At 44.7% G+C, this 53,950-nt stretch overlaps 4 protein-coding genes across 5 annotated transcripts; 2 read left to right on the plus strand and 2 right to left on the minus strand.

Moving 5' to 3' along the window:
• The first annotated feature begins 17,626 nt into the window (after positions 1 to 17,626).
• On the plus strand, positions 17,627 to 28,776 carry rarab (retinoic acid receptor, alpha b). The gene is made up of 9 exons (XM_037476160.2): positions 17,627 to 18,849; positions 24,530 to 24,684; positions 25,527 to 25,668; positions 26,187 to 26,347; positions 26,517 to 26,693; positions 26,788 to 26,992; positions 27,078 to 27,145; positions 27,512 to 27,602; positions 27,829 to 28,776. The coding sequence occupies exons 1-9, from the start codon at positions 18,651 to 18,653 to the stop codon at positions 28,047 to 28,049; spliced, it is 1,419 nt and encodes a 472-aa protein (XP_037332057.1). The 5' UTR covers positions 17,627 to 18,650; the 3' UTR covers positions 28,050 to 28,776.
• A 3-nt stretch (positions 28,777 to 28,779) lies between these two features.
• On the minus strand, positions 28,780 to 30,382 carry LOC134132939 (ornithine decarboxylase-like). Its single transcript, XM_062565933.1, has 3 exons — positions 30,111 to 30,382; positions 29,852 to 29,973; positions 28,780 to 29,765 (listed from the first exon to the last, which is right to left on the minus strand). Exons 1-3 carry the CDS (start codon positions 30,187 to 30,189, stop codon positions 29,508 to 29,510), a joined length of 459 nt encoding a protein of 152 aa, XP_062421917.1. The 5' UTR covers positions 30,190 to 30,382; the 3' UTR covers positions 28,780 to 29,507.
• A 5,442-nt stretch (positions 30,383 to 35,824) lies between these two features.
• Positions 35,825 to 43,097, minus strand: LOC119220574 (synaptic vesicular amine transporter-like). Its single transcript, XM_062566222.1, has 15 exons — positions 43,094 to 43,097; positions 42,717 to 42,818; positions 41,097 to 41,220; positions 40,962 to 41,020; positions 40,567 to 40,650; positions 39,963 to 40,055; positions 39,626 to 39,715; positions 39,498 to 39,541; positions 39,318 to 39,378; positions 38,499 to 38,594; positions 38,245 to 38,326; positions 38,105 to 38,156; positions 37,496 to 37,559; positions 36,406 to 36,525; positions 35,825 to 35,970 (listed from the first exon to the last, which is right to left on the minus strand). The coding sequence occupies exons 1-15, from the start codon at positions 43,095 to 43,097 to the stop codon at positions 35,825 to 35,827; spliced, it is 1,221 nt and encodes a 406-aa protein (XP_062422206.1).
• A 3,379-nt stretch (positions 43,098 to 46,476) lies between these two features.
• LOC119220263 (ornithine decarboxylase-like) lies at positions 46,477 to 51,239 on the plus strand. Of its 2 annotated transcripts, XM_037476141.2 has the most exons (10): positions 46,477 to 46,601; positions 46,759 to 46,880; positions 46,990 to 47,163; positions 47,252 to 47,424; positions 47,507 to 47,723; positions 49,590 to 49,673; positions 49,785 to 49,947; positions 50,019 to 50,111; positions 50,241 to 50,362; positions 50,449 to 51,239. In XM_037476141.2, exons 1-10 carry the CDS (start codon positions 46,490 to 46,492, stop codon positions 50,704 to 50,706), a joined length of 1,518 nt encoding a protein of 505 aa, XP_037332038.2. In that variant the 5' UTR covers positions 46,477 to 46,489; the 3' UTR covers positions 50,707 to 51,239. The 2 variants fall into 2 exon arrangements, with proteins under 2 accessions (XP_037332038.2, XP_062421891.1); XM_062565907.1 differs by having other exon boundaries at positions 50,241 to 51,239.
• The last annotated feature ends 2,711 nt before the right edge of the window (positions 51,240 to 53,950 follow it).

Consider the following 53,950-nt stretch of genomic DNA (forward strand, 5'->3'; position numbering starts at 1 on the left):
CGGGAGACGTATTTCCAAAAACATATACAACAGTTTATTTTTCACAATTTGAAGCTAAAAAGGTTATCCTATTGGTATGAATTATCGTGTTTTCCAGGGCTGGGGCATTCAAGGTGAGTTAGGGGTCGAGGTATAAACTTAAAATACTATACTCCAATATTAAAATCCAATATATATATATATATATATATATATAATATCCAATCCAGTATTAACACTCCAAACACACAAGGGCAAAGCAAAACAAAGAAGGGGAGTGAATAAGACACTACACACCATCAGGGACACCATCACCAAACAGGATCACCAGTTTGAGGCCCTCAGCACCTGGAATCACAAAGATGGACAGTTAATGGGAGACCAAAAATAAATTCAACAACAATAAAGTTCCAATACAAATCCAAGAAAAAGGAAAATGCCATCCCCCTACTGTTTCAGGCAGCTAAACATGAAGCACAGTTCATAAGGCATTAAATGCGGACACCGGGATTTCAACACCCCAACGCAGCAGCAGGCGATGCCCATAAAAAGTGTGGGTTTTATCCCCCCCACAAAGCAGCAGCAGTCCAAGTACGGTTCAGGGCAGGGCTGGACAGGTGGTCTGGCATACCGGGCAAATGCCTGGTCGGCTGACGCACTTGGGGGCCGGTCGATATGCCTATGAAATTATTTTTCTTTTTTTTGCTTTTGACCGGCCCATAAAGCAGGGACAGCGGCCCATTGGTTCATTTTCCATACTGACAGAAGGGAACGAGATGCTGCGTAAAGACGCTGTGGGAACGCCTCTGCGTGACCGCGTCATGAAGCACGTGTGAAATTTAACCAATGGCGAGCTGGTACGTCATAGGCGGGGGACGCCGGACCAGGGCGCTATAAAGGGACCCAAAGGGCAGGACCATTCATCTCTGAAAGGCCGAATCGAGTGCCAGGGGCAGGCCGGGAGCATGGCAGAACGTTTACGCAGCGTCTTGTTCCCTTCAGGGAACGAAGGTTACATACGTAACCGAGAGACGTTCCCTCTCAGGGAACTCGAGCTGCGTAAAGACGCTGTCGGAACCCAATACCCACTCACCATATGAGCAAGTGACCGTTGTGTGAAGTTTTTAAGACGCACACTCAGACGAGAGCACCTGTGCTCCAGGTGTAGCGTTAAGGCCAAGGTGGTAAAACCTCACGAACGTGTGGGGAGAGGACCAGCCTGCCGCCATGCAAACGTTGTGTAGCGATACTCTTCCCGACAACAGGGTACCCCTAATAGAATGGGCCCCGACAGCCAAGGTGCGGGCTGGCCGGGCGATTCATAAGCAAGTGTGATGGCCTCAACCACCCACTTGCTCATCCTCTGCTTTTATCCTCTGCTCCCAGTATTGGGAGGCCTGAAACACACAAACAGCTGTTCGGAGAACCTACACAGGGAGGTCCTGCGGACGTACAGGTCTAGGGCTCTGAATGGGCAGAGGAGGTTTGCTTCGCCTGGTCCAACGCTTTTTCTTCTCAGGAACGGGGGAGGACAGAAAGCCTGCAGCACCATAGACCCGACCATAGCGGACGGGACTTTGGAAATGTGCCCGCATTGTGGTAGAATCCCAAACAACGCCCAGGATGGTGGTCCTATGATGCCCTATGGGGAGAGCACGTTTTCCTGGCGTTTAGTCTCAGCCCCAGACGGTTGATGTGGGCAAGCACAACACCTCGCTGTTGGGCCGCCAGCCGCCGGATGGCGCTAGAATCAACCAGTCGTCTATGTAGTTCAAATGCGGATGTCCTGGAGACGCAATGGTGCCAGAGCAGCGTCCACGCATTTGGTAACATACGGGGTGAGAGGGCTAGGCCGAACTGAAGAGCCCAATATTGGTAAGCTTTGTCCCCAAAAGCGAACCTCAGGAACTTCCTGTGTCGTGGGAGGATGGAAATTATATTATATAATATATAAGTAAGCGTCCTGGAGATCTACCGTGACAAACCAGTCCTCGGACCTGATCTGTGCCGCGATCTGTTTGAGAGTGAGCATCTTGAAGCTCAACTCCGCAACAGCGCGGTTCAAACGGTGGAGATCTAGTATCTCTTTCGGACGCAAACCCCCATCCTCCTTTGAAACGGTGAAGTAGCGGCTGTAGTAGCGCGACTCTCTGTCTGGAGGGAGAACTCGTTCTGAGGTTCCCACCCGCAGCAAGGTCTGTACTTCTCACTCCGATATCCGAGCCTGCTGGGGGTATGCCAAAGTGGGTATAGTACCCCGCGATATCGAGGCGGCCGCCACCTGAACTGGGTGGCGTAGCCTTCGTCGATTGTGCGCAGGACCCATTGAGATACATTGGGGCGGGCTCGCCACTCTCCCAATAAGTCTCTCAGGGGCACATGAAAATTGTGTCATCATTTACTCACCCCCCAAGTTGTTTCAAACCTGTATGAATTTCTTTATTCTGCTAAACAAAAAGAAAGATATTTTAAAGAATGTTGGTAATCAGACAGTTGATGGACCCCATTGACTTCCATAGAATTTTTTTTTCTACTATGGAAGTCAATGGGGTCCATCAACTCTCTGATTACCGACATCACCGTCCATGGTACTTACAGTAGTTCTCAGCTTTGTATGGGTTTTTGGGAATGGAACAGTAGATATGCATATCTACAGGGACCGCAAGGATAGTGTACTGGTTGGTGGTTGTGTCCGACTGATTGTGGTGGGCCAGTCTGAGCAAAAATGCCAGTCCATTTTTGTCTCAGTCCAGCCCTGGTTCAGGGTAGCCGGGTGCCGAGACCTCAGCGTGACGTAGCTCCGGGACAGAACAAGCCAACACGCAGTCCGACCTGCCAGCGCCTGCACATAAACGTACGTTTATTACGGTGCAGATGAGATCGCCGACGCGCAATAAACTGCAACATACCTGCATGGTGGAACCATTTGCGCAACACTGCAGAGAGTGCCGAGCGTCTGCCGAACCTGCAGCCAGGTAACCCGGAAGGGGGAGGTGCGTACCAGCTGCCAGCGAGAGCGAGCAGATCTACCGATTCCTCCTTATATAGTAAACGATTAAAGTACTCGATACTGCGAGTGGGCAGAGCCACTGGAAAAGCAGTCATCCTGCTACACATGCATTCCATTTTATTACATCTGCTGCTTTTAAGCGCCCTCGCTTTAGGACAAATGGGTTTTTTAAATTTCTTTTTATTACGTTAACAATCCCATCTATCTAAAGAAAGATTCCGATAGCACCTTTTGCACAACTTGTGAACGATTTGCTCTAATGATCCAGGTGCTTCATACATAGGCAATTCTGCCAGAACATCCGTCAGTTGAATGTCTTGAGAGCTGTCACGGTGTAGAAATGTTGCTGTGTTTACATTTTGCATTCCCCACATCTTTGCGATGGTGGTTATGGCTGGGGAAAGCTTATAGCCATGGTTAAAGGAAGAATATTTTCTGCTTTCCGGTTGCCTGCCAACCCGTGCAGTTTACATCCATCCTTCCACAAAGGCATATCGTCAGTGTGACTGTCAGAAGTACTTCTTGCATTACTTGTAGGCCTACATAACGTCACTTGTTGCTGCCGTTTTGGTTATGGCCATCTTGGATTGTCGCCATCTTTCTTTACTTGCAACCAGTGAACAGTAGTGACAATAGATTGTGACCCCATAGTGTTTACGGGAGAAGACTTTAAACTAGTGAAAATGTTTACACCATAACCAAGGTAATAAAGTAGGACATTCAGTCATTTTCTCGAGTCTCCCCTCAGTTGCCTATTTGACAGAATGCAAGTCTTGCTTCACTTTTCATAACCAAAGATTGCCGCCTTACTCCAACTAATCTTTGATTACTGTGAAAGGTTTAGGACACATCATTGGCTGTGGGTGGTTGGTTGCTGTGCTAATTTCTCCAGTACCCACATTGTGAGTGACAGATTTGTATCTTGCTCCTGGCTGTACATTTTACCCACCTGCATCACCTTCATCTTTATATGTAATCACAATAAAGATGGCTCCTCTGGGTATTATTGCTATATTCAGTGGGACTGGACTTCCTAGCTGCTCCCCTGGGACCATCTATCTATTCTTGATACAGCGGGTGAGTCTGAAAGCAGTAGGCTATCTGTCATTCATGCTATTACTTCATGGTTATCATCAGTGGTGGCCAAGGCCATTAGCCCAAAGACATTAGCAGCAGCCATCAGCCAAGCCATTAACTCCTCTCCCTACTAAAAGGCTACTGTCCCTCACAAAAGACTCATTAAGGAGAGGTGGGGGGAGGGGGGAGGGGCACAGAGAGATGGTAGGAAGAGGAAAGAAGAAAGAGGAGGGCAGAGGTGGGTTAGAAAAAGAAATACAAAAAGACGGGAAGAAGGGGAGAAAAGTTTTTATTTTTTTCCCTCCATCTCCTCATCTGCAGGGGGTGTGGGATGTTCATACGTTTTACATTGTCCTGGAGGGGATCACCATGAAGGTTGAGGTTTATTTTCTACCCAATCTACCCAAGAGATTTAAGTGTTCCCTTCCTTCCCCGAGTATCACCAATTGTGATCCCAAACAGAGCCAGAATCCAAAATAAATTTTGTGTACTGACAAATCTACTTCACACTCAAAACCTTAGAGTCTTTGCTACAATATCCACATATCTGTCTGAAAAATTATCCAAATTAGTAAAGAAAATGATCACTTGGCAGTGCTTATGTACATTTTTCTCAGCGAAGCAACAGGTTAACAGAGAAAACAAGACATCGAATCATTAGCCGAGACGGCGCGGAAGACAGGGATATCTCTATCATTTCTCACAGATGTACCCTGCCGAAACCTGGGCAAAAATAACCTTCCAAGCATAGGAATCATAAATACCCCTTAACGTTGTTTTTGAATGAAATTATCAAAATGAATCCTTTTTTGAGTAAGACACGTTTTAGAGGTAAGGTAGCTAATCCTAATTCTCATCTCATCATTTTATGCCCTACCAATTTTGGCTTCTGTGTGGCTTAGGAAGCTGTCGCCTTTTTTCACGCAGGTTTAGTCGTATCCAATCGGTTCAGACGATCAAAAAAACTTTTTTATTATTATGATTATTTTGAAAGTCTGTTTCTAACTGCCAACATGCAGAGACGAGGGAGTGAGGGGGGAGATGATGATCAGTATTGGCTAATGAGAGCATTACGGGGCGGAACTAACACTGCTTCAGCACTCTCATGGACCGACACAATAGAACTGGCACAGCATTCAGAGAAAGGTAGCCAAGTCTTACATGGAGTTGCATGAACCAAAGTTGTTAATAACTGCATGACTGAGTTTTTACTCCAAAGAAAATCCAGCACAAACATGCATTTCACCAAATAAAAAGTCTATATGTGCTATACTATACTCTGCCATCAGCTGTTCTTGGGCATCTCTAACTTGTAGAGAAAGGCTAGAGCAAGTAACTAGACTAGAGCAAGTAACTGTAAATTACGGCCTCGGCGGCTTTAGAGTTTGAAAAAGCACTTGTTTGAAGAAGCTGTAACAAAACGAATGCTACGAAAGAAATTCACAAAAGTAAGACAAGAAGAATGGGGAGGGTAAAAAGGGAGAGTTCTGAAAGAGAGAGAGAAAAACAAGGGGAGGTGAGTTTAACCTTTGACCCAAAGTCCCATTCCATCCAGGAATACATTGCGGGGCCCCCCGACATACGCTTAATACCTCACACGGATGCACATGAATGTGCATTAGCTCGCCTGCACACACAACGCTGCAGTTTATCTCTGATGTGCTCACGGGGGCGGTTGATTTCATTAGCAGAAAAATCATGGCGCTAAAACATAAGGTCTTTGTACCTTTCTCTTCTTCTTCCCCTCTATTATTCGCATTCACGCACACACTAACATACACACACACACACACCGAGGAAGCTTGATGTCAATAGGTTTGTTTTTCAGCCAGAATCAGGTGGTTCACTATGTAGGTCAGAGGGAGAAATAAACGGAGAGAGAAGCCACGTGTCTGGTTCCTCAACAATTAATCAATCCCTTGGCTTGCTCTGACGCCCTCAGACGTGAGGATACGGGTAGGCCAGAGGAAGAGACAGTCCACCGCACTTCAAGCCACGCAGGTTATTGGTCCTTCAAGGAGCCTGATCACCCAGGTGGGCTTTTAGCAAGTTTCCGACTCTGCTGGTGTCTCAAAATGTTGTATTTCTACGAACAATTTTGGCACGAGCCGGCCCCCGCCCTGTTGCTTTTGAGGGGAAACGTCAGGTCCTGAAACTCTGCGGTTTCCTTGAGTGATAAAAAAAAAGTAGAAGACCACAAGAGAACGGGTAATGCTGCAGAATGATTGACACCTGTGGCGTACACTTTGACGGCCTCACGCACAAGCGTTCTTGCTGGTGACAGAGGATATCCTGTCGTGGGCGTCGGCTCAGGGAAGAAGAGGAAGTGCAGTATGCAGAGGCTCATGGGATATAGGCTTGCGGGCGCATCCACCACATTTCTAATAAGTCACAGGATGCTGTGATAGTCCCTGTTTCCAAATCCGAACCCCCAAAAAGTCGCTCTCACATAATGACCACTTTTGAATAACTGGTGAGGTCAGAAATGAAAAATTAAAATATAACTGAACAAGCACTTGGTGCATTGGACATTAAAGGTCTGACAATGGAATGTGTGCAATCGTACGAATAGGTTGGCTGATATCAAAGGAAACTCTAGAGCTTTGTGCAAAAAGTGGCACCAGCGCTTGTTTTCCACATTGACAAACCATGATGAGCTTGTTTTATTGCGCATCATTTAATCAATTTGATCTTTTTCTTTGGTGTCATGGTTTGGGAACCTCTCTTTGAAGAACTTTCTGTATCAAATGGGGAAATGGTCTAGCAGGCTGACTGCTCGTCATACACCAGACAGCAATGAAAAGCCGGCTCCATTTTAACAACTCCCATCCTTTGCACAATGCCTTTCAGGATTTTTCCTTCCAGACGGAGGTAGGTGGTCCTGTGGTGCAGAAAAAAGTGTTAAAAGAACAACTTTGTCCCAGCAGCCATCACTCAGGTGAACAAATCATAGCAACACTGCATAGATGCTACAAAAACGTTTGTGTACTCATATATTTAATTTATCGATGAGTGATTTGTAGCCTTGTGTACTTTTATGATGTTTGTCTTGTTGTCTGTGGTGACTATAATGTCTGTCAATTGGAAGCCTCCAATGCAAAGCAAGTCTACCTGCGTACAAATAAAAGTAACCTGAACCCGATAAGCTCAAGTCTGTATATCTACGGAAATTGCACAAACAACATTCGGTGGCAGAGTTAGCACTGATGGACCTGCTGGGCTAGCTGTTTTAATGCTAAGCTAAGCTAGCCAGATGCTGTCTTCATGTTAATACAGGAACGAGAGCAGGATCCATCATCTCATGTAACTATCTGCAAGATGACATTGGATTGTTGCTTTTACAGTGATTAATTACACCTGTGTTGTTTGAGTGCCGTGTTTCAAAATGGGAAAAATTATTCATAGACCGAGCTCCTACCACGGAGACGAGGACAGAATCAAGATTAGACGGAATATGCACAAACTCAGAAATGCAGTCCAAGGGAGGCCGTTCTTTGTGTCCGATTGTAACCGATGGAAAAGGTTCACATTTATTCACTGCATCCGTTGGTCACGGCCCACCATTGCCCTCTTTTCCTAAGCCTAACTAAGGGGTTAAGTTGCCTGAAATGTAATGTAATGACCGGATACGGGCAGGTTGTCTCTGACGAGTCCAGACACCCAGAGGGGTTAATAAAAAAGCATTGCTGAAATATGACCCAACATTAAGAGAGCCGTCTCTCTGATGCTCTACTTATATAAGTCACACAGAGGCATCGGTTCTAAACTGTGACCGTTATATAACCAGCCAGAAGCTCCCGATTGCAACGGCAACATGTAATACATTATAATATTGTAGCATTAATTGCATTTTGGGGCGTTGGGATCTGCTGGACAAGATGTAAACACTGATTGCTGATGGCTACTCCCTTGAAGAAGCGTCTTTGAGAAACATAAGGTAGGAAGGCGAGGGAGGAGGCACGGGAAGTGACGAGAGCGAGAAAGGGAAGGGAGGGGAAGCTCGTCGCTTGGATGCAGATGGGGGAATGAAACAATGGGGGGATCTGTCACATGACGGAATTCCCCTACATTCCCCTGTTTTGCCCAAGACGGAGAGTGACAGTGGTGTGATTGCACTCACACACACACACACACACACACACACTGCCTGCCTGGCATGCGCAGGAATAAAGAAGCATGGGGGTAAAGTAGAGGGTTTATTGTGAGTCAACGCTTAAGAATCAGTGGCATGAAATCAAATCTCCTGCAAAAAAGGATCAAGGCAGCGTGACGTTTTTTTTTCTTTCTTTTACCGGATTACGACGCTGACGCTGGCGAGCCGATGTGACGAGCGACTACATTTAGGAGCACATCATGTAACTAGTTGCGCAGTGCAGAGCTGCCCGACCTTACACGACAGCCACAAATATTTCCACACGCACACACTCAGGCACATCTTCGACCACACTACTCCCACTGCAGTAATGGGGTCACAGAGAGCTCTTCTGCTCTTTTGTCCTCTGGCCTGCAGGGCCGATGGCCTCCCTTCCTTTTAAGATGGCCTCAGGAGTCTTTGTTAGCCTGCATGGCTGGCTGCAGGGCCGGTTTATTAAGGTGAGATAGTGAGGTGGTGGGAATTACAGGTGGGCACACCTGGGAGAGCTGAGGTAGTAGGTAGCCAGAGGGCATGAAACTTCCTGGCATAATGACAGCTGGAAATACGGTGATAATATTTCGATCTTTCATAAAAACAACTAAGAAATGCTTTGAAGCGAGGACGTTGTGAAGCTGCTACACTGCGATTGCCTCACGTCCACCGAGAATTCAACGTTGATTTATTTATTACAATGAAGGCACTTTTCTTCCTAAACCTAAATAAGTAGTTTTGCTGCACTAAGTGTTCCTTTCCTAATCTTAAATCGTAGTAGCTTTTAGTAAAAGCAAAACATTTACACGTGTTGCTGAGCTGTCATGAGAAACGTCCAAACAGCGAGGAGTAGCTTTTGCAAAGACGTCGTACTTAGCATCGTATACGTATATGTTGCCCACAGTGACTCACACGCGCACACACACACACTTTACAGAATTACAGGCGAGTCGAGGAATCCTGCTGTATTGTATATAAAATCCCCTTTGTGTGTTTGTGTTTGCATGGGCATGCACTATCCTATCCTCGTCATGTTTAATTACAAAATTCAACTTGATCTGTTATTGTACTCTCCTCACGCGATGTGCCCACACGCACACATAGACACACATTGCCGTTAAATAAAGAGCAGAAGCTTGTTTCTAGGATCCCTCTTGAGAGCATGCGTGTGTGTACAGTTGCATCCTTTGTTTTATACTTTGGGTTCTGTGCATGCTGTACACGCAGCGTCTGTGTCAGGCCGTCATTCATTTTATCCATCCATCATCTGTAGCCGTTGTCCTTTGCAGGGGTTGCAGAGTCCTTTCTTTACTTTTCTCATGCTTGCATAACCACCAAAAACTCTCAGCTCTCCGGATCAATTACGTATGCAAGTCAACCAATCATGGCAGCATTCTGTCAGCCACAAAAGGACCCGTCTTCGTAAAAATAGAGTGGAGTAACCTGATAACGAAATGACGTTGATCTCCCTTGTTTTCAGAGCTACTCCCTGCTTGGTTGACACTGCCGTGCTGGCGTTTTTTGGAACATTCTCGTACAAGCAAGTGAGCGCGCCCCGGCGATTAGACAAAAAAAAAAAAAAGCCCCCACCCTTTTGGGTCCACTTAAATATAGTCTAGATTTCTTTGTTTTTATGAAAGGGAATTGGTGTACGACTTATCACGCCATACATTTTTTGATCCAGCACACACTACCAAAAAAACGCCAAAAGGATGAGGTATAAATCAGAGTTCTGAACCATGTTGCATAATGCTGTCCTTTACTTCTCTATGTTGCACTTTTGGCATGTGGGGATTTGCCTCTCACTGACCCGGAATCTGTGACAACAAAGGGATATCCACCAGCAGGGCAGAGCACTCTCTCTCTCACACAGACACACACACACACACCAGAGGAGCATCATCTTGTGCTATATATAAATAAGGCACAGCCCCATGCACATAAATGCACACCACTCTGCACATGACACGCAAAGCTATTTGTATATATATATATACATATACCGTAATTTCGCGACTATAAGGCGCACTGGATTATAAGGCGCACATTCAATGAATCGCCTATTTTAGAACTATTTTCTTATATAGGGCGCACCAGGTTATAAGGCGCATAGAATAGAAGATACTGCAGTAAAACGTTTGACTGGGGTTGCGCTATGCATCCGCTAGATCGGGCTGTGCTAAATCAAACTTTACTAAGCGTTCTGAAAACTCTTCACTCCCATGGTAACTGTCACGAACCAACGCTCCTCTTCCCCAGAATATTGAGGCCCGAAGACTGGGATCCCAGATACCCCTCTGGTTTAGGCTGCGTTGGTTTGTGCCATTCGGGATCAGCCCATTGAGTGGGCACGGCCACTCCTCCCGACGCACCTGTGGCTCGTCACTCTTTAAGAGGGACTGTGTATATAGCTCCTGACTCCTCAGAGCTCTTTGTGAAGTCTTGCGCATGTTTCATCACATTCTGAGCGGTTTCCTGATCCCCTATTCCTGCCTCTCGTTGAAGGCCCCTCGTTTGTCCCAGACCTCGTTCCCGCCTGCCTGACCTCTGACTGTGCCTCTGCCTATCTACGCTCTCCTGGATATCGACCATCTGCCTGTTTCCTAGACACGACTACGCCTGACCCCTGACGGTGCCTTTGCCCATCTACGCTCTCCTGGATTTCGACCATCTGCCTGTTCACTGGACACGATTACGACTTACCCCTGTTTGCCTTTGTTCAATAAATCTGCGCTCTGCGCTTGGGTTTACTCCTGTCTCTTGTGGTGCGTTACAGTAACGTTGTTCAAACGTTAATGTGGATATTAACAATATCCCTGAACCTCCAACTTTCATTCTTGATTAATGAAAACATTCTTGGCAAATGCTTTGGTCCATCTTGCAACGAGAGGCAGCGCTGGGACAGACGGTGGCGCCTCGCGGATCCCGAGATCCAACTACCAGCTTTTTAACTACAGCAGCTTTAATATAAGCTGTTGGAGCTGGAATTACCGCGGCTGCTGGCACCAGACTTTCCCTCCAATGGATCCTCGTTAACAGGGTTCGAAATGACTTAGGACTCTTGGGGGGTCCCCTAAAATATAACTATAAAAAATACTGAAGACTACCTTGCTACACTGTATACTGCAGGCAAAATTATATTGACATATTTTGAAGGTGGGATAATGGTCTTGGGATGTTTTTCATGGTTTGGGCTAGTCGCAGTAGTGTAGTGGTGTCTGGAGAAGTGGATTGGCTATAATCAAACAGGTAACCCTCTCATTCTGGAGCAACAAGGTTACAGCACCTTATATAAATCCCTGACATAACAAAGTGGATTACAGGTCATTCTTTCCTTGAGCAAGGAAGTTAACTAAGTTACCTAAATCCACCAGGTGTACTCATTATGGCAGCACCATGCACCTTCAAAGGGTTTGATCAAATACAACTGGCGTTTCTCATCCCTTATGTTAATGGGATTTGTAAAACAACTAGCCGCTGGATTGAATAATAATGATGTCTATAAAGACTGTACCTGGCATCTAAATAAGGCACCGAAATCAGAGTTGCTATTCGGTCCGGTAGATAACGGCCGTTAAGACACCTGTACCACCCAGGAAAACCTGTAAATCTCCATAGCTCACTGCGTAGAGCAGTGGGCTCGTTGGCTTTGGGATGTTTCGACCCACGGGGTTCGAATCCCGATCGTTCCCATCTTTTTTTAAATATATTTTCTTGAATACATGTTTTCATACGTGGTTGTGATGTAGTGCTTACTTATACAATCGTGAACGCTGCAATGGATTTGCGATGCGTTTTGTAGATTTTCAGCAATATGTTTGTCAATGTGCTGCTGTTAGCTGGCAGGTTGTTTGGCTTCATACACGTACAGCAAGAAACTCTTCTAATCATTACCTTACACTGTGTGTCTAAGTTAGTTAATGCAACTTTTGATATAGGAACACCAACTCCAAATATTTTACTATAATAAGCAATTATTATAGAGATACAACAATCTGTGATGCTATTAGCTGCCCTGATTGGTGCCCAATCGCGCTAGGAAATAAATAAATTATTGTTATAAATCACGTCACTAAAGACCTTTTCACAATCATTTTTTAATGTTAAAAATATTTGTCGGGGACCCCCCAAAATCTAAAAATAAATTCTTATACGGGGTCCCTAATGACTTATATGGGGTCCGGGACCCCCCCAGCCCCCTCTCATTTCGAACCCTGCTCGTTAACCAGTATGGATCAACCAATTGATCCATATACTGTATATGGCGCTCCGGATTATAAGGCACACTGTCGTTTTTTGAGGGGAAAAAAAAGGATTTTAAGTGCGCCTTATAGTCGCGAAAACACGGTATATAAATATGTGCCAACACACAAGTGCACAGATAAACACACCGGCTTACTGGCTGTAGCCCGCATGTCACACGCGATGCCGTGAACTCTGTGACCTGTTTTACAGTCACAAAAACGGCTCCCTTGGCATGAAGAGACACATGCCTGCGGACACGTGGAAGCTGGATATCTGACCAGACAGTTTTACGATGGGATCACAAAGGCCGCCACGCCGAAACTGGAAGTGAGCTTAAATTGGGGCGCTGGTGTGTAACAGAAGAGCCTCTTCCTGTCTCCTACCCACTTCCGGCGTCCTTGCTCTTAAACATATGCTTGCATCGCCAAACTCGACCTTCAAGCGAGGTCCTGTGAAGTGTATTTGTCGACGCAATCGTCGTATCTTCGTCGCACTGCAGCCAGTAGCGTGACACTCTGTGAACTCATCTTTATCAGCTGATAATCGTAACTGTATTTTACACCAGTGAGTAAATAGCTTTAAGTACTGAAGTGCAATTGGGAATCAGGGAAAAAGTTGCTATGACATCCAGCAATTAAATCTGCTGAGTCGCAGCGATAAATTCCAATTCCCTCTGTTTATATATTTTTGTTTATATATATTTGTTAAATGAGGTGTTTAAATATTCATCAGATGATTTCATTTAATGTTTATTTGGGGTACATTAATTGTGGTATTAATCAATAATAAAAGATATTGTAAATTTGGGAAGAATCCATACAATAATTATTTGATTATTCAGTAAGAAAATAATCATTAGGGGGAGTACTATTAGCATTTTGTCACCGGTGGTGTCGGTGCTGCTGAAGTCATTGATTTGAACTTCTTTACATACAGATAGTGATGGTGATAGAAGAAGAAGAAAGAAAAGATCCTTTTTAACACCTCCACACATCGGTCCAATGTTAAATAGAAATATTACAATATATGGCTGGGAACATGCCAAATGAATTTCTTTGTTTTCTGAAGAGCTCGGCCCCTGGGAGGGACACGTGCAGAGGTCAACACCGTCACCTCTGTCTCCTCTGGGTGATGGTCTCCCTCATTTCTTCAGGGGCTCAACCAAAAAGATCTTGGGCGGGGGTCATGCGCCTGCATCCATGACCTCTGCCATCTGATCACGGAGGCCCGGCCGGTTCAGCCACAGGGCCCACTGAGAAAGGGAGGGAGTGCCTTACACGGCACACAAATGTCCCCCCCCTTTAGGGCAGCAGATCCTAAACCTTTCCTGTCGAGCCTCCCTACAATGATATATGGGATCATTGAAGGCACAACCTCCCCCGATCCCCTCAACTCTAAATGTTTTGTATTGATTGCATTAGAATCTACATATGAACTCAATCATATGTCTACTCCACCTAGGGTTTTTGCTTGCCTCCTTGATGAACACTAGTGAAGAACCTTTCCGTTTCCGAGTTGGACGTTTTGGTTGAAGTATCTGTAATCCTTGCCAAGGACGCGAGAGACATTTGTTAGTAGGCAAGTCGACTGTGGTTACTTTTTATGTTTCGCCCCTCCCCGCAATCCTTTTAGTGGCATTACACACGGTATATAGGAAGTATAGGAAAGCCTTTGCAGTCATTCCGAGGTGGATGGCATCTTCTATATGTTCCTTTCTGAACGAGGCCCTGAGAGACGCCCAAACACAGCCGGCTTCACGTGGCATGTGCTGCGCAGTACATCACACGTGTGCTGCGTGACCTGTGAGTGTTCTCTTCCCTTCCACCATTGCGTGATCATTTATGATTTATCACGTGTGACGTCAACCATAACACCATGAGTGTGTGTGAACACTTTGAATCACGCTGCCGTCAAATCGGGCTTGTTTGCCTTCTCTTTACTAATGTCTATCTGTTTCGGTTTGTACCTTTCTCCGTCTATCCAGCCCTTTCCTCTCCCTCACGCTTTCCCCGTACCTGTCTGTCACCCCTCCATCCTGCCTCAGTCACTGCATGTGAATTATCTCGTCTATCAACTCTAATTTGCTCCATCTTTATTTCTCTCATTATCCCTCTGTTCCAGCAGTCTCCCCTTCCTCATCTCGCTCTCTCGTCCTCGCTGGAAAGGCTAACCTACTTACAACACAGCTGTCTGATGAATAATGGAGCAGAGAAAGTTACTATCAGCATCTCCATCAGCGGGATCCTGCCTTTGATCTCTGCTCCTTTCCCTTCTGCCTTTCCTCACAACTCCCCGGTGTCTCCTTGCATCCTTTCCTTTCACTTCCTAAATTCTCTCCTCTGTTTATGGTTCTTTGGACGGATTGGTTTAAATGTACAAATTCCCCCTACAAACATTTTGTTTTGCCATTTGGGGAAGAATTGTAGTGTGATATTTAAAAGGCAACTTTGGTATTTTTCTAACTGCAGCATTTTCCCATGTTTTGGTGTCTAATTGACTAATGGAGACAACAATGTTTTTAATTGGTCCAGTGTTGCTTGGTATCATTCTAAGTGGCTGCCGCTGAGAGGGCAATTGTGGCAGCGATGTAATGTCATGTCCAAGAGCCAGTGTTTTTGCTTGTGACATTTTTCCCTCGCCTTGCAGCGATAACATTTTATTTTTATGGCTTAAATGGGGCACTACATTTTTTCTGGGAATTGTTTTCTGCTAACTCCTGCAGTTTTAACTTTTTTTCTCTTTAATGAAGCGATACAACGGGTTAGTACACCAGCGCGCCGCTGTAGGACCCATGTTCAACCCTTCTGACCACATCCATGCGGTCAACAGTTTGCTGTTAAGTTACTGATCAAACACGCTTTTACAGATGCTTTTGTGGCTGCTTGGCGCAGCAGAAAACAAGTTTTTACAGAACTGTGACAGATCAACTAAAGTTGATTTGGAAACCCATTCACCGGTTTCTGGTGACCCATAAAGGTTCGAACAGTAGTGACTCCACCAACTACAAACAACCGCTTACAAATGGAGACATTTTTTCAACGTATAACAATTTTATTGCAAAAATATATATAGTTGAGTTCTTTTGATGGTGTGGAAACATTTTATATGCTGTCTTCACCTGGACTTATGCAAGTTAAGTCACTATGTAAGCCACTTAGTAATCATGTGAGTTGTTACTCATGTTATTTCCTAAACCTAAACTCCTGTCTAGATGGAAGTTTACAAAACTGACGTGTTCAAAACTGTCATGTAAAAAAAAGATTAACTCCATAACGTTTTTATGAAGATTAAACATTTGAATTGGAAATGTACTCACTGATAACCCCGATACAAACCTGCATCTCACAAGCTTTTGGGGGGCAGGCTGGTAGACTCCAGCTGGACTGGATCATCCAAATCATCCTGTTCAGATGACAGATGGGTACAAATCTTATCTTTTCAAATGTTTATGTGACTCTTTCTCACACCTTCTCACCCCCCCCCCCCCCCCCATGCCACATGACCCATCGATCTCTCGCCACTTTGCCCTCCATACACCCCATCTTTCACACATTTACTTCACCCGATTCACTGAGTTGAACCTAAGCCACACACATTGAACACTGAAGTGCAGTCTTCATCTTCAGTCAGTAGGTCTCTCCTTTGGCCCGCCAGTCAACAAATCTGTTGTTTGCCATGATGATGATGATGACGATGTCAAGGCGGTTTATATAATGCCATTCTAAAGTGGGAGTGGGCTGTGGCAATCATTTCAAATCTGTTATCCTTTGAAACCACACCGCTTGCATGACTGATAAAAAAAAAAGGGTTGAGAACTACCCAAAATTCATAAAAATGATAAAATAATCATCCATGTGAATATCTTTGAGGGACAGCTGCGCACATCTGCCTGCATGCTCACACGCAGCACGGCTGTCGGGGGGGTGATTCACCGACCCGTCACTCCTAGTCCACATTTCTTTGCCTCATGGTGATAAACATCACGCGCAACATTTTTCCAGCTCATGGTTCATTTATTCTAACATTGCTTTTACACTGGGACCAGCTGAAAATCTCTCAATACCTTCTCATGGTGCTCCTTGACCTAATAACCCTCATTCACATCTTCATCCTCATCTTTCTCTTTGTTGCTACGGTCCCCCCCCCCCCCAAAAACCCATTTTCACCTCTCCCCGTTCGCCATAGATTTAATGTCTTATATTGATTAACTGAGAGAAATGAATGGGATGTGTTTCCCCTTTCCCCGCTCATAATTCAACCAGCAGCTAATCAATACAGGGAGGCCTCACAGCAAGGACACAGGCTCACGTATAGCAAAGGATGGAGCTCTGTGTGTGTGTGTGTGTGCGTGTGCGTGTGCGTGTGCGTGTGCGAGTGGCATGGTGTTTACTACGACGTGTTAAAATCTATTTTACATGAACGAGTGCTAACGGGATTCTTTATGTCCAAAAACAAATGCAATATTTTGAATTGAATTGTACCGTATACATAACATTCTACAACATCCCATCAGTTGGCTCGCTTTGGGCGGATATCAATTAAAGGGTAAACAAATTATAATACTTTTCAAGATCAAATTTCATCCACATTCTCTTTTCTTTTCATTTTTGTATTTTACTCTCCTAAAGAATGTATTTGTGATTAATTGTAGAGCTATATCCTGTATGTATGTTCTTTAAAACAATGTTGATGCTTAGATGATTTAGAGCATGCATCAGTTGGGGAGACATACTCAATCACAAGGTATATAATGGGCCTCAATATACATTGATATATGTATAATAGTAATATAGAATGGTAAAATAAAAAATATGTTTAATAAATTGTGAAAACACTGTAATACACATGACTACAAACTGTAAGGACAATGCTTTGAGATAAAAGATAAGCAAAATGATCATACAAATGTTTGATAATAGTAATTGTTGATAAGCACGATAAAACCATCCAGCAGTAACGGCCGCCCCACGAATACTTAACCGGTTTTTTAAAAGTTTAGCAGAAATAGCCACGTTAATGAAAGTAGGCAGAAAGCATTTTGGAGGCTCGCGCAGGGCAGATAGGTGGAGCTCGCGCGCAGCTGGCGTCACTCATCAAAGGAGAGAGAGAGAGAGAGAGAGAGAGAGAGGGAGAGGGAGAGGGAGAGAGAGAGAGAGAGAGAGAGAGAGAGGGAGAGGGAGAGAGGGGGGGGCGTCGGGTGCAGACCAGAGGGTACCACAGGACACTGCGGAACGCGCTGCTGCTGCTGCTGCTGCTGCTGGACCTCAACAAGCCGCCACCGAGGCGCGCGTTCCCGAGCTGCTCCGACGTCAAGCAGCAAGTTCCGAGTCGACCACGCGCATTCCGCGTCATTGTGTTCAGGCGCTGCTCGTCTCGTGAGCGCTTGGACCGTATGAACCGGAGCGAACGGAATATAGAGCACCCGTTTCTTTTCTTCTGTGGTGTTTGGGGACTTTACCCGGAAAGCTACATCCATTTACAGCATGCAGGGGATTTTTTAAGGACAAACTGCACTGCTGGTGAAACGAAGGAGCGTTTTCGTCCACTAAGTGGACCGTTCTCCCCGGCTCTGGCTACGAGGATTAGCAAGCGACATGACAATTACATAATAGCCTTCTCTGCTCAAAAACTACCACCAGCGGCATCGGACCGGTGTTCCGCCGCGGGGGCACGGGCTGTGCAGCGCTGCCCGCACCGTCCACCCGTGAGCGTTTACCCGCAGGACTCTGAGCTCCCCGTGCGGCGTTTCCGCTTTTGAAGTCTTACGTATCTTACGGGTTGCTGTTGCGAATCAACACGACCGTAAACTTCGAGGCACTTGTAGCGTTGGAATTGCGAATCGAATCGAAACGAAGACGACAAAGACGGCAGCCGCGTCTAAACTTCCGGTCGTGCAAATTAAAAAAAAAAAAAAAAACGGACACACAAGAGACGGCAGCGCGTGACAGTAAACCGGCCGAGCTCCTCCCGAGGGCCGAGAGGTCACCGGGACCGGTCCTCTCCCCTTCTCTCCTCCCCCTACTTATCCCCCAGTCCGTTATGACGATGTGAACTCTTCCCTCCCTCTTTTTCGCTTCCCCGTCGGGACGCTTTGATCTTTTTTTTGTTTTTTTTGTTTGTTGGTTCGCTCCCCCCTCCATTCCCTCCTCTCCCTTCACGCGCAACCACAATTTGGTACAACGAGATCAAAGGGCGACATTCGCCTCTCGGGGGATGTACGAAAGCGTGGATGTTGTGGGTTTTAGCCCCAACCCGAGCAGCCCCAATCCGGGCTCCTTCCTGAGCATGGACTACTACCACCGACCCCCGGGGCTCGGGCCGGAGAAGGGCCTGCTGTCCGGCGGGGGAGGGCTCCAGCGCCCGTTCGGAGGGTCCCTGGTGAGCGGCAGGCACTGGAGTGGATCCAGTCACTGTGAGTGAAAAAACCACCGCGGGGCACGTCAGTTAGTCACAGTGGGTGGTTGTTGGTGGAGGGATCTGTTGGTATTTTTTTTTTGTTGGGGGGGGGGCAGCACATCTCTAACTTTGTTCCAGGTGCCCCAAGGGCTCTTTTCTCTCCCCCGATAACCAGCCTTTAATGGGGAAGTGTCACTCCTCTTACTTATGTGCGCTGGTAGTGTTGCTCCAAATGGATTCTTCTGCATGGGGAGGGATCTTTTTTTATTTAAATGCTGCACTCTGTGTGCTTTTGCCACCAGGTCAAGAATGTAGCTGTATGTTTGTGCGTTTTGCAATGTGAGGGTTTGGGTTTATGTTCTTCAGTGGTGCGACTCGGCAGGTCAGGCAGCTGCCAGGCGCTCGACTCCCCAATCCAGGCCCTCGCGCCCCCTGACCTCTCTGCTTCTCGGTGGTGGACGAGTGAGGATGACCTGCTTAAAGAGCAGGCACAAAATGCGTTAGAGGGGTTCGAAGCCCAAACTTTGGTCCATTCTCATTGAGAAGAGCGACGGATCCTCGATTCATCTACCCAAGTCATTTTTCAAACATCACAACAGTTTGGCCCTTATTATTTTGATTTAAAAATAAGCAACATTAGCTGTGATGATTCCTGCACTTTATGAGTTGATAATGGTATCATAAAAATAGTTGTGACCGCATCTGTTTTTATTTTGGCTTTGGATTTCATTATTTCAGTGTTCTGGGTAGTAAAGTTGTTGAGACTCATTGAACAGACTTTCATACCTCAAACCAAAATCATTCATGCCGGCAACGATGCATATTTGCGTACTATTTCAAATAATCGAGTAGAATGCTTTTTATTAATATGTTTTATTAAGCTTTTATTGTGAAAGGCAGTAACTGAAGGGGGTCAAGTGTCAGTTCCAGCATGCGTTGCCCTAGAGCCACGGTGCGCCCTGGACCAGGCGGCTCCTTCTATCGCAATAATCAACACACACAAACGGAGGAACCCCACCAACGGTGTGGCATGCTGGTGTCAGCCCCGGTGTGATGTCACCGCCGGACTCGGGTGGGGGGGTGGAGGGGGGGGGGGGGCTTGCCCAACCGAGCTGAAGTCATAAATACGAGGGAGAGGGGGAGTGCTCGTAAATCCAAGCCATAAAGACAAGGAGGATTTGCCCTCAGTGTGTTTGTGTGTTGGGCGTGGGTGGGTGGGTGGGTGTGGGGGGGGCTTTGTGCGTGACTTGAATGAAGAGCGCACCATACAGGTTCAAAGGTCAAAGGTCCTACAGAGACCTCGCACACATTCAGCGACATGTAAGCAATAGCCTTGGGATAGTGGTTCGCTGTGTTTGGTGTGTGTTCGTGTGTGTGTGCGTGTGTGTGTGTGTGTGTGTGTGTTTGTGTGTGATCCAGTGCAATGAGTCACTGACAATTGGGAAGTGACCTATATCTCTCCCTCTCTTTATTTGTCCCTCTATCGGCCTCTTTCTCTCTTGTGTCAGCTGCCCAGTCATCACTTCTCAGCCCTGAATGACCTCTCTTTTCAGTCTGATGCACACACACACACACACACACCAAGACATTCGCTCACGCTTTGTCTGGGAATGTGAGGGTATAGTGACCAAGTTTGACCTGAGTGTGAGTGCGTGAAAAGAGGGGGGGGGGGGCGGTTGTGTGCTTGCGTCTAGGTGTGTCTTTTTTTTTTTTTTTGTGCGTGTGTGAGTGCGTGCAACATTGTCAGATGACTGCTAAAACAGCGGCAGTGGAAAGCAGGTTATTAATTCGTTTGCTCCGCTGGCATGGCACGTCCTCGTCTCTATTTGACTGTCGGACATTCTTCTCTCATGTCACATCTTCACAACGTATGTATTTATTAGAGACGGGATCAAGAAGAGACGGAAACGGCTATCGTAGTAGCGTGTAGAATTACTAACAGGGTTGTGAAATTTCGCAAGATGTTCAAGGTGGGAACTTTGTGTGGTAAAAACATTATTTTATACATCGTTTCATGGGAATTGAAGAGAAAACAACAGGAATGAAATATAAATACAGGGGTTACTTGTACAGGCAGTAATTACCATTTTATGTAGGAAGGGGACATAATCTTTGATGGGGTTTTATAGTGCTTTGAGTTTGTCATTTTAGTTTTATTTGGAACTAGTTAAGGTAAGCGACGGGTTTTTTATAAAATTCATGCTGCATTGAAGACGTGAAACTAGGGATCGACTAAATGCATTGTAGTTAAAGGTCCTTTTAAAAAGAAATCTTACTACGGTAGTTACTAAACTATTGCAATAATATATGTGTAATTATGCAAGTAACTGCTTCATAACCAGCTAGATGTATAAGAAAGAAAGATTTAATATCACAGGGTATCGTATCGGGACTATTGGGAAAACATTATATTGCACTGAAGTATCCTGATAATATTGTAAAGTGATGCGTATTGTGATCACAGTGTAGCGTTACTGACTCATTGGGATCTGTCTTTAACGTGATATTGTGATGAATTCGTATCATATCCAGTGTTTTGTACCACTTCGTTGCTAATATTTGATGACCTCCGCTTCAAATTGGTCCAAGGCCGTGCGCCTGGTTGATGTGGTTAGTTCGCTGGTGTTGGATGTACATCAGTACGGAGGAGGTCCTCAGCGGAGACAACGTCTGCATCTGGGCGTTACTCTGTGTGATCGGAGGCCGACCCATAAGCCGAGAGGCCACGCCCCTCGAGCTGGGGAGGCCCCTCAAACGGCAGGTCGTCACGTTGGGGAAATTGGCTTAGCCCGGCGCCGGCTAACATTCGACGGCGTGAACGGACGCCGGGGGCCACCGATTGGCGGGCTGCGCCACTGGAGCGGAGCACGGCCCGGCCGGAGTTTACAAAGGCTTTTAACAGCTTTTTATTTGTGGCCTCGGGCCGGAGTTGACCCCACAGCTTAGCGTTAGCGTGTCACAGGGATGCCATGTCGGGATTTACAGTCACTCGTCCTGACCCCCTCGACACATGTAGGGCGGCGGCAGGTGATCACGCAACGGTTTGGTCAAACCTCCGATCATACCATCCTGCAAAGTAAAACTTCACAAATTTATGCTAGTGTTGGAAGAAGTTATCTACTGTCCTGCTTTCAAGTAAAAGTACATTATTAGAAACAATTTTTATATATTCACCACCGGTCAAATGACTCATTATTCCAGATGGCCCATGTCTTGAGAAATATAGTTTTATATTACTGAGTTATAATCAATAATGCATTGCGTCATTATACATCACAAAGGTGTCTTAGCTGGTAAAGGTGGGGCTCATTTTCTTTAACACATTAATCTTCAAGGAGTCATACCTCTTTCCCTAATATCTATTTAACGTTGCTGTGGAAACCTCTCCCTCAAACGGCTACTTTCTAACACTACCGCCGTGGGGATACGGAGGGGTTGCTGTAAATGGAGCCATTGTTACCAGTTTTTCTGTTTGTATGACCCTAAGATGTTGTTTTTGCACCAAAACATGATTTGTCGGCATCCATATTGTTCAATCCAAGTGACGGTAGACGTACAAAGCCTGTTCTCCCTGTTTGGATTCAGCTGGGAGTCCGTTAAGGGGACGCTGTGGTTGTCCTGAAGTCGGGCCGTAAGAGGTGCTACTCCACAGTGAGGACATCACGTATGTTTGATAAGAGAAATAGGTCAGGGGTCACCAGCTCAGGAGCAGACCGGGTAGACCTGCTCAGAAATGGACGAAGCTGTGCAAATATTCCAAATGCAATCCACACAAACTTTTTGTTGTATCTAAAATGCTTGTTTGCTGCACACCGGTGTGTTTCTCCAAACCGGGATTATGTGACACAATCCAAAGGACTCCTCACAACGATCATAAAACAAAGGGTTGAAAGGGCTTTCTCCAAAACTAAAGATACAAATATTGGTTTGGATAAGCTACGTCCCGTACGCCAGGAAGCGGCAAGAAGACATTCAAAAGGTGCACCGACATGAACATGAGGGAGGGATGCTGGGAACTCTGAGGAGTTAAAAGGGGAACCGTTGGCTAGCATGTCAGTGAGAGGAGGGCAAAGGCACACAGTGCAGACAAGGGAAGATGGAGGGATGGTATGATGGCTGAGGAAGAGGAGGAGGAGGAGGAGGGTCTCCCTCGCTCTCTCTATGTAAACAGAGCAGACCAGTGGAGGGGAGTTGAATCTGCTCCGTAGTGGAATGTCTGGTATGGTAACTAAAGCAGGGGGAGGGGAGTGTGTGTGTGTGTGTGTGTGTGTGTGTGTGTGTGTGTGTGTGTGTGTGTGTGTGTGTGTGTGTGTGTGTGTGTGTGTGTGTGTGTGTGTGTGTGTGTGTGTGTGTGTGTGTGTGTGTGTGTGTGTGTGTGTGTGTGTGTGTGTGTGTGTGGGGAAGTGCTTAGTTTAGGAGATGTGGCTGGTATCTTAATCTGAAGGGTCACCTCAAATTGGGTCGCGGTCTGTCTTTGACTCGTCTCTTAACAAAGGAAACCAACCCTTTGCCAGGATGAGTCCGGGTGCAGAATTAGCAGCGGGTTGTTGGTTTACTTCCCACACAGATGGGAACCGGGGCTACATGTGATACCAAAAGGAAACATCAGCAGTGAGAAATGCCTCAAAGATCAATAAAACCAATATAAACTTTATTAAAGCCACTAACGTAACTCCTCCCGAGTGGGTCAAGCAGCAACTTTGGGTACTTTAGATGCAAAAGAAACACATTCAGGTAAATCCAATCCAACAACTGCCAATAGAAGAAAAGGAACACAAACAAGCACCAGTTGATTTGGACGTGTAAGAAGGAATTTAATAAAAGCCATGGCACTGACACACAACCGCCCCAAAGTGAAGCTGATGCAAGAAAAAAAGAAAAGAAAGCTAAACCTTTCTGAACAGAGGATATTAAACTCAAAGAAAATAAAGAAAATGGACTAAAACCAAACGAAAATGAAGTCCGGAATGAATTGAAAATGACTTTCATGGCCTCTGCCTGAACTGCCGAGAGTAGCAGGGCGAAGTCTTTACTGGACAAAGATCAATTTAATTAAAAAGCTTTAATCCAACCGCAGCAGCTCATTTGACTGTCAGCGGCATCATATTCCAGCACCGCCCGGGCCAGAACCTCCATCCCCACCTCGCCGAGCAAAACGTGATTAAGAGATTACAGTTTGGATAGGATTACAGTTTAATGATATAACACCACAACGAGCACAAAGCACCTTTTCCTACAGATTCTTTCCTTAAACTCACGCTTGGCTCCGATGCTGCAGCAACATCACGGCCTTTAGAGACCCCCCCCCCCACACACACACGGCGCATGTGGTCCATGGTTCCTTCAGCTGTCACATGTTCTGTCCGTCATCCAACATGTTGTATTTTAACAAATGTAGTTCTTTTGTTTAATAAATGTGGTGCTGCTGCATTGCTGCTACGTCGCAAACATGGCGCCTGGTTGTCCAAGTCCTAGATGAAACTAAATCAACTTTGAAATCAATCCCAAGGGATGAACAACACGATGTAACATCTGCGCTGTGTGAGGTGACTGCAAAAAGAGGAGGGGGGGGTTCTCTTGGGTTGCATTACACATTCACAAAAGTGCTAAACAACTATATCTACATTTTTCAAGTACAGACCAGAGGTAAATGTTTATGTCCTAACGAAAAGGTGTCTCCCCCCCCCCCCCCGCAGCCATCGAGACGGAGAGCACGAGTTCGGGGGAGGACCTGCTCGTCCCCAGCCCCGCCTCGCCCCCGCCTCCGCCCCGCATCTACAAGCCCTGCTTCGTGTGTCAGGACAAGTCTTCGGGATACCACTACGGAGTCAGCGCCTGCGAGGGCTGCAAGGTACCAACCACGGCGTGCCAGTGCGTAGACGGCCCCCTCCCTTGGGAAACCACGCAGCCGCGCTCCGAGAATAAAAGGGAAACGCGTGACTAATGTCTGAAGTTTCTGTGGTGAAGAAATAGAGGATTCGGTTTGGACTGGCTCCACGGCGTCACTCTGTGGCCTAAAGTCAGTGGTGGACTCCTCTTTTAAACAGAAACGAAACCGAAAAATGTTTCTCTTCTTAAAGTCCCATGAGGGGTGGGGGGCACAGGAAGGGTTGCTTCATTGCTTGGTGACACACTTTTTGCTCTCTCACCTGTGGGACATTTTATCGCCCACAAATAAATAAAGCAAAGGGCTTAATTTGCTGTTATTATTCACTCCCCCCCCCTCCCCCCCCCCCCTTTACGGAGACAACCCCCGACGCGTGCCTTGCTCCTTATGTGACACATGCCGGCCCCGGATAGAAAAACCGGAATGAAAAATAGTTCCGTGAGGCTACCGAGTATTTGTGCAAGCGGAGAGGTCGCGACCTTTGCGCCTTCCTTGGGATCTGTAAGCCCCTTTGCCTCATCTAATCCTGCACACACACACACACACACACACACACACACACAATTCAGTTACACAAAAAATCTGTGCATGCAATTTGTATCTTTGATATGTGTGTGTGTGTGGGGGGGGGCTTTTGTGCACTCTTGTTCACGTCCTTTTCTTAACGCTCCCCCACTGAGCAATAAACATCAGCAGCCGTGATCCCAGCCGGGTAACGAGCCCGTTTAGCCCCCCAACACCCGAGTCTGCGCCGGTTGCCATCGCACCTCCAAAAGGTTCACCTCGGACCGTTTATTCTCCCGCAGGGTTTCTTTCGGAGGAGCATCCAGAAGAACATGGTGTACACGTGTCACCGAGACAAAGTGTGTGTGATCAACAAGGTGACGAGGAACCGGTGCCAGTCCTGCCGGCTGCAGAAGTGCCTCGAGGTCGGCATGTCCAAAGAGCGTGAGTACATGAGCGCAGCAGCGGGGCCCACACATACTTTGTAGATGGTCAGGGTGATATCTGGCCGTAGGGTTCGCCGCCTTTATTCTGATGTAATGGGACCACGTGTGTCTCCTGGCGGTAATCTTCCTCTCGGGATGTCTGTGGATTACTCGACACGTGTACCTCCAAAACCCTGCAACTCGTACTGAAACCGTGTAGATCGATGAATAGACCGATGCATGTGAGGGGAAAAACACCATTTATGACTTCAGGGGTGAGCCACCCCTTCAGTTAAAAAAAGGCTTCAGGCCCTTGATATTTGCCGCCCTCTGGTGGCCTTTCGTCCAGTTGAGAAACAAGCCACAGAACTCCCAGCATTGCCTTCTGAAAACCCCTCTTAATCTGAAAGGGTTACTCCAGAGATGTGCTCTTTAAATGATTCTTTCATTCTCTGTTCGAATTGACTGCCTGGCAACACGTCGGCACTCCTCAGCTGACCCTTCCGATCTTTCTGTACGCCCCCCCCCCCCGAACAGTGGTGCGAAACGACCGCATGAAGAAGAAGAAGGAGGACAAGAGGCAGGGGGAGACGGAGGTCTACGTCCTGTCGGCGGACACGGAGCAGATGATTGAAGGAGTCCGCCGGGCTCACCAGGCAACCTTTCCCTCCCTCTGTCAGCTGGGAAAATACACCACGGTACGGTCGGCAACGCGCATGCTTCAGTAAAGAAAGGCCTCTCTGGCCATGAAACAGGTCTCGAGGTGTATGACCCACACGCGTATCAATTGATCCCAACAAGATCAAAGCTCCGCCTGCTAGCATTAATAACGTGTCCTCTTCCCTAACCCGGCCCCCGAACCATCAGAGCGACAGCTCGGAGCGCCGCGTCGCCCTGGACGTCAGTCTCTGGGACAAGTTCAGCGAGTTGTCCACCAAGTGCATCATCAAGACGGTGGAGTTCGCCAAGCAGCTCCCCGGCTTCACGACGCTGACCATCGCCGACCAGATCACCCTGCTCAAAGCCGCCTGCCTCGACATACTGGTGAGGGGCACTTCTGGCGGGTCCCCCCCCCCCCCCCGGGGTGGGGCCACGCGTCAGCGCAGCGTCACAGCGGAGCCTCTGCCTCGTGTTTCAGATTCTGCGGATCTGCACCCGCTACACCCCAGACAAGGACACCATGACCTTCTCCGACGGCCTGACCCTCAACCGCACCCAGATGCACAACGCCGGGTTCGGGCCTCTCACGGACCTGGTGTTCTCCTTCGCCAACCAGCTGCTGCCGCTGGAGATGGACGACGCGGAGACAGGGCTGCTCAGCGCCATCTGCCTGCTGTGTGGAGGTACTGCGCCTGGTTTGACGGAGGAATATGGAATGTGAGAAGTGATAGGTGTTTGGATTCATCTTCTGTGTGTGTGTGCCTGCAGACCGTCAGGATCTGGAGGAGTCGGACAAGGTGGATGTTCTCCAGGAGCCGATGCTTGAAGCCCTGAAGGTCTGAAAACCTATTATTATTATTATTATTATTATTGACGCACCGAGCGGTCGGCTGCATTGTGCAGTTTTCAGTCTCTCCAGGTACGCAACGTGCGCCGTATGAGTCGCACGCTGCAGCGACCGGCCGTAACGGCAAAGCCTCTCTCACACACACACACACACACGCACACACACACACACACACACACACACACAATTTGCCACTGCCACTTCAATAAACTGTGAAGGAACAGCTTTAAAACAGCCTTAAAACAACACATTTTTTTATAGTTATTATACTTATATTATAACACTTAATTATATATATATTATTGACATTCATACATATACACTCATGCTTTTCCTCCTTCATGCGTCTGCACAGATCTACGTGAGGAGGAGGAGGCCCGAAAAACCCTGCATGTTTCCCAAGATACTGATGAAGATTACTGACCTCAGGAGTATCAGTGTGAAGGGTGAGACACACACACACACAGATAGGAAGTAAATATTTTACAATCTTTTCCTAAACCTAAAGGATATATACACCAAAATCTAGGATTTCACCTAAAAGTATTTAACAACCAAGTTTCCTGTGAAGACAGCACACATGTAGCTAGTGGGCATCTCTGGTAGGAAGACGCATGAGAAACAAAGAGTGATGGATGACCTTTGACCTCACCCTGAACCCTTCTCCCACAGGAGCGGAGCGAGTGATCACGCTGAAAATGGAAATACCCGGCTCAATGCCTCCTCTCATCCAGGAAATGCTGGAGAACTCTGAGGGGCTGGAGGGCCATGGGGCCGGGGGGGGGAAAGGAGGAGAGAAAGGTGGCACCGGGGGCGCACAAGAGGACGACGCGGCGCTCGGAAGCCGCGATCACGGTCCGTCGCCGGAGTCTGCTTCCCCCCCCTCCACCTGAAGCCCCACGCCCACAGTAGACCGGGACGGGCGGGGGACCGAAGCAGCTCACAAGCTGCTGAGCTTCAATGAGCTGATGAACTTCAGACACGTTTTTATTCATTCAGACAGGACAGCATTTCCTAAAGGTGGAAACCAGGGGACCCTAAAGCAAGGACCGCAGAGGGACTGAGACCAGCCGCTCCCAATCACTGTGTAGCATCACTGCGTCTCTCATTCATATATATATATATATATATATATATATATATATGTGTATATATATGCAAATAAAAAAGAAATGATGGCAGGGAGAAGGACTAATGCAAGAAGTTATTTTCCTAAATGCACATGTGTATATACTGTATACTGTCCTTCCTTCACCATCACCCCCCTCACAGACACATCATGGAATGGTAGCGACGCCTTGACTTTCTAGTAAATGCGTCACCCCCGCCCCCCCCCCATCACCGCGATGTGATCCGTGTTGAGGTTCCGTAGCGATGGAGGCCCGCTGGCCGGCCCGCCGGAGATGACCGCTGTGGTCGCAGCCGATGAGCGCTGCAGGATTTCAGGTGATTCAAGGGGATTCAAGGGGATTCAAGGTGACATTGGAGCGGGTGTGCATTTTCATTTGTCCACACTGTCGGGGTCGGTTCACTCGGTGCGCTTTGTGTGGCCACAGCATCTGTCACTCAACCACTTCCTTCAGGTACAGACTGTTTACAGTGTTGTCCTTTGTTGTACGGTGCAGTGGTGGAAAGTATGAGGTCAATAAAGAAGTGGTGTTTCCCTTTTTTCTGTCGTGGAGAAAGAAAGGAACCTTGTTCACTGTGAAATACGGTGTCACAATTGCCAGAAAAAAAGGTTCAGTTTTTTCAAAATTGTAACCGGATATCATTTTAACATTTGGAGCTTTATAACTGTTTTAATTTTTTGAATTCAAATTATTTATTATACAAAATAATGTCTAAAATTGTTACACAGCAAAATTTGTTTATTTTTTTCTAAATGAGCAAGGATATGCTGTAGATTGTTTCCAGCCACCTGCGTAGGAAATAGAATAACTATAAAAGTTTAAAATCTCTTTTATAAAGTAGTGAGCAATCAAAGTAAAGGGTTTCAGAACATTTCAAGCGTTTAGAAACAGCTGGAGAATTATTAACATGTGCCGGTTGTAAGAGCTGATCACACCTGACAATGAATCGGTCCTGTTTTTAAAAACTTTATTTTCAGATCATGTGACATGTATGTTACATGATCTGAAATGAAGGTGGAATAGAAAACAGTCAGTGCTAAAAAACATGATTGACTAACTGCATCACACACCATACAAGCAGGACAGGCAGACATGAACAACAGAACAGCATATTTCCACATCAGACATGTCCTCGACCACCACAAAGGCACTGTCACAGGGTCTGAGGTGTATTGCTCCAACAATGCATTGATAGAATGGATAGATAGAAGTGTTCCCAGGTCATTGGTGGAGGTGGTAGAAGGCAGAAAGGTTCAAAGTGTGCCACGTCTTAGCTGTCACAACAGGGTAAATGCGAGCTCTCTCAAAGCCGTTGAAGTCTGTGGATAAACAAATGGAGTAAGCGCCCATGTTGTCCACGAGAAGCCAGTCCCCCACATGCAGCTCAGGAATCCAGCACATCTCGGCCACTTTGTCGATGCTGTCGCAGGTCGGACCCCAGAGAACAGACCGGTATCTCTGCTCGCTGCTCTCAACAACCTGGGAAAGACAAACATTGAATGTACAAGTCTGCGCCACATCTGCTTTGTGGACTGTCGTTTTGAAGCCTTTATTGTGATATTTACCCTGTTCAGGTAGGGCTCAACCTGGGTGTGGGCAGCATCATTGATAAGGCAACTCAGGGAGCCGTACACTCCGTCATTGAGGTAGTACATCATTATTCTGTCAAGACTGTTGTCCACACCGTCTGCAAGACCAAAAACAAAAGAATCAAAGTCAATAAAATGACGAGATGAGATAGTTTTAACGTAAATGATTCATAAACGCTTAATAATCCGTCCTCTGGGTTCTCGTCAAAGAGTATTTAGAAGTCACTGTGCTTACTCTGAGGCTTGGCATGGACGTCTCCTGAAGCTGTCTCCTGATGTAGTGGTGCACTGCAATGGGGCGCCATCGCTCTCATCTGAGAGCTGTTACCTACACATTTTATTTTATTGTTTAATTCTGTGTCAATACGAACTACATTTAGAGCAATATCTATACATTACCGTTATGTTCCTTCCTATCAACCTCGATCACTCGCTTGGCAATGACACGTATTGAGAAAATGGGATTATTTTCTTTCTTTTTACCAAATGTGACTTGACGATCTTCACTATTAATTAAATGGCACATCGCAAAAAAACTCAACCATTAATGGAAAACTTGACGTCTCTGAAGCTCACGGCTAAAGCAAGCTTTTTTTATTTTATGGTCTACATTAGGACATCTCTGATGGTCGTTAAATGTCTGCAGATGTCAATGCCACAGATCTCACGGGACAGAACATCTACATCGGATCCCTTCTTAGCTTCTGGTAATGCGATAACTAGCAGGAAGAGAGAAAAGCATAAAATGAATGAACAAATATTGGTGATGGAAGTGCGACGGGGCTTTAGGGGGAAGAACCAACAACGCCACCTGGGGGCTTACACGCCAAGAAATACAGCTTTAACTTTGTTGCAAATCACTAAAACGGGGTTACGGTTATAAAAACCAGCAACACAACTGAGGAAAACAGCAGAAAGTAAACCGAAGAAAACAAGAGTACAAAATATAAAAGTGGCAAAACAGCAGCAGGTTCTCCGTATAGCAGAAAATCTCAAGTTTTAAAAGCAACACATTGTTCGCAAAAATCCTTATAGAGTAGTGACACAAAGAAAGAGCCAAATGTGGTGAAAAGGAATCTTAAGAATCTCGCTGTTAGAAACGGTATGTCGTTGCTCTGGATGCTTAGAAATGTCCTGCTGACTCCGGATGGTCTGCACCTCTACCCACAAGCCAAAGGCTTCCCAGTGTATATTTGCTTCATATAAACTAGATAGCTGGTATCAGCTGTACATTATAAGAGTCCTTGATAAGTGCTGCTGTTTTTATCAAAGATGCTGATTTTATGAGCTCTGGATGACACTCCAACATCAGATACATTTGTTATTTGGGTTTGGTAAGTTCTGCGTTTGCAATGAACGAGTTCTCCCTCCAGACAGAGAGTCGCGCTACTACAGCCGCAACTTCACCGTTCCAAAGGAGGACGGGGGTTTGCCTCCGAAAGAGATACTAGATCTCCACCGTTTGAACCGCGCTGTTGCGGAGTTGAGCTTCAAGATGCTCACTCTCAAACAGATTGCGGCGCAGATCAGGTCCAAGGACTGGTTTTTCACGGTGGTTCTCCAGGACGCACATCCGTCTCCCGCTCGAGTAGTTTCGATCCTCTCTGCAGTCAAGCAGGACAAGCTAGGCCAGCCACTCACTGTGAAACAGTTTTGGAGACTGTTAGGTCTCCTGGCAGCAGCATCCTACGTGATCCTTTGCGGCCCGTTACACTTGAGACCGTTGCAGTGGTGGCTCAGGGCCAAGGGGTTCTCCCAGAGGGGAAACCAGCGCCGTCTGATCAAGGTCACTCGGCGTTGCCTGCGGGCTCTGGCCATATGGGGGGCAGACGCCCGGTCGAGACAGGGGCTGGGGGACTGGACTCCACCCCGAGGTGGTGGAGCTCCTGTGGAAAGGCGGGTAATTAAGCAGAGGATGAGCAAGTGGGTGGTTTTAGGCCATCACACTTGAATATGAATCGCCCGGCCAGCCCGCACCTTGGCTGTCTGGGCCCATTCAACTAGGGGTATGGCGGCATCTAAAGCCCTGTTGTCGGGAAGAGTATCGCTACACAACGTTTGCATGGCGGCAGGCTGGTCCTCTCCCCACACGTTCGTGAGGTTTTACCACCTTGGCCTTAACGCTACACCTGGAGCACAGGTGCTCTCGTCTGAGTGTGCGTCTTAAAAACTTCACACAACGGTCACTTGCTCATATGGTGAGTGGGTATTGGGTTCCGACAGCGTCTTTACGCAGCTCAAGTTCCCTGAGAGGGAACGTCTCTCGGTTACGTATCTAACCTTCGTTCCCTGAAGGGAACAAGACGCTGCGTAAACGTTCTGCCATGCTCCCGGCCTGCCTGTGGCACTCGATTCGGCCTTTCAGAGATGAATGGTCCTGCCCTTCGGGTCCCTTTATAGCGCCCTGGTCCCGGCGTCCCCGCCTATGACGTACCAGCTCGCCATTGGTTAGATTTCACACGTGCTTCATGACGCGGTCACGCAGGGGCGGTCACGCAGGGGCGGTCACGCAGGGGCGTTCCCACAGCGTCTTTACGCAGCGTCTCGTTCCCTTCAGGGAACGAAGGTTACATACGTAACCGAGAGACGTTTTTAAGAGTTGGAAACAACACTGGAAGCAGTGGCAAAATAGGTGTCTTGAGATGAGGATGAAACACAGCAATTCGAACAATATTTCAGTAAGTTTGTAACAAGGAAGAATTTGTATGAAATTAAATGTTGCATTACCGTAACAAAAAAAGAAAGTATTCTGTCAAATGAATTCATCAAACAAAAATAAAAGCACAAGCTATTTTCTGACATCATATTTTTATATAGCTGTAGCTATAACATCGAACATATTTTTCACAATTTTCACTTTTCACAAATCTCGCTCATAGACCTTCTCCTGTTAGGGAGGGAAACTGTCCTCTTGGTGCGTGATGGACCTTTTCTGGATAACATGTGTAGGTCCATCCCCTTTAGCCATTTCATGTGGGTTGTAGCGCAGTGTAGATAATAAACGGCTGTTCAATAGAGAGAAATCATCCAATCGACATTCTTGTTGATTGTTACCAGGTGAAATCCAGCTTCTCTATTTTTTGTCTTCTCCTCTTTGTTGTGACGTTGGCACAAAAGAACCTTCCTTTACAATCAAATTTCTACATCAGATATCTCCATAGGCACACATAGTCCAAGCATCGAGAGCTGAAGAGAGATGGCTTTCTCGTTCAAATCTATATCAGTGCAGTTTTCTACTTTGTAATGTGTGTCTTGGGTATTACCGTATTTTCGCGACTATACGGCGCACTGAATTACAAGGCGCACCTTCAATAAATCGCCAATTTTAGAACTATTTTCATATATAGAGCGCACCGAATCACAAGGCGCATAGAAGTAACTGCAGTAAAACGTTTGACTGGGGCTGCGTTATGCATCCACTAGATCGGGCTGTGCTAAATCAAACGTTATTAAGCGTTCTGAAAACTCTTCACTCCCATGGTAACGTTGTTCAAACGTTAATGTGGATATTAACAATATCTCTTTCGTTATTGGTTAATGAAAACATTCTTGGCAAATGCTTTGGTGCATCTTGCACCGAGAGGCAGCGCTGGGACAGACGGTGGCGCCTCGTGGCGGACCGTCAGCGCGATCCCGACATCCAACTACCAGCTTTAATGTACTGTAACGACTCTGGACAATGTGCTTATCTTCTGGTTTTATTGTCGAGAAACAGGCTACTGTCGGCCGTAGCCTACGCCGAACAAAAACACACCATCGCTCTCCAAATCAACAACAATTCCCGCGTCCCCATAGGTGGCACTAAGATGAGTGACGTCACATTGTGCGCCCTTCACTGACCATCCCAAAACTCTGTAAAGTGCAATGCCGCTCCAGAACATGAAAACACAGTCCGTTACAATACGCTGTTGGAGCTGGAATTACCGCGGCTGCTGGCACCGGACTTTCCCTCCAATGGATCCTCGTTAACCAGTATGGATCAACCAATTGAGCCATATATACGGCGCTCCGGATTACAAGGCGCACGCGCCGTTTTTTTAGGAAAAAAAGGATTTTAAGTGCGCCTTATAGTCGCGAAAATACGGTATCTCCTCCTCCCCTGGTCTGATGTTGAGCCCTCCCACGGGTCCAAGAAGATTGTGAGACGTCTCTTATCAGATGTCTGGGTTTGCCACATTGGTGGCACACAGCTGGTGCGTCTGTTTTAAACTTTCCGGCCTACCTCCTCTCCTTCTCCCCCTCTTGTGGCCTGATTCACATTGCTGCAATACGGTCTTCTATGTAACACAACTTGCTTTGGTATGTTTGCTTTTTTGGCAGATTTTTGCCAGGTTCATTGATGGTGGTAAAACCTTCTCATGGAGTTTGATCGCTTTAGGCATCACTGTCGACATAAACAAGCTCCTTCTTCTGCTGATCTCAGGGGGAATAAACACTGTTGAATTGGTCTGTTTTGTTCCAGGGAAAAACGTTGCACTAACGGCGATGTTTTGCATGTTTTTGCAGAAGTGGCCTAATTCAGTGACCTTCGACCTGTTGATCTGACGCTCTTAACTACATGGAGGAGAAGAAGAGTAGCACAGGGTCTTTATTTGTGTTATTTTTGCCTGTTTGGCCTAGCTGATTAAATCATAACAATACGATAGCTTTATCATGTTATTTGATAAAGGCCATTCAGTTAAAAGAAGGAATAATGATAACAAATCAATTGTTACATTTTGGGAACAACGGCATCAGGGAGCTAGCAAAGCGTATGAACATGTATGTTTGGAGAATATTTGTCTCCATGTAGGTCCCTGTGAGTGATGTTGTTGGTGCTATTCATGGCTTGTGTGTGTCTGGTGTGCGTCCCCACTCCACCTACCCATAAATGCAAACATCAACCAGCCAAAATGCATTTTGCATATACAATGTAGGGACACCCGCCAGTTAAAGAAATGTATTGCAGGCTGTGTTGCTCTTAAATACCATGGCAATCCATTTGATATGTGTCAAAACATTTACTCTGCTCCAAAGCATTGATGTTGTCATCCACAGAGCTTTGGCGCTAGTGTGGATTTTTCTCATTGAGAAAGACATTTTTCCTACAGGGCAACGCCCGGAGATTGTAAAAATACTTCAGTTTCAATTCATTTCATTTTGTATTGCCCAAAATCACAAATTACAAATTTGGCTTCACAGTCTGTACACATGCAACATCGTCTGTCCCGAAACCCTCACATCGGCACAGGAAAAACCCTTCCATGGGGAAAAAAAGGGAAGAAACCTTAGGGAGAACGTCAGAGGAGGGATCCCTCTCCCGGGATGGACAGACTGCAGTGGATGTCATGTGTACAGAATAAACAATGTACAAGATGTACAATACATTCAATTCCTCTAACAGAAATGATACAAGTAATTGCAAGTAGCAGAACAAGTGTACGGCAGGACTACTGCAGGGACAACCTCCATCAGATAGAACCAACATCCACAGAGGCTTCTGTGGGGAGGGAGAGCAGAAAGATGTTGGTTTATGACGACAGTAATATGAATCAAAGATGATGATGATGATGATAATAGCAGCAGCAGGTGTCAGCAGGGCCATGCCAGGAGTCAATTGATATCTGCATCCATGTTCTCAGGCTGATCCGTTTTCAATTTCTTTTAAAATTGACTGAAACACAAGACACATTGATTGGATAAAGCATAACATCTTCTTTTTAAAGCAATTGTCACTGTTGTGTGTGTAAGAAATAACCCAGTCACTGGGAAAACCTTTTTGGCATTGTATTCATTTCCATTCTCCAAATATCCCACTATACCAACATTTAAACAGGTTTGGTCGATAGACCAAGTCATTTGCTTTGTGCGTCACTTCCTCTTTCAAACCTTTAGGGCTAATATCACAATGCCAATATTTGTTTACTGGAAACTGTGATGTAACAATTGTGTTTTTGAGTAGTTTTTCTTCTAAGCTCTCACCAAATGTTCTTCCTGCCGTGGCGGATTGTAAAGGAAGATGCAGAGCGGAGCAAAGATTATATTCACTGTTCCGATTATGGCCATCAGCCAAGGGAAGCCAATCGATGCCACGATTGGTCCTGCAAGAGTTGGACCTTTGGACAGAAGATACAAACACCTCAATAGGAGAAACAAATCAACCGACCTTTAAGCTAGTCGTGGTGTTGCTCTGTCATTAGCATGGATTAGCATGGCTGCAGTTTACGTTCGGTATAAACTTGTGCTGTTAGGACAAAACTAAATGGTTTATTAATCTGAATATGAAGCTCAAATGTCATCATTTCTATCACGGTAGGCTAATAGTTTACAATTACAAATAAAAAGTTTGGCTTTAATGCCAAGAAAGACAAGATTATCAATGCAATTCTTAGCCTAGCTTAGCACAATGCTGGAATCGGAGAAAAAGTTGTTGTACAAAGCTAACCCGCACCAGGACAGAAAACCATAAAATACTTAAAAGAAGCTCTACATCTCGGACATCACGGAGACAGCAGAGCATGATAAATGTTTTGCGTGGAAACTGGGCTCACCCACGGAGAATCCTATGCAGATTGCGACATCAGCAATAGCATAAACTGTAGAATATGCCGGCACATATCTCAGGTCTACCAAGTTACCCATAAGAGGCATTATTGACGAGTCCACCACACCTAGTAGAAACAAAATAATCATTCATTTTCTCAACAAGCAAGAAATGTATTAGTTCAAAAGCAGTGGCGGCTGGTCCATAGAGGGCAATGGGACGTGGCCCCACCATGAGAGACAGAAAAAAAAGAAGAAAAATAAATTGTCTATTATATTAAAAGTACATTTTACAAATAGTCAATATTTGTGTTTTTAAAATTATATGGATTATATACTCTGTAACAGCGGCGGATGGTGTATAGGGGCGATTTGGGCAACTGTGAGGGGGGGTTTCAACAAATTCTATCACAACAAAAGTAGTTTTTAGTGTTCACTTGTCTCAGCTGGGCTTGGGCCATGTCCCAAAGCGGCGGGTCTAAGAAGCAGTTTACCAATCACTGACTGAGTTAATGAGTGAAATTATAATTTTAGCGTCCTAAAATACATAGAGATTTGGGCGTGCCCTTCGCCGCCCTACGCTGTGCTCTCGTCAAGACCCATTAACGACATAACAAGAGCGACCACCGGCAGTGTCCTTCCAAGAAGACCCGACCCGAACTTGAATGAGAGAAACTAGTGGTAAAACTGCTAGACCCAGATCAGATTAGATGTAGATCTTCTACACCTGGGATGTTTAGCTAGCTAGTTAGCTACATGCTAATGCTGTATACTCGTACACTGCGCGCATGGCGTCGCCATGTTTAAGCTAACATCGCTACCCAGCTGCGACGCACATAGGACTGCGGTGAGGACACACAACCAGGATGTGGATGAAAACTGGAACATTTTATCCAAAATTATTCATTGTTCGTTTTGTGGGGCTTTTGAGTTGGTCTTTCCTCAACACGCTGATGGGTTTTTCCTCAACAAACAAGGTTCATAGGTGCATCGTAATATATCGATATACATATTATAATAGATTTCATATAAAAATATTTATCCTTTAATATACCAAAAAAAAAATCCACCAGCCGCCAATGATCAGCAATTACTTACCAATAGAAAAGCCGACACTTGCATTCAGAACAAGCACATGATAGATGTTCTTGGAAAATCCAAACTGAAATTTGAAGACAGATATTACAAGTAGAATATTCAACACTCACCCCTTATTGTTTTGTGCCTAAAAAACAAGTTTGTATTACATCCTGAAAATGTAAAAGTGTTAATAAAATTACAAAAATTACAGAGACGTTGGGGCAGAGATGTGTAGACAAAATAATAGATTATACTATTAAAAACTGTGCCCTTCTTCAATACTACTAGTACTAATGTCTTGAGATGTAGTACAGAATACTTAGTACTAATACTAAGTACTAATACTAAGTATTCTGAACAGTTATTTACACATGAAACTGTCTCAGTAGGCAATTACATCTATTTTTTATTTAAAAGACATGACATACTGACATTTTGAAAATATTTTTTAAAATGTAGTTTACATTTCATTTGTTGCTCGGTAGCAAAGTATTAGGGGAAAGACAGTAAATGTTGATATAGAATGTTCTAGTAAAATTAAAATGTGGTATCAGCAGATTGTCATGGTGGTATTTTAATGTTATTATAATACATTTATATTGTTAATATTTACTCTTTGAAACTCACAGAAATAGTAGTTATCCCTGCCAGGATCATTCCAATACAAGCACACAGCCAACTGTGGGAAGATACAAACAACATAGTATTATGGGTATATTTGGTGGCAAAACAATGAAAAAAATCAATCAAAATTCGGGTCAACATACCCTGCGCTGTATTTTGGCGACAGGTGACCAAAGATGTTCGATGCAATCAGGTAAGATATGCTGTCTGTCAAGAAGACGGCTCCTGACACAAAGACACAGTATGAAATCGTAGGATATATACTTAATACATGCCTGTTGTGTATGGTTAAATCATGCATATGCTCTACAGCTGAGGATTGGTGAACAGCCTCAGCCTGATAAACTCTTTGCATCATCAATGCACGGTTTATCAATTTGTAGTTTATCTTAAATACCTAGCTGCCATTTGCTTGCACACATGGTCTTCATCATCCAGATAGGAAGGGCTGTCTCTATTGTAGCAATAACCAGAGTTGCCAAACATATGGCTCCTGGAGAGCAGAGCAAATACACATTTTTCATTTTCATTATTGTCCTTTAAAATGCTCCCAACCCTCAAACAATTGCATAGAAAGACAACGGTTTGTCTACTTTCAATGTTATCAAACCAAAGTATTTAAGGAATTAATAAAGTAAAAAGAGTTGCAACGTACAATAGCGGTTTGAATAGGGTAGGAAAAAGTGGAAGACATCGTGTGCACAGTCCCTAATTTGGTGAGGTTTACTTCCTCGATCAATAACTTTAAACTTCTGTATCGATCAGCTCAGATGTTTTCCCACATCACATCTCAAAATCGTCATTCACATCTTTCACACTTTAGCAGTTGTTGAACTTCATGGACACCTGTCCTTACCTAATCTCCTACCATAATATTTCCTTCGCCAATTCAAACCACTACCTCGGGCTCGGTTCCGAACCCAAATGGGTGAACCTCGAGTGTAACATGACCTTTAATCCTGCCTCCCTTCTCCAGGCTGTGACTTTGTGTAAATCATATTTAAAAAAGGAAAACAAATAACTGGATTTGTGTATTAGAATTCTTTTAAGAATATTTTGAATAAGGGCTAATCAGGCAGAAATTGTGATTCTACCGTTTGGTCACTGAACGGGCTTCAGAGCTTGGTGTTCTACCGTGGGGTTTGATTGAAATAAAAACTCATTTGTCTCAAAAACTCATTTGTCCTTGGAAACCATTTTCTACTATTCAAAATACCTGCGGCAATGAGAATGTACGGATCCTTCAGGAGAGTCAGCAGTGGAGTTCCTTTTTCCATCTGTATGGAAACATAAAACATATCTTTTTGACAGGTAAACCATTTTTTTAAGTATACTGACAGATTTTAAAAATGCAAGCCCTCAGCAAAGTTTACTTTGACTCAACATGTCACTGTACCTGTGTTTGCACCATTGACGTTTTAAAAATGAGGGCGTGTAAACCTGTGTGGATAGAGAGACTGATGGACAAATGACATCACATTCAAGATGATTTCTTTCATCTTAATGTACAACATTCTACAGTACCTCCAGCCAACAAGGCAATGACAGCTATTACTAAGAAGGGGGCCATCTTGCCAAGAAACTGATACATCAAACTGCCAAAAGGAGCTCCCGCTACAGAATATAAAACAGATCATTACAATTAAATTACAATGTAATAGTAAAACAATGGTAGATGCATAATTATATGAGTCAACCTTCAATAACAACATGTTTTATTTTACTCTGAATGTCATTTACTATTCTCAGAAAACAGTTGAGAACTATGTACTGCATTTTTCACTTTTCATGACAAAATCCTTGAGGCTTACAAATTAAGGAAATCTGACTTTTAATTTTCAGTGAACAATGCTGTACATACTGATTAATCCTAACGCCAATCCAGTGAATGATATTCCCATTGCACGGCCTCTTTCTTGATCTTCTTTGAACGTATCCGCCAGCATGCCCATCCCTGAAAAACAAAACTAATACTACCACCACTAACACTATCATTCGTGGGATGATTACAGGGATTTTTCTTTAAATTAATCTGAACATGGACACTAAAACACAAAAGTCAAATGTAGGTGTTGTTTTTGTGGAATCAAGTCAAATGTAGTGAAATATGAAATCATATAAAGCTTAATTTGGCGTTTTCAAGATATGGAACAATAATCTTTTAAGGGGTGTGGCTTAATATATCAAGACACAAATCTTCCAAATAACTTACCGTAGCATAAATACCCTCATCTTACTATAATATTTGAAGATGTGGGGGCGCTACAGTTAATCGTTGAATATCTGTGTTTTAGGCTTATTTTTTGCCTATTTTCATCCATTTTTAGAGTCGTCAAAGACCAAACTCCTCCCAAAGATTAAGCCCGATTCTTTTCCAACGTTGGCAGTGTTATCTTGAGATCTCTGCCTTCAGAAATCGTGTAAATCTTGAAAACATTTTAAACTGTATTATAAACAGATCTGACCTGCCACGGACAAGCAGGAGCCACCAACACCTTGCACTGATCTGGCCAGCAGCAGTACAATGTAGTTTGATGAAAAGGCAAACACTTCCAAGGAGTACAAATTAGATTAGAAACACACAAAAACATCTCTTCCTTTTGGAAAAACACATTTTGACATTTTTTCCCATGTAGAGTGAATCACATATTTTTAACGTATAAACGTCCAGAGCCACGTTCATCAATTGTGACCCTCGATGACACCCTTTTATGACAGTGTGCATGCTAACGTTCCTGTCACGTCTCTGTTGGTATTACTATGCCATTAAACTAAGGTAATGCTACTTTGCTAACAATTCTGGTTCATACGTCTGCCAGTTGTTTGAAATTGTGAGAACACACCGCAATGCAATACTTACAGGTAGTGGCAAAGACAAGAATGCAGAAACCAGCACACATTGGGATGTGATATCCAATCCTGTAAAATAAGGGCAAAGTGAGTCATGTATTTTTCAACTCAATAAAAGTCTGTTTCTGTCATCAAAGTGACTCACCTGTCAAAAAGTGGCCCTATGAAGGGGTTAATGATGAGCTGTATGGTCGACTTGGAGGCCAACAGCAGTCCTACTTTGACGTTGACTTCATCCAGACGACCATCTGTGTATGAGCAGTTTGATTCTGGGAATTTAAGGGCCCAACTGGGATCACTAAGGAGAGCTGGGGTCCCGTTTGGAGGCGCGAATGTGGAGTCCAAAATCAACGAATGGTTGGTGGTAGGATGTAATGTTAGGTTGATGCTGTGCCCTGAAGCGGCTGCGGCAGCCTGGCTAGTGCTGTACAGGTAACTTGGAAGGATTGGCACTGTTAACAAAGACATACATCGAAATCTGTAATCTTAAATGTGATGTCTTCAGCCGCAATCACAAAATAATGACATGATATGCACTGTTGTTGTCACAGGTGACCCATGACTCATTCGTGTTTATGCAGGTAAATTCCATTTTATTGACCAACACATTATTTTACATTCGTTTAAAGGTGTAACCCACTTCAAAAGGGAAAATACTATAAATCAATGAGAATTAAAGCTGCAAGCGACGATGGACAAGTCCTCGCTACTCCGCACTCGTCGGAGCACTGGGGAGGGCTGTCGGACAAAGTGTCGTCGTTAACGGCGTGATGCGACCCCGGGAATGCTGCTTTGCAAATTATATCTCTAACATGATCAAGGTCTTGTTCTGGATTATGATTGTATGTGGACCCTTTTCCTGCCTCCTGCCGTGGCTTTGCGGACACCTGTTGCTGCTTGTTCTGTGCCAGTTTGTCTCTTTTGTTCAGTGAGCTTACCAGCGATTTTCCAGAGTGTCCCTTCCTGTGTTTTCTGTCCACCCATCAATCTTTGCCTACCGATTTGGAATGATCCGCCTGCTCTGTCTGACTCCCCGTGTACCGAACCCCTGCCTGAAGTAAAAAACCTTTGAGTCTGCGAAAGTCTGCTTTTGAGTCCAGGTCCTTGTGGCCCCAGCTTACCTAACAGGGGGGGACATTGAACCAATAACAATCCACAGAAGGTTTTGTAACAATTGGAAAATCTAGTTAGGCACATTTGGATACCATGATTTACTTTTTATAGAGCCAAAAGCACATGTGTGCCAAATTGGGCAATCGGGGGAAAAACTGGCCTACTGGGGTACTTATAAATTTCTAGGGAGCTTTATAAAGATATTTCTTTACTCCCAAATCATTCATTTTTTTAACAGTCCTGATATTTATGGCAAATTGAACAGATTTTTGGAAAAGTCTGTATAATATATTGTGTAGAAATAAATTAGCCACCTAAATAAATAATCTTCACCAATTTAGAGTGCAAGGGCATTTTACTACCCTGTTTTGTAATTCCTCTTTATAAGCAATGCTACATTTTTAATAATTTATTGTAGGCTATTGGTGTATTTATGTTTTCTATAACAATTTACCTTAATGGTGAGAGAGGCTGCTAAAAAGTACATATTTCCACGAGCGCATTAATGTGCCTGAAGCAAATATCAGGGGACACTTAAGCAGCCATACTTCAAAATCATGTTTATTTTGTTTAGATGTCCTTAGCCACATGCCCCCGTTGGTTGGTTGATTGTTGAGATGTGTGGATAGACAGCCTGTATGTTTAAACCTACCGACCACTGACAATAACATATGATCCACGAAAAAGGCGAGGAAGACGATAAGCAGGATCATCTTCTTCAGCTGGGCCTCCTGTCTCAGCCAGGTTAGTAAGTCTAGGTTAGACAAGAAACAGTATCTTTGTAACCAAAAATTCCATGGCTCTGTTGAAAAAGGCTTAATTAATTAATTACGTAATACGATTTAACTGGTGAATTTGATGAATTCAAATTAGATTAGAATATAAGTATAAAATATGTATTTTATAACACTTCAAGGAATTTCATCCCCTTTTGGCAAAAAGAAAAGAAAAGACAACAGACAGACAACATGTCAATAAACAAAAGACTAGAAAGAAAAAGTTAAAGAAAATATAGTTGATTGAACTTACCCATGTTTTCAGTTTTCACAAAAGGTAGTGTGTGACGAGCTTGGACAGTGTGCAGTCTGCAAGCAGAAACAGATATACATATATATTACACACCGTATCTTGTTCCATGGGCATGACAAAAAACATTTGCCTAAAAACGTGTCTTACTGGTTTCAGTGTTTCAATAAATAGACTCAGTCTTGGACAACAATGATACGTGTAACAAGCACCATTTTAAAAAGCACTGGAGCGATGATTAGACAAACAACAGAAGATGTCAAAAATACATGCAAGAATGCTTGGGAATGGAAAGGAAGTGAGGCATGGAAGCAGGGTTTGACCCTAGGGTTTTTCCAAAGTTACTAGCAAGTAAATCTGTGTCATCGGGTTTCGAAAGAAAAGGGTGATTGAATCACTGAAAATGTATGCATTGAAATTATGTATCTGAATGTTTTTCAACGTTAAAATACTGCAAAAAAGATTCAACCACAAATAATTCAATGTTAAAATATTAAACCGCAAAAAATTCTACCACAAAAAATTCAACCACAACATCAGGGACCTCAAGGAAAAGCAATTGATCCTCTCCACTCGCTTGGCTCTGCATCTTGTTGCTCCCTCACAGAGAGCTAAACACTCAACCGCATCCAAACGGTTTGCTCTCCTGGCTCCTAAATGGTGGAATAAGCTCCCCAATGACCCAAGGCGGAAGCCGGCTTCGTCCACAAAAATTAATTTGTGATGTGCCCCTTCTGCTTCAAGTTCCATTATTTAAAAAATAGTCAATTCATAGCGAAGAATATTCCAGTAGCATGTAACTGTATGGTAATACAGTGTATTACAATAAAGATCTGTATCCGCACATATTGGAATCTTACCTCTTTAATGATGTCAGAGTTTCTTTGGTACAGCTGCTTCATTCTGACATGGTTTTGTTTAATGATTCAATCAATAGTTGGCTAACTCATACAGATTATATTTCTAAATGCTCCCTGATCTGTGATTACTGCTGCCTTGATTTCAAGTAGTCCGGTTGCACTGTTTTAGACTCCGGTTCAACAATAGCCAGTGTGTGGTAATGTGTGGATTCTATAAAGTAAAAGCAGAAAGCATGTCAAAATTGACATTAGTGTATGAGTCAGTGTCATATTGCAGTTGCAGTTCACCTCCCTGCCTGAGGGGGTTGCTGTTATACTTTTCCTTGCTCTGTGTGTTAGATAATTTAAAAAGAGAAGGAGCAAACGAACGAATCGAAGGCACGTGTTCAAAAATTGGAAGCCTGGATGGGGACGTCTGGAAGAATTCAGCCAAACAACTTCTTTCGTTCTGGTAGATTTATTTGTCAGATCACAGGTCAAGTAACAGCGCTGCGTTTGCAAAGGCAGGAGCAACTAACTAAAATCAGGAAGAACATCATGTTTTATAACCCTCGTAACACAGAAGAGGAAAGATTTCTATTGGCCCTAAACTGGTGTTGAGGGGGAGCAGGTTCTTTCCCCACCACACAAGACCCAGTCACATACGATTTAAGGGTCTTCTAATCGTAATGTAAACACAACGACCAAAATGTGTGTGTGTTGTACGGTGCTTGGTGTGTCCCTAACTACCTTCCTGACTCTCTCTGGCCTTGCAGTCTTCAACTAAAACCGGCCAATGATTCTCTAACTTAGCACTAAGAAAAAACTTTTGATTATGATGTGCCTTTTATTTCTTTGTGGTTGATTGGACGTTGGTGTATAAGAGGGATCTTGTTTTCCTGTCTCTCCAGCTTCCAACTGGGCCATGCTGCACCTCGAGGATTTTTGGGTGGTGGGGTTAGCAAGGAGGTCAGTGAGGGTGAGAAGCCCTTTTTGTTTGTTCGTGTATTCTAGGAAAGGTAGGGGACCTGCACAAATGGTTTTATTTGTTGTTTTGGGCCACGCTCACCCTGAAGAGAGTTCATGACCTTGTCCTTGTAATAAATAATCATTGTGAACGAGAACGCTGCAGCATTGGTCTTTATTTGGGAGGTGGGGAGACTCTCGTGTATGCCGGGCTCCGGTTCCCCTAGGCCCTAATTCCGAAAAAACCTGTCAATAGATGACACAGTGCTCCTACTTAGAATGGGCTGGAGCCTTTGTCCAGCCTCTGTAAATAACAAGGTGAGGACATAGTCAATAATTGTTGCCCTAATTTCATTCTTCTCTAAACCTGAGCTCTATTTTGTCCTCTTGCTGCTGCAGCGCCTCCACTACGCATACAAACTCCTCTTCCTTGGGTGTCTCTGCAATGGCCTCTTGCTCTCCTTCTCTGCCTCAGGTCTCATTGATCCATGTTTGCAAGTAGCAACACAGAGGTGGTATCTTTTATAGATGGATGAGGACTGTATGCTGTTTAAAGAGTTGTGCAAGCGAGTTCTACAGCGGATGTAACGGGCCAAGTACGGACCCAGAAGCAGAACATAAAAGGAGTAGTTCAAAACAGACTCAGCGCTCCCTGTGACATCCACCAGGAGTGTGCTTAATGTTAAAAGCGAGCCAGATTGACAATTGACTACTGTTATTATGAATGTTGAGGTTCTTTTAACCCTTGTGTAACTTAAGTCTCCATTTGGGTGGAGATCGCCATGGACAAGAACCGTTGACGTCATGGTGGTTTTCCTTTTTCAGGTTAAGAAGTCTGAGACCTCCATTGCCACTACTACTAATGTTATCTCTGGATAAATCTCTTCTATCATTTCTTTATTTTGGTAAAATGATTAGTACCATTTTAAGAATTTTGGTTCTCTCTGCTTTGCGTGTAGTGTTGTAACTAACCATTGTCATCATCTAAATAACGCTGTGACTATATAAGGCAAACCCTAACTGGGGTATGGACAGGTGCAGGAAGCTTGAAGATAGACCACTATATGCCGAGTGCACCTGCAACAAAACTGGCACAGAGTCCAAATACAAATAACATCCTGTTCAACTGTCTAGGACAAGCTGTTCAAAATAGTTTTCAGGGCGGGGAAAGGGGTATATAAGGTCTCCAGTCTGAACGGGATTTGTTCATGTATCTTTTCTTCTTCTAAATAAATGTTCTTAAAACTTTATTAACTTTCATTGATTGACGTGTTGGATTCTTCTCCTCAACCAACTTCAAGGGATCAGAAAACCCGACATCAGTCAATCTGTCATATTTCCACGCTCTATTAGCTATGTCAACAAAAGGTATGAGCCAGCGGCAGTGAGTTACCTTTAAAATATGTCTTCATTGGAGTGATGTTTAACCTTCACAACTGTCAATTGCAAGACAAATATTTGATGGCTGTAATTCTCTTTGAGAAGTGGTGTTAGCACTTATTATAGTTGTTTACATTGTACTTTGTACCACTGTATTAACAACTAGAATAAACAGCTCTTTTTTTTTCTAGAGCTAAGAGTTTCAGCTCGTGGCATGGAAACCATGGAAGGTATAAAGCGCGTGTCAAGAAGTCTTCGATGTGCGTCAACGCGCACTACTAATGAATCTTACAGGTTGAAAGATATGGAGGCGCATATCAGCCATGGTAAGATGTTTATTGTGATCTGAGGTGTGAATATTCATGTGCATGAGATTTTGACTACTGTATTCACATAAAAAAAATACTTTTTCTGTTGTCCAGCCTTGCATTACCAATATTTGTTCATTCATTTCATGCTTTTCTCTTTTCCTGCTACCATAAGCTAAGAAAGGATCCGTTGTAGATGCTGTTCTGTCCCGTGAGATCTATGGCATTGACATTTTAGGACATTTAACGACCATGAGAGATTTCCGAGACCATAAAATAAAAGAGCTGGTTTCAGCGGTGAGTATCAGAGACATCATGTTCCTGAGGTTTGCCTCTAACATCTGAAATTGAAGGTTTTCTGAAACGTGCTATTTAATAAAAAGTGTTGACTTTGCTTTTTGTTTAGGAGAAGGAAGATGCGTTCTATGTTGCGAACCTGGATAGTATATATGAAATGCACCTCAGGTGGTGTAGAAACTTGCCTCGAGTCCAGCCTTTCTATGCGGTGAAGTGCAACAACGATGCAGCCGTTCTGAGGATGATGAGGGCTCTGGACACGGGTTTTGACTGTGCTAGCAAGGTACCCATGAAGTGTTTTAGGTAGAATCCAGCTCTGTGTTTCTTTGTTGCAGAAAAAGTCACTTGAAACACGCTTTGGTCGATCACAGGTGGAGATGCAGCGTGTGCTGTCCCTCGGAGTGAAACCCGATAGAATCATTTACGCACACACCACCAAAGCGCTGTCGCACATCAAATACGCCTGTATTCATGGAGTCAATACATTGACGTTTGATAGTGAGGAGGAACTCCTCAAAATATCTCTTTGTCACGCCAAAGCCAAGTAAGTGAACACCTCCCGATGCTTTTTGCTCTGGGTCTAATTGTTAGCATACCAAATCATTCTTTTGAATCAATTCTTCCAGATTGGTACTCCGCATAGCGGTGGATGACTCCGCCTCCAAGATAAGACTCAGTTTAAAGTTTGGTGCCCGACTGGAGTCGGTTGGTGAGCTGCTGGGACGCGCTGCAGAGCTTGGCTTGGAGGTCATTGGGGTCAGCTTTCATGTAGGCAGCGGGTGCACTGGAAGTCTGGCTTTCAAGCAGGCCATTGGAGACGCTAGACGTGTCTTTGAGGTGGGGGTAAGTCATGGTCACATCAACGGAACATCATACAACTACATGTACTTACATAGAGGTAAAGGCTATGATGAGGATTGGTGGGATTGAGATGCAACACATCTCAACAAAGCCACGTTGGCCGGACTAAATCTGAGCATGAGTCTCATCGTCAATGCTGCTCTGGTCTCACTGACAACATTTCTCTTTTTAGAGAACACTGTGAAATATACTATCTGTCTAGGTATAATTCTGATAAGTCTTGTCTTCGCTCGTCTCACTTGTGTGTGAATCTAGATAGTTACTATAATAATAAGAGGATTTCAATTCAATTCATTTTATTTTGGATACCCCAAAATCGCAAATTACAAATTTGCCTCAGAGGGCTTTACAGTCTGTACACATGCAACATCCTCTGTCCCGAAACCCTCACATCGGCACAGGAAAAACTCCCCAAAATATGAAAAAACCCTTCAATGTCCATCCCTCTATGGTCACCATGTACCCATCCTCTGATGACTACTTCCAGCAGGATAAGGCACCATGTCCCAAAGCTCCAATCATTTTAAATTGGTTTCATGAGCATGACAATGAGTTCACTGTACTAAAATGGCCCCCACAGTTACCAGATCTCAACCCAATAGAGCATCTTTGGGACGTGGTGGAACAGGAGCTTTGTGCCCTGGATGTGCATCATGCAAATCTCCACCAACTGCAAGATGCTATCAATATGGGCCAACATTTCTAAAGAATGCTTTCAGCACCTTGGTGAATCAATGCCATGTAGATCAAAGGCAGTTCTGAAGGCGCAAGGGGGTCAAACACAGTATTAGTATGGTGTTCCTAATAATCCTTTAGGTGAGTGTATTTCTCCATAGCGTCCTGCTCACGTCTAGAGATGCTGTAGTCCCTTTGGCTAGGTGATGCCCAATATCAATTAGCACAAACCTAAAGACGATGCTAGTCGTCTAGTCCTGCTTGCCATGCTCGATGGTGCAGTATGCGCCGCTTCATCCCTGGTCCTGGACTGACAGATGAGATGAACAAAACGCCCGCTGTCTCTCTCTCTTCCTTTCCCAACCCCTGATATCCACTCGAATGGCCAGCGCAATCAGATCATCTAGACAGTTATATTGAGGATCTCATTCTTGATGGTCTCAGTCAGTCCACGAGCGTATACTGCTTGTGCAGAAGCCTCGTCTCAGTCGCTCTCTAACGCTAAGGTGCGAAACTCAATGGTGTGGTTAGCTATACAGTGTGTTCCCTGACATAACGATATCAGTTTAGCGGAGGCATCCTTACCTCGGACTGAGACTTATAGTCGTGTCCTGTCATTCCCATAATGCAATAGTTCTATCTAAGGCTTTTCCCACAGAAGCCCAATTACATATGCAATCCTCGACTCTAGCGTACGTAAGGGGATGTTAATCAAAAACTAAACCGCATTGCATCAAAAAGGACCGACACTGTCCTAAATTGCCATCATACCTCTCGGGGTTGGGAACGTGGGTTCATGATAGGGGACCGAATGGGAATCATCACGAGACGCTGCAAGTGTGTCTGGCAGTGTTGGGAAAGTTCACTTTCTACATGAACTAGTTCAAAGTTCAGTTCTAACCACTCAAAGTGCTTTAACACTACATGACATCATTCACCCATTCATACACTGATGACAGAACCTACCATACACAGTGGCACCTGCCCATCAGTAACATTCACACACTGTAGTTGCAGCTAGAGGAGCAATGCTGGGGTTAAGTGTCTTGCCCAAGGACACGTTGACATGCAGGTCAGCCGAGCCTGGGATCAAACCGCCAACCCTCTGTTTGGAAAACAACCGCGCTCCGCACTCACACAAAGTTGCCTCAGTGATGCTTATGTGTTTTTCAGAAATCGTTGGGCCTCCAGATGAGTCTCTTGGATATTGGCGGAGGATTCTCTGGGAGAGAAGACTGTCAAGTCACATTTGAAGAGGTAAAAAGAGTATTTTACGTGTCGTGTCTTCCCTCCAATTATGCAGCTGTATTTAGAAGAGTATACCTGAGGAATTGGCTATACAGCCATCATGATTTTCTTGTTCCCCAGTTTTCAGAAGTTATTAACGGAGCCCTGGAGGAGTTCTTCCCGCCTGACAGTGGGGTTCAGATTATTGCAGAACCAGGCCGCTACTTTGTGGATTCAGCCTTCACATTGGCAGCAAACGTCATTGCCAAGCGAGTGATCGAGGTTGATAGGAAGGAACATAACGGTAATGTATAGATATTGCTCTAAATGTAGTTCGTATCGACACAGAATTAAACAATTAAATAAAATGTGTAGGTAACAGCTCTCAGATGAGAGCGATGGCGCCCCATTGCAGTGCACCACTACATCAGGAGACAGCTTCAGGAGACGTCCATGCCAAGCCTCAGAGTAAGCACAGTGACTTCTAAATACTCATTGACGAGAATCCAGAGGAAGGATTATTAATGTTCATTTATGTTAAAACTATCTCATCTCGTCATTTTATTGACTTTGATTCTTTTGTTTTTGGTCTTGCAGACGGTGTGGACAACAGTCTTGACAGAATAATGATGTACTACCTCAATGACGGAGTGTACGGCTCCCTGAGTTGCCTTATCAATGATGCTGCCCACACCCAGGTTGAGCCCTACCTGAACAGGGTAAATATCACAATAAAGGCTTCAAAACGACAGTCCACAAAGCAGATGTGGCGCAGACTTGTACATTCAATGTTTGTCTTTCCCAGGTTGTTGAGAGCAGCGAGCAGAGATACCGGTCTGTTCTCTGGGGTCCGACCTGCGACAGCATCGACAAAGTGGCCGAGATGTGCTGGATTCCTGAGCTGCATGTGGGGGACTGGCTTCTCGTGGACAACATGGGCGCTTACTCCATTTGTTTATCCACAGACTTCAACGGCTTTGAGAGAGCTCGCATTTACCCTGTTGTGACAGCTAAGACGTGGCACACTTTGAACCTTTCTGCCTTCTACCACCTCCACCAATGACCTGGGAACACTTCTATCTATCCATTCTATCAATGCATTGTTGGAGCAATACACCTCAGACCCTGTGACAGTGCCTTTGTGGTGGTCGAGGACATGTCTGATGTGGAAATATGCTGTTCTGTTGTTCATGTCTGCCTGTCCTGCTTGTATGGTGTGTGATGTAGTTAGTCAGTCAGTCATGATTTTTAGCACTGACTGTTTTCTATTCCACCTTCATTGCAGATCATGTAACATACATGTCACACTTTTGGAACTTTGCTAAGAAATCCTGTTGAAAATTCTTGAAACCCAAAGAACGAATCGTCCAATATGGTCCAAATGGTATATGTCATAACACCCGGGTACTGATCTTAACAGAAGTGACAATATTGTTGCTTTTTTTAGTCTGTAATTCTTCTTTGCCATTCTCTTAAGCAGTCAGCTTGTGTGATAAGGTGTTTATTCTAATGGTTGTGGATAGATTGTAGTCCAAGACCAGTTTGTGCATTTCTAAACTGGTTGATAATTGGGAGTTTTAGTTTTATATGGGTGAAAGTCTAATTTTATTTTATTGGTAGCTTTTATTTGTACTATTCTAGCCATGTTGCCTATTGAACTTTAATTGACTAATTTGTAGCCAAAGAGCTATTTTATTTTAAATAAATTACTGTAAACCTTAAAAAATCTTGTTTTATTGCCTCCTTTTCCTTAAGAACCAAATCACACACACAACATGAACAATGTTTTTTGAATACAATTACATGGTCATTGACCGTATCTTTAATTGAACTCTCAAAGTCACCAAGTTGAAATTGAATCTGAAGTCTACAATACATTTTCAAGTGAACCCATGAATTCCAACTATACCCCCTATCCTAAACCCATTGGTCCATGACGGACGGTAATAACAATACGTTATCTATTCTTAGATTCTTAATATTGGAGCATGAATATTGGCATGTCATTTGAAAAGGTTTAGTAATTTCCTAAAACAGCTGGGCTTGGAACTTCTTTTTATCAAACATTACAAAAAGCAATTCATAAAATCTTCCGTGCTGAAGTTTGAAGAAGGAAGATTACAGTTTTTCTCAAATGCTAAAACATATTTCACAAACGTTTCCTCCATGTTTCTCAAACTTTCACACCAAAAGAGCAGCTCGAAGCTTTCAAAAATGTAAACACTATTACATATACACATATATATACACACATCATTACGACACTACAGCAAAACATTGAAAACACAATGCTCAATTTGTGAGAAGGTTCTTTGTTTCATAACTGCCAATGCACATTTTTAGAAACTTTACAGTAATGGATCTTCTTAGATCTCTGCAGAGGGTTAGGCATTTAGATTTGTAAGTTTCATATGAAGAGTATAAATCTATAGTAAATTCTGCATGTACACTAGCACAACTGAATGCAAAAACAGAATCCATTGCACAGAATCCATTGCACACAACAGTACTCTCAACAGTAGTATTTTTTTACTCCATTGCCCTTAGGAGGTTCTCTCTAGTGTATGGTGGTCTGTCATAAACCTACCATCTCCACGATGAGAAGAACCCCTCTATAGGGTTCAGGAAAGTGGAGTAAGGTGGCAGACAGACGTTTAAAAAGTGGTCACTGTTGGTGGTGAACCACTCTGATTTGGTTTGTTCTGTCGAAGCGTACATTGTCCCAAATGATCACATACATGTGATGTGCGGGCCCAGGATGTCAGAGTCCCCCCCTCTGGACCCAGGTAAAGGCTGGTTTAGGTCTCCCTCTGGTGGATCTGGAAGAGGTTGGCCTCGCACGCACCTGTCTCAGCTCTGCAATCACGCACCTGCACCGGAGCCACAATCACCAGGAGATAAGAGGGAGAGCCTGACAACCAGCTGACGTCGGATCGTTACTCACGTCACGCATGTCGACCTCAGTCTTCGCGAGTCTCAGTGACCAGCACCCAGTCGAGCCGAGAGCCGGCTGTTGTTCTCTTTTCATTCAGTGTAAATCCCGTTACTTATCTCTTGTCTCACCTCCTCGGTTTCAGTGACACCTGTCTGTTCCTGCACGTGGGAGGACCACCGGACACCGCGCACTGTCGAGGAGATCATCACCCGGGACCCCCTCTTTCACCTGCACTCCTCACGCCCGCTCCTGCTGCACCTCCACAGTCGTGTCGATTAATAAACTGACTATTCACTCACCTCCCGACGGCTGTGTCTGTCTGTTCTGCATTTGGGTCCAGCCATGTCCCAATCTGACACAGGATGGTGTTGTTGGCGGTCCAGGAGGTGAGGAGACGTTGGGTGTTGTAAGACCCAAGGACAGCATGCCGGTGGACAAGCCCCTCCAAACCAATGGCCGCACAAAGATTATATATGATTATTAGAGCTGTCAAATGATTAAAAATTTTAATCAAATTAATCAGAATTTTCAGTGGATTTCAGTGGATCACTATTTGCAATTACACCTCAATCCTAACCATTTTTTCTTTCTGAAATGCATACCAAAGATAAATAACAGGACACAGATACATAATTATCATTATTATTTTTTACATTAATACATGTTGTTGATATTTGACTTGGTTTAATTCATTCCAGCAAATAATCAAAGCAATGTTATTTGATAAGTTACAGACTGATTTCCCTGCATGGCTCTAGAAGGGTCTCCAGCCTCTGCAGGTTATCCCACTCTGCTGCGGTCGGCAAATCGAGTTTGTGCTCCTGATGGTCCAGGGCCGCGATGACCAGACATGGGGTATTTCCGGGAGACTCCCGAATTTCAAAACCCCTCCCGAAAATCTCCCGGACCGACCTTTCTCCCGAATTTCTCCCGATTTCCACCCGAACAACAATATTGCTCCACCACCCGTCACTGGGCGCGCCGTTTCAGACCGAACAATAATAAAGGTTACACCTTGAAGTCGAGCGGCAATTAGAACCGAGAAAGATGAGACTGGCGCTGCAAAGAAAACCGCTAGCACCCCCCCCCCCCCCCCCCGTCGATCGCCAGCACCCCCCGCACCACGTTGACCGCTAGCACCCGCACCCCCCCGGTCCTTTTGAATTGGCAAGTATGGCGATGACGGCCTCTTTAATTCTGCTCACCCGCTTCGAATTCCAACGTGTTGGAGCATTTTGCTGTTGTGTTGGTCAAAGGATGTGAGGTTGATTTTGTTAATGGCTGCGAACATTCAGCGTGGACTGGCGCAAACGACTTGCTGAACCTGACGGCCTGACATATGCCTACAGGTGGCAGTAATGTGTTGTATAGG

This window comes from Pungitius pungitius, chromosome 12, assembly GCF_949316345.1.
Source record: "Pungitius pungitius chromosome 12, fPunPun2.1, whole genome shotgun sequence".
Lineage (NCBI taxonomy): Eukaryota > Metazoa > Chordata > Actinopteri > Perciformes > Gasterosteidae > Pungitius > Pungitius pungitius.

Bases quoted from the DNA above. Each gene is read 5' to 3' on its own strand.
- rarab (XM_037476160.2), top strand. From the start codon at position 18,651: ATGTACGAAAGCGTGGATGTTGTGGGTTTTAGCCCCAACCCGAGCAGC. The intron at 26,348-26,516 runs GTACGGTCGGCA...CCGAACCATCAG, and splicing joins AGCTGGGAAAATACACCACG to AGCGACAGCTCGGAGCGCCG. The intron at 27,603-27,828 runs GTGAGACACACA...CTTCTCCCACAG, and splicing joins CAGGAGTATCAGTGTGAAGG to GAGCGGAGCGAGTGATCACG.
- LOC134132939 (XM_062565933.1), bottom strand. From the start codon at position 30,189: ATGAGAGCGATGGCGCCCCATTGCAGTGCACCACTACATCAGGAGACA. The intron at 29,974-30,110 runs GTAAGCACAGTG...TTGGTCTTGCAG, and splicing joins CGTCCATGCCAAGCCTCAGA to ACGGTGTGGACAACAGTCTT. The intron at 29,766-29,851 runs GTAAATATCACA...TGTCTTTCCCAG, and splicing joins TTGAGCCCTACCTGAACAGG to GTTGTTGAGAGCAGCGAGCA.
- LOC119220574 (XM_062566222.1), bottom strand. The intron at 41,221-42,716 runs GTAGGTTTAAAC...TTAAATTCCCAG, and splicing joins TATGTTATTGTCAGTGGTCG to AATCAAACTGCTCATACACA. The intron at 38,157-38,244 runs GTATGTTGACCC...ATCTTCCCACAG, and splicing joins TCGCCAAAATACAGCGCAGG to TTGGCTGTGTGCTTGTATTG.
- LOC119220263 (XM_062565907.1), top strand. From the start codon at position 46,490: ATGGAAACCATGGAAGGTATAAAGCGCGTGTCAAGAAGTCTTCGATGT. The intron at 47,164-47,251 runs GTACCCATGAAG...GGTCGATCACAG, and splicing joins GTTTTGACTGTGCTAGCAAG to GTGGAGATGCAGCGTGTGCT. The intron at 49,948-50,018 runs GTAATGTATAGA...TAAAATGTGTAG, and splicing joins TGATAGGAAGGAACATAACG to GTAACAGCTCTCAGATGAGA.